Raw genomic sequence first — 72,089 nt, 5'->3', positions numbered from 1 at the left:
CTTTTTCTCTGTAGTAATAAATCAGACACTTGCACTTGGGTTTGTTTAATGTTTGTATAACAATAAAGAATATCAAATTGGAAAATATGAAAATATAAACAAATATGCAAAAGCAAACAGGTTTTTTTTAATAAGGTTAGATAAAGCAAGAGATATTAAAGTCATAATTTAGACCCAATGGTTGTCTAGTTCCTAGTTGAAAAATCCATTTTGCTTCTTGAAGGTCTAATTGGGTCTAAATTATGACTTTGATGCTGTTTGGGCCCCTGTGTGGGCTGAGTGGGCCTCTGTGTACCTGCGGCTAAATACCCATCCTTCCTGCAATGTCCTATGCCTTCTGAATGGCGTATCGAGTGCTTTTACCGTCACTCATCATCCAAATCTGCACTCACACCTCCGTCCTGTACCCTCCCTTCTCAGCTGTCAGCCATGCTAACTCCGCCCTCAGCCTTCCACCTTCAGGCTTCAGCCCAGTGACGGAACTAGGTGGGGACGGGCCCTGGTGTGGGCCTTGCAGCCGGGCCCCGCCCACACCATCGTCCGTGCGGCTGCAGCCGAATCCAGTGACTGCCGGGGGGCCCTGGCCCAATTGCACCCCCTGCTCCCCCGGTAGTTACGCCACTGCTTCAGCCCACAGGCTTCAGATCTCTCTTTTCAACTGACAGTCGGCGGAAGCCTGAGGGCTGAAGACTGTCACCTTACTCTGCCTTCAAGTCTAACCTTTCCTGCTTGAATGGTTTGCTCTCAACCCCCCTCCCTCATAACTATCTTCTCCCTCAGCCATGTCTCCTCATTCCTCAGCGTTATATTCTCAGGATCATATTCTCTAGGAGCCTGGCTGATTATAAGGCTGACAAATGAGGGCTCAAGGCTGAGGGAGGGGAAGATTGTTAAAGTAGGAAAGTTAAGTCCTTAAGGTTGAGGAAGGTGACAGGAGGGGTGAGAGAAATACGCTGCCAGCGCGGAGGAGATAATAGAGCTTTATTAACAAGTCACATTTCTTTAGGAGATCGCATATCTAAGCACTAACTTTGGCTGAGGATGTAGGCAGATGAATGCAGCATCGCGTGTCTTTGCTCTCACCCATGATCCTGAAAGGCTGTAGTCACTGTAACTCCCCCTGGTTCCTCCCTCCTCAGCTCTCTACGCCCTTCCTTACTCCATTCATTTCAATGAGCTTGTGACATCACGGACAAAGTCTCTTCTCGGGAGATTTCGATAAAAAAACACCAGGAAGAGCGAAAGATCCCCACAGTGTAGCGGGACATTAGACTACATTCCGGGACAGCGGGACAGGCAGATAAAAGCGGGACTGTCCCATGAAAAATGGGACAGTTGGGGGCAGGCCTGGACTGACAATTTGCCTTTTCGGGCAAATGCCAGAGGGGCCGCTCTATATTTTGTTTAAGTGGGCCGCTCCGATATCCTAATTACAATCTTCCCTTCAATTAGGGTTGCCACCTTTTCCTAATTGTTTTACCAGTCAGTGGGGGGCGGGAACAAAAAGGGGTGGGCGTGATGTCAAAAGGGGCGGGACCGTGATGTAAAAGGGGCGTGGCCACGACACTGAGATTTTGACTGAGACGGGGACAAAGTCAGAAAAGCTAAGTTTACAGGGGATTGGGGGCAGGCCGAGGGGTCTTTTTGAAGGGTATTACAAATTTACAGGCAGCTACATTGCCAGTAAATTTGTAATACCGGCCCCGGCCTTGGCAGGTGTTTTACCGGCTAGGCCGGTAAAATACTGGCCAGGTGGCAACCCTACCTTCAATTCATACAGCGGTCTCTAGGACTGCTCCTCCACCGTATCTCTACTATGGCTCCGCCCCTCCCACTCCTCTCGTGCTACTGCTGTGTGTGTGTCCCAGCACGGCTCCGGTCTCCTAGCTTTCTCTTAACTTTTCACAACGGGCCAGGCAGAGCTCAGCGGTGGGCGGGGTCATGGCACTGCACTGGGAGAAGAGAGGAGATTGGCTGCCGTTTGTCTGCCCTCCTTATAGCAAGTGAGATGGTAGACAGAGTCAGAGAACAGTTGCACTGGGGATGTGCAGCCCGTGAGACCCCCTTACAGGAACTAGTCCTGATCAGTACTGATTTAACCCTTGCATAAACAATGCAAGCCATTAGTCAGGGCTGCAGATCAGCAGTGGCATTTGTACTTAAAAATTGTCATCTGAGTAAATATGAAAATGCTTCTTTTACACAAAGTGTCGCTGCAGTTGTTAGGAACCCCAAGTACTTTTTAATCACTTACATCTGCCCAAAAGGCACTGAAAAGAAAAGTATCCCCATTGAATTTGGGAAAGAAGAGGAGAGCCCGTCTGGCTCAGGCAGATTTGCTCCAACTAATTGACCCCAGAGGTGGGTGACAGGTCAAATTTGCCCCCAGCTCATCTACTCCCTGTCCAAAAATCTGAGAAGGGGCTGGTCAGGTGCGGCCATATAAATCTGTGATACGTGGTGGGCTGTGCTTGGTTTAAACTTTTTGACCTCCACATGACTACAGGCTTGGGGTACTTCTCTTTTCAATGCCGCACTACAGATAAGTAGTGCGGCATTGATAAGTACAGGTAAGTACTACTATAGTTTATATAAACAAGTTGCTGTGTAGCCATGGGGGCAGCCATTCAAGCACAGGATACACAGTAGATAACAGATAAGTACTACTATAGTTTATATAAACAAGCTGCTGTGTAGCCATGGGGGCAGCTATTCAAGCACAGGATACACAGTAGATAACAGATAAGTACTACTATAGTTTATATAAACAAGCTGCTGTGTAGCCATGGGGGCAGCCATTCAAGCACAGGATACACAGTAGATAACAGATAGGTACTACTATAGTTTATATAAACAAGCTGCTGTGTAGCCATGGGGGCAGCCATTCAAGCACAGGATACACAGTAGATAACAGATAGGTACTACTATAGTTTATATAAACAAGCTGCTGTGTAGCCATGGGGGCAGCCATTCAAGCACAGGATACACAGTAGATAGCAGATAAGTACTACTATAGTTTATGTAAACAAGCTGCTGTGTAGTCATGGGGGCAACCATTCAAGCACAGGATACACAGTAGATAACAGATAAGTACTACTATAGTTTATATAAACAAGCTGCTGTGTAGCCATGGGGCAGCCATTCAAGCACAGGATACACAGTAGATAACAGATAAGTACTACTATAGTTTATATAAACAAGCTCCTGTGTAGCCATGACTGCCTCTATGGCTACACAGCAGCTTGTTTATATAAACTATAGTAGTACTTATCTGTTATCTACTGTGTATCCTGTGCTTGAATGGCTGCCCCCATGGCTACACAGCAGCTTGTTTATATAAAGTATAGTAGAGTTTCTGAAGCAAACAAACCAGTTTTGACAGTGCAGGGAAACACTACATTATACTGTTATTCCTTTAAAACGCTTTTATTTTTTGCTGTTACTGTTCCTTTATGAAAAGACGCTAATGTGGTTGGAGTGGTGGCAGGAGGGCCTCTGCAGGGGGCAATCAGGAAGATAGTAAGTGTGAGAGCAAAACAGTGCTCTGTTACTAATTTATAACAAATTAAAAAACAAAGCTAGAAATAAAAGATTCCCTTGTTTTGATTAGCTGTACAACGTAGTATTACAGGTATGGGATCCATTATCCAGAAACCTGTTATCCAGAAAGCTTCTAATTACTGAAATGCTATGTCCCATAGACTCCATTATAATCAAATAATCCAATATTTAAAAGATGATTTCCTTTTTCTGTGTAATAATAAAACAGTAACTTGTACTTGATCCCAACTGAGATATAATTAATCCTTATTAGAAGCAAAACCAGCCTGTTGGGTTTATTTAATGTTTATATGATTTTCTAGTAGACTTGAGGTATGAAAATCCAAATTACAAAAAGATACATTATCTGGAAATCACCAGGTTCTGAGCATTCTGGATAATAGGTCCCATACCTGTACAAATATTTGTTTTAAAAAAACAACGTTTCTTTTTCACCCCTGGGTTAATGAGTATTTTGCTACATCGAATTATCACCTGCTCCTGGAATAAAATCAGATTTCATTAGCATAACCTTACCAGCGATTTCTCTCTGCTGTGACTCTCAATAATCGAATCTAGAAACTCTGTGGTTAAATGATAACAGAATGCCAGCTTATTGAAGGGCACTGTGCTGTAGGATTGTTGGTTAATAATAAACTATGATTGTCATACATTAATGTTGGAATTACTTTGGTGCCAGAACATAAAAGTTTGTTCACAGAACAACCCCTCAGTGACTTCTAATATCCTTATCATTTACAGTAGGGGGTTTATTATCCCTTATAATACATGAGTGATACTCAGAGTTCCCTGTATAACTCAGCCTGCAGCCTTGTGCCTTTATATGGTCACAGAACAACCCCTCAGTGACTTCTAATATCCTTATCATTTACAGTAGGGGGTAAATTATCCCTTATGATACATGAGTGATACTCAGAGTTCCCTGTATAACTCAGCCTGCAGCCTTGTGCCTTTATATGGTCACAGAACCCCTCCGTGACTTCTAATATCCTTATCATTTACAGTAGGGGGTACATTATCCCTTATAATACATGAGTGATACTCAGAGTTCCCTGTATAACTCAGCCTGCAGCCTTGTGCCTTTATATGGTCACAGAACAACCCCTCAGTGACTTCTAATATCCTTATCATTTACAGTAGGGGGTGCATTATCCCTTATAATACATGAGTGATACTCAGAGTTCCCTGTATAACTCAGCCTGCAGCCTTGTGCCTTTATATGGTCACAGAACAACCCCTCAGTGACTTCTAATATCCTTATCATTTACAGTAGGGGGTACATTATCCCTTATAATACATGAGTGATACTCAGAGTTCCCTGTATAACTCAGCCTGCAGCCTTGTGTCTTTATATGGTCACAGAACAACCCCTCAGTGACTTCTAATATCCTTATCATTTACAGTAGGGGGTACATTATCCCTTATAATACATGAGTGATACTCAGAGTTCCCTGTATAACTCAGCCTGCAGCCTTGTGCCTTTATATGGTCACAGAACAACCCCTCAGTGACTTCTAATAGCCTTATCATTTACAGTAGGGGGTACATTATCCCTTATAATACATGAGTGATACTCAGAGTTCCCTGTATAACTCAGCCTGCAGCCTTGTGCCTTTATATGGTCACAGAACAACCCCTCAGTGACTTCTAATATCCTTATCATTTACAGTAGGGGGTACATTATCCCTTATAATACATGAGTGATACTCAGAGTTCCCTGTATAACTCAGCCTGCAGCCTTGTGCCTTTATATGGTCACAGAACAACCCCTCAGTGACTTCTAATATCCTTATCATTTACAGTAGGGGGTACATTATCCCTTATAATACATGAGTGATACTCAGAGTTCCCTGTATAACTCAGCCTGCAGCCTTGTGCCTTTATATGGTCACAGAACAACCCCTCAGTGACTTCTAATATCCTTATCATTTACAGTAGGGGGTACATTATCCCTTATAATACATGAGTGATACTCAGAGTTCCCTGTATAACTCAGCCTGCAGCCTTGTGCCTTTATATGGTCACAGAACAACCCCTCAGTGACTTCTAATAGCCTTATCATTTACAGTAGGGGGTATATTATCCCTTATACATGAGTGATATTTATTTTAAAATACAGTAGAACCCTGCTTTTACATACCCTTATTTGACAATAAAATAATGATATTGACAATAGAATAATGAGAACACCCTATTCCATGACGGGTAATGGCTAGTATTTAGGACTATTAATATAAATTAAAGATCAAGATCAAGACCCCTAGTCCTGGTACTTACAAAGGCCATACCTAAGGCAGATAGGGGGAAGGGAATACTGATAATAGGGGTCTCAGGTAATCATACAATGACATACTGACCAAAGGTCAAGACTCTGCAGACAGAAGTCAAACAACAGTGAGATACACAAGTGTTGCTTCACAACTGCAAACACCCATCATGTCTCAAACTAGCAGACATAGATTTTATGGTTCATGTATATTGGAATCAGATGTAACAGGTATTGCAATATTTACTATAGTAAGCTTACATGCCTTCTAATATAGGAGGAGGAATTTTGACCACGTATGGTATTTCCGTGTACCCTTTGCACTTATGTTTTCCCAGGTTTTACTTCGGTTTATCACCCTTGTCTCTTGCCAATTGCGCTATTTTACCAGTAAAACCCTTTTTACATTTAGTGTTTAGTTGTTTGAAACTTGTAACACCCTGCACAAATCTGCTGAAGAGGTAACCTCATCCATATTAAGGTTTGTAAATATGCTTAATGGCAACTTTCTATTCCAGCTCATTCATAGACCTACTATGAATGACTCTCTTTTGGATCTTGTAATAATTAATAATTTGGAACTCGCTGTAGCATTTGTGTGGGTGAGAATTCAGGGAATAGTTTCTTTACCGACACAAAACCTGCAGGCGCATGTGCAGTTGTGCCAAGTCAGGAATTGGCTTCAACTGTGCATGACCAAATCAGCAATGAGACCTGAAGACTACATGAAGATCCGGAAGATGGTGACTGGGAGCTTCTCTGTGCCTAACATTTGGCACCCCCAAGTGCAAACAGACTTTCTCCTTTGACTTCATTGCAAGTCATTATACTATAAGTTTGTGCCAGCATCCTGTGTATGTGCCTGATCATATCAGACCAATTTAATTGCCTTTTATGAGGAGGTACATCAGCAAATTCAGCAGCGCACTCTGGAACCACTTCAAAGAGCCGCATGCTCCCAGATCACTGGTAAAAGCAGACAAATCTATGAGGAGGTGACCAGGAACATCCACTGTGAGATGGCAGTGGATGTGATCTACTTGGACTTTGCTAAAGCATTTGATACAGTGTCACACAGAAGGTTACTGGTTAAATTAAAGGAGAAGGAAACCCCCAGGGCGCTAAACCCCTCCCCCCCTCCCCTGTGCTGCCCCCCCTCCCTCCTCCCCCCTGGCCTACCTGTCCCCCTGGGCAAATGCCCCTAACTTTTTACTCACCCCTCTGCGCAGGTCCTGTCCACGGAGTACGCAGTCGCCATCTTCTCCCACGCGCGTCTTCTTCCTGCTCTGATCGGCGTTTTCTGGCGCATGCGCAGTAGGAACAGGTACCGGTACAGCTCTACTGCGCATGCGCCGAATGTCACGAAGTTTTCCGATTTCACTTCGTGACATTCGGCGCATGCGCAGTAGAGCCGTACCGGTACCTGTTCCTACTGCGCATGCGCCAGAAAACGCCGATCAGAGCAGGAAGAAGACGCGCGTGGGAGAAGATGGCGACTGCGTACTCCGTGGACAGGACCTGCGCAGAGGGGTGAGTAAAAAGTTAGGGGCATTTGCCCAGGGGGACAGGTAGGCCAGGGGGGAGGAGGGAGGGGGGGCAGCACAGGGGAGGGGGGGAGGGGTTTAGCGCCCTGGGGGTTTCCTTCTCCTTTAAGGAATGTTGGCCTGGAACATAGTATTTGTACCTGGATAGAGAACTGGCTAAAAGATAGACTACAAAGAGTGGTGGTAAATGGAACATTTTCTAATTGGACCAGTGTTGTTAGTGGAGTACCGCAGGGCTCTGTACTAGGTCCCTTGCTTTTCAACTTGTTTATTAATGACCTGGAGGTGGCCATTGAAAGTACTGTTTCTATTTGTGCAGATGAGACTAAATTGTGCAGAACTATAGGTTCCATGCAGGATGCTGCCACTTTGCACAGTGATTTGTCTAAACTGGAAAACTGGGCAGCAAACTGGAAAATGAGGTTCAATGTTGATAAATGCAGGTTATGCACTTTGGCAGAAATAATATAAATGCAAGTTATACACTAAATGGCAGTGTGTTGGGAGTTTCCTTAAATGAGAAGGATCTAGGGGTCTTTGTAGATAACAAGTTGTCTAATTCTGGGCAGTGTCATTCTGTGGCTACTAAAGCAAATAAAGTTCTGTCTTGTATAAAAAAGGGCATTAACTCAAGGGATGAAAACATAATTCTGCCTCTTTATAGGTCCCTGGTGAGGCCTCATCTGGAGTATGGGGGCAGTTTTGGACTCCAGTCCTTAAGAGGGATATAAATGAGCTGGAGAGAGTGCAGAGACTAAGTGTAACTAAACTGGTTAGAGGGAGGGAAGAGTTAAATTATGAGGGTAGACTGACAAGGTTGGGGTTGTTTTCTCTGGAAAAAAGAAGGTTGCGGGGGAACAGGATCACTCTTTATATCTACATTAGAGGACATTATAGACAGCTAGCGGGATATCTATTCTTCCATAATGTGGATCATTGGATCAGAGCTCCCCCTTCAGACTAGTGGAAAATAAGTTTTATTTGAAGCAGAGTAGGTGGTTCTTCATAGTGAGGACAGTGAGGTTGGGGAATGCCCTGCTGGATGATGTTGTGATGCTGATTCTGTTAATGACCTTAACATGGGCTTGGATGATTTCTTGGACAAACACATTATCCAAGGCTGTAGTAATACTTAAACCTACAATTAATATAGATATTGGTACAGTATTTATAGTTCAGTGAGTATGTGTGCTGGGTTTCATTTGTAGAAGTTGAATTTGATGGACTTTGGTCTTTTTTCAACCCAACTTAACTATGTAACTAGCTCAATTGCAAATAAACATCCTTCTCAAAACTTGCCTTTAGACTAGACCTTCTGCCATCACTGGCCAGGGACTGATATTCTGCTAGCTAGAGCAGCCAAAATATCAAAAATAAAGAGAAACTGAACAATTCTTTTTTTATTATTATTATTTATTGTTATTATTGGTTTTCATTATAACAAATGATCAATTCAATAAAATACAACATGTAATCAACTGAACAATTCTTCTTTACACAATCGCCTTTGAAAATAATAATATTAAAAACTTTATTTTTGAAGATGGAGAACTGAGCAGACGTGCTGAGAATGGCTCCTCATCAGCAAATCTATCCTGTCTGCTGACAAGATGTGTGGAGCAGCAGGGAACGGGGCTAAGCTGGTGCTTCTCCCCGATTATTCATCTGCTGTACAGAAAATACGCTACACATTCCTGGGGGTTAAGAGACACAATCAGTACTCTATGATGTACTCAGCCAATCTTCGGGTAGTGCGCAATGACCGCACTCACTTCTTCATGACTCCCAAACAGGCAGATAGTTGTCTTACTGCACTGCATATTGAGAGATCTCTCAGGCAAAGTCTGGCTTGCAACTCACCTAGACACGTTCTAGTAGCAACAGAGGTATGTATCCCTTAATCAGGAGCTGGGCTGTCTATTAAAGACATAGCACACTACTATCTACATAGTTTGCCTCCCAGAGAAGTCCATTCACTATGGGGTGCCATCTTGCTAACCTACTGCACCTTTCAGGTGCATCTTAATACTCCAAACAGCTACAAGGGTACTGCCCCTTTTGTGTGATGCACTGATGATTGGCGGTGCAGGAGGCTGACTTGAACTTGAGACACTTATCTCGCCTATATCTGTGCCACCTTGACTCCCCACATGAGATACCTCTCTTAACTTCAGCAATGGACCTCTGCAACTCCCTGTTAAGCTACAGTATCAGCAGCTATGAGCTATTATGGAGAGGTCTCAGTCATACTCAAACCTCACGGTGAGGCACTACTCACATGGGATGTTGCCCTATTTAAAGGCCCAGATGGTACCACCCATTTCAATTTACCACTGTGGGTACCAAAAGTCTATACATGTGGTACCCAGCTCTCTATTGCCCTTATATGTTTCTGCTTTTTCAAAAAGCCCAAAATAAACCAAATACCAAATAAACAACTGCAATTAATGTTAGACAGATATATATACATCTGTAGTTAGTGGCCCATATATGGCCACAAAGGATTGATAGCCTCTCTCGACAAAACAAAGGGTTTTGATTCTGTAGGTTGGACATACTTATGTTGTGTTCTTGAACGGTTTGGGTTCGGCCCCAGGTTTACTACCTAGATCAGACTGTGTCATTGATGTAACACACCCAACTCTGGCTTCTTCCACATGATCTGGGATTGATCTGGGATTGCAGAATTATTTCAAATTACTGTGAGTGACATCATAGAGTATATAAATCATTATCTAGATGTCCCAGGTTTAAAGACTCCGGAGGTCTGCCTGCTAGGGCTCGTGCATGAAATTGTACCTCTAAACCTGAGATCCCTAATCTTTTGAACCCGTTAGCAACTTTAGAAGTAAAAGGAGTTGGGGAGAAACACATGCATGAAAAATGTTCTTGGGGTGCCAAATAAGTGCTGTGATTGGCCATTTGGTAGCCCCTATGTGGATTGTCAGCCTACATTGAAGCTCTGTTTGGCAGTACACCTGGTTTTTATAGAACCAAAAACTTGACTCCAAGGGGTTGGTGAGTAACATGTTGCTCACGAGCTACTGTAAATGAAGCCTAAGATTTAATGAGAGCAGTACTAGTCTACTGGGAAAAAATGGTAATAGTGAGATGGATGAGCTCCAACCCACCAACAGTAGCCTCTGTGGAAAGAATAAATAAACAAAAGAATCTCACTGATTAAGCTTAATTATATCGCCAGAGATTCCCCAGGGAAGTTTGAAAATATCTGGCTGCCATTGCTGGAAGCCAATCCAGATGTGGCACTACCTGAATCCCCGCAACTGTGAGACTCCCCCTAATGAAGGAGTGGACTGTACTAGTTATCTTTGGGACCCAATGTAAATTGCCTATGACTATGTACATTTAATGTGCTTTTCAATGATGTTTAAGAAAAGAGTTGACAATGCTATTTTATTATGTGACACTGGAAGCTGCATGTGGCACAGTCATGCTGAATACAGCCAGGGCCACCTTCGGAGTTACAGGGCCCCATACAAATAATTTTCTGGGCCCCCTGGTCCCCGCCCCCAGTAAGACCCAATCCTGTCCACCCCAGATCCTGCCCACCCCACACCACAGTAAAAAAGCCACATATTCATCTGAGCTAAAACAGTAAAAACAAAACCCCAACAAGTTATAAAAAGCCATTGGTGGTTAGGGGGTCCCTACAAGTTAAAAAAAATTCATTGGTGGCTAGTCCTCCCCACACAAGTTAAATACCATTGGTAGGCAGACCCCACCCCCACAATTTATGTTTAAAGGGTGCATAACACTTTTGGTGCAAAGGTGCCCCCAAAATATTTTTTACTGGAGCCCAATGTGGGCTGTTTATGCCATAGCCCCTTAACTGCTAGGTTAAAGGCTACTGAGCTGGGGCAACCATTGCCAGTGCCAAAGGCAAAGAAGGCTGTCGAATAAAGTCATGAGAGTTGTAGTTTAACAACAGAAGTACCACAGATTATAATGAGACCCTACACCCACTGCTTATTAGAGTCCATTTTCCTGTTGCACAAAACTGTGTGCATCCCTCCCACGTCTTCCAACAGACTATGAGAGGTCTGAGGCCATAAATAAGCACACAACATCTTTGCTAGAAAGGCTCTTTATTTCTGTTTAGTCAGGATAAACCAATCAAAGACTTCTCCCCTGCTGACTGTGTAGGTACAGCTCAGAGGGGACCAGGTGCAGGTTCGGCAGTGCCCGACCAATGTGTGTGCATCGTTGTCCTTCTCCATGGCTTCGGGTCCTTCCAGTGGCTTCAGGTCTTTTCACCAGCTTTGGGTCTTTTCGGCTGCTTCTGCTCCTTCTGGTGGCTTTGGGTCTTTTTGCCAGTTTCTGTCTTTTCGGCTGCTTCGGGCCATTCTGGCGGCTTTGGGTCTTTTCTGCGGCTTTGGGTCTTTTCGGTGGCTTTGGGTCCTTCCGGCAGTTTCTGGTCTTTTCAGTGCCTTTCGGGTCTTATTGGCAGCAGCAGTTTCTTCTTGACTTAAGCGGGGCCCGGCAAATCCAAAAAGTGTCGCACCACCAGGCCACCCTCAAGCTTCAAAAATCATGTTAAAATCATATACAGACCGTATATGGTATCTAGCGGAATACCACTTGCCTATCTTTTTAACATGATATTTGAATAAACATATTTTTTTAATATACTACAGAGTTATGGTATAATTGTTGTTGTTTTGGACAGTGGGGACTTTTAGCTAAAGTGGGGGTTTAGTTCTCCTTTCAGCAATTGCTGGCAGCCAGAGCTTTTTTCCCTATGCTGGAAGCCTTACTATTAAGAGCCTGCTTCATAGGGTGCCCTCCTCCCACCCTCCCTGCTGCCAGCAATATCACTGCATTGGGCTCTGGAGCTTTTCTCCCACTGGCCGCCCAACTCAGTTCTGTATCACCTTCAACAGGCAAATGTTCCAAATACGGCATTAAGCTAATTATTGGTTGGGAGATGCCAAAGTTGATCTTACTGGGTTGATATATTATATATATATATTTTTTAAATATATATAAATATACATTAGACAGGATTTGGTGTTGAAGCTCCTTGCACTGTTAGTATCAGAATACTGAGGTATTCATTTTAAGGCTGCAAACAAAAGAACAAGAAGTATTAACTTAAATGAAACGCTCCAGCCAAGTAAAAAAATGTCAACCCCTGTCCATAGTGATATAATGCAAAAGGCTACAATGTACAGAGTCAATATTCACCAGTATATTTACCCTTTTTATCTTATTCAGGTATCAGGAACTCTTGATGATTATATATTCCCATAATGAATACCTTTTATCATTCACCCCTTGATAATAATGTACCTGTTTCTTTATCAGCTCATATGCTCCGATGTCGCAGTTAGGGTCCTTCTTACGATCAATGATGACTTTTATGGTGTCCTCTAAAATACTTTCAAAGATCACACCAGTCACTGCTGTGGGTGAACTCATATCTGGCCTGGAATTGATCTCAATGAGCCACGGATTGAAGTTCTCGCTGAACATGAAATCAGCACCATAAATATCAAAACTGTTCTTTCTGTGCGTTACTTTGTTCTGAGAAACTTGCATAGTTTGATATATGATTTTCTTAATCCCTGGCACCATCACGTCCTTCCAGACGTTTTCTGCTCCAATCATGCATAGGTATTCCTGCAGTTTTCTATTAGACCATACATTGTCTTCAGGCAGCTCAGGGTGACGGGTTGGGCAGTTTTTAAACTGCATCTGGACGGGTCTGTTGCACAGGTGTATGGAGCTGCAACAACAAAGACAACACAACTGTCATATTTTGTGCTTGTAAAATAATTTAACTTGGTATAATTTAACTTTGCTGTCCAATGAGTTCTCTAAATAGCGAAAGACATTCCAACAGCTACTTACTTGTCCAGATTCTCCAAGTTGAAAGGTTGTGATGACATACAAATGTAATTTTCCTTATAGTACCAGATTGTCAGGGGGTTCCAGGCCGTTACTAAGAAAAACTGGCGCATATCAAACTTAGTGTTGTAAATGAGAAATGGCCTCTCTATGTACTTCTGTATCACCCACTTCTTTTCCACATGACGGCTGTCATGGCTTTGAACAAACTTAATTATTTTTTTCACGCGATCCATGCAAATTATATCTGTGCAAAAAAACAACACATGTATAGTCAGAGTCAGTCTTTCTGTAAGTCAGTTCCAATGTCATTTTTAGCAAATATTTCTATTAAACAGGAAAAACATCTACAAAAAGTAGCAGCCATTAGAAAGACAACTGCGGAAATATAGAGATTCCAAGTCTACCACAGCAAATATCAACTACATTTCTTACCATTTAGTATGGCTGCACGAAAGAAAGTACAGTCTACTTAGGCATCAGAAATACTAGATACTTTGATATGGAGAATGTATTTTTCATATCTGTACAAATTACAGTAGTGAAGTGCCAACCCTTCCTGTAACTAAGACCTCCCCTGCTAAACTGGGCCAATCATTAGTGATGGGCCAATAAATTCACCAGGAGCAAATTTGAGGCACATTTACAAGGTTTTGCCACCAGCGAATAAACTGCGGTAAAAATTTGCAAGCAAAAAATCCGGCGTGTCAGAATATTCAAAATTGACGCCTATCAAAATAATTTTGACTCCCATTGACTTCAATGTGTTTCGCTAGTTTTTTGTTGATTAGAAAATTTTGCAGTGAACCGGACAAATTCGCCCATCACTATCAATCATATTATTTCATAGACAGAAATCTTGTTTGTTACAGTAAACTGGTTACAATGCACAGCTAGCCAATCTTCTGTAAGCACAAGCCATAATATATCACTATCCCCCATATGTAATAAAAAACACAACGTTTGCCCCAGGAGCAGTAACCAATAGCAACCAATAAGATGATTCCTTTTAAACAGGTGACCAGGCTGAATCCCTAGTAGGAACCCTTAAGAATAACTTATTTTCTGTCCCGTAAGATTACACGGTCACTATGTTTTCTTACCTCTTCCTCCGGAGAGAGCGGCTCTTTTCAGGATCCAGATATTTCTTCCTGTGTCGATATCCAGCTGTGGGAGTTTTGCCTGAATTTTATCTAAAACCTGGCGGCAAGGTTCAGCATACGTGGCGGAATTCTTAATCTCTGCGCCGGCGCTGTAACAATACATGGTTGCCATTTAGTGTGAGTTTGAGTTTAATCACTGCCACCTTATTACATGACAGTTTTGATCTACAGTATGAATAAATTAACATATTATCAGGGGTGCTCCACCAATGAGACAAGCTGAGACGCTCACCTCAGGCGGCAGCACCAGAGAGGTTTCCAGGGGCGGCAAAAAGCAGCAGGTAGTGATCTCCCATGTACCTGACTACACTCTGCACTTTGCACCAGACAAAGAAGCGGCACAATGTTGAGATTGAGCAGGTTTGTTCAGTGTTGGCCCCAAAAGGTGCAATAATGGGATTACAGCACTTGTCCTTATGGACAACAGGATTTATAAGAAATAAAAATAGAAAAATAAACAGGAAAATGTGTTCCAGGCTGAGGTGCCCACACTGTCATTGTTTTCTGTATATTATATAGATAAAAAACCCGTCTTCCAATCATATCTAGTGTACATTTCCATGGGTTGATTCTGGCACAACTTACTGTATGAGTTGATAGTATCCCTCTAAATATTCTGTCCAATCGGGATCCATCGCTTTAATTTTCTTGTCTATGTCCTTATTTATTGAGGGAATCATGAGCATTTTGCAGACCATAAAAGCCATTAAAATGACATTGACTGAAATAGGTGCAACACAGCCGTTCCTTGTAGTTTCTAGAAAAAAATAGATAACAAAAAGCAGAGGTGGTTAGAGAACAAGTGGAAGCAAATTATATTGTAATTAGTGATGGGCTAATTTCTCCTGTTTCGCTTCGCTGAAAAAAATTTCGAATTTCTAGCAAAATGGCAAAAAATTTGCAGAAAAATAGTGAAATTGTAAAGTATCAGGAAAAACAGTGACATTCACAAAAGAATTGTGAAAATCGGACATGTTCATGAAAAAATCTTGAAAATTACATTTTCACGAGAAATCTTGAAAACTGGAAATTGATGACGAAATGAGAAAATTCACAGCGAATTCGTGCCAGTCGAATTTATTCGCCCATCACTAATTGTAATTTCAGAATTATGAACCAGGTGTATGGGCAGCTCAGCACAGGAATTAGGCAGAGCTTCTTACCTTCTGCTTGAACAGGCGAACTGTTTCTTCTTACAACCCATTTTATGATACTATACGCTGCAGTTTTCATGAAGTCATCTAAATAAAGAGAAAGAAACAAAGAATGTCATCTCTTATTTCTAATAGGGCTAATAACTCACCAATTCAGCTACTGTATGTTTTGCTTTATAATCAGATATAAAACTTTATGGAATAATTGCTTTAGAGAGCATGGTCAGACAAATGAAACTGCCAATTGCAATAGGAATCTAGTTCCTTTGGGAAAATGCCCCAAAAATTATCAGTGACTCTCAAAGATGTTTGTGGTTGTGATTGGGGATCAAAGAAAGCCAGGTTCCATAGATAATGTGAATATACATTCTGAATATTGAGTGCATGTTAATGTGCTCTTACCAGTGAATAACATTCTCCCTTTTTTATCTGCCAGGTCATAGCAACGTGGGAAGAATTTGTCCGCGTTCTTTAAATTCACGCACAGTCCAAACTAGAAAAGAGAAAGCACATTTAGAGGCACATTTATTAAAGGAAGAATTTCTTTTTAAAACTCTTAAATTCGAATATACTCAAAATTCAAATGGGGGGTTATTTATAAAAATAAATCGAATATCTAAAATTCTGACAAGTTTTACAGACATCGCATCAAATCAGACTAAACTCGATTCAAGTTTTTTTCTCTGAAAAAAAAAACTTGAATGTCAAGAAGGCTACTAACATGTCCAAATTGGTCCCTGGATGTCTCCCATTGACTTATACATGAACTCGGCTGGTTTTAGGTGGCGAATAATTGAGTTTGAGTTCTTAAAGGGTCAGAGTATGATAAATCTCGAAATTTGGATTTGAAGTAAAACTCAAATCAAGTTTGGATAATTCATAATTCAAATTTGAGAGATTTGACCATAAAAAAAACATCGAATTTTCAATTCAAACCCTAAATTAAATTCAAATATACTTGAAATTCAACTGAAATTGAAATTTTTAATATTATTAAAAAGAAAAAAGAATAACTAAAATTCGGACATCGTATCAAATGATTATGAGTATGATAAATCTGGAAATTCAAATTCGAAGTAAAACTCAAATCCAGTTTGGATAATTCACAATTCGAATTTGAGAGTTTTGACCATAAAAAAGTAGAATTTTCAATTCGAACCCTTAATTAAATTTGAATATACTCGAAATTCATTTGGGGGGTTATTTATAAAAAAAAAATTGAATATCTAAAACTTTGACAAATTTTACAGACATGACATTGAATTAGACTAAACTCGATTCAAGTTTTTTCTCTGAAAAAAAGTCGAATGTCCGGAAGGCTACTAACATGTCCAAATTGGTCCCTGGATGTCTCCCATTGACTTATACATGAACTCGGCTGGTTTTAGGTGGCGAATAATCGACTTCAAGTTCTTAAAGGGTTAGAGTATGATAAATCTCAAAATTCAAATTAAAAGTAAAACTCAAATCCAGTTGGGATAATTCACAATTCGAATTTGAGAGTTTTGTCAATAAAAGAAAATTTGAATTTTCAATTCAAACCCTTAATAAATCAGCCCCTTAGTGGCATATTTTCCATGACAGAAATAATAAACTTCTTAGAGTTTTATCATAATCAACTTGCATGTGACTGTAGGTAGGTAGGAGGGCAAACTCCAAGGAATATATGGGACCTTATAGCCTAGAAATAGGCTTCATCCCCTGCCCTGAATTTCATACTGTAATTTATACCCTGCATTGAGATTTTATGGATGTTTCTCCATTGTCGAGTATAGTATTAAAATCGTCAGTAATAACAAGCAATTACAATCCCCAGTATCACCATAAAATCCATGCATTGCTAATAATGATATGAGCGTTGCAGTGATCCTGAGCAGCCCGTACTCACCTTGGTTGTAAAGCAGTCCGTGTTTGTATAGCTGTTCATCATCTGATCTTGTTCCACAATAGAGTAGGGATAATGGCGGTATGACCAGATCAGTGAGGGCTTTACAGAATAAGAAAGCTTCAGCTGAAAAACAGAAACATAAATGCACAAAATTATTTATAGAAGGTAAACACAGCAGATTTGTTAAAAAATATTAAACTTTTTATTAGTCATAGGACTTGTTTCTTTTCCCCAGGGGGGGATAAAAGTCGTTCTAGTTGTTGCTGCTATATTCTATACATTGGAAACATATTGTTAGCATGTTTGTCTGGACCCTCAACACTACCAATATTTATTGAAATTGTATACAAATTAGGGCCTAATGGAGCCCCTATACCTCCTGGGGCCCCCAGCAGCCGCAGAGTCTGCTTCCTCTCTAGTTACACCCCTGCAAACAGGGGCAGTGCTCTGTACAGGCTTAATGGAGAACTCAACCCTAAAGTTAAAAAAACCCTACGCCCCTACCCTACATAGACCCCCCTTCCTCCTCCCCTGAGCCTAAATGTTACCCTGTGCAAAAGCCCCTAACTCTTTACTTACCCTCGGTGTAGATTCAGGCATCGCAGTTCACGGGTGCCAATTTCAGCCGCTTCGGTAATCTTCGTAATGAGACCGGCGCTTCTGCAATTTTCGTGAGTTTTGGCGCATGCGCAGTTGTTGTGAAGCAGAAAATTGCTTTAACTGCGCATGGGCCGCCACGCCGGTCTCATTCCAAAGATTTCCAAAGAGAAGAAGATGGCGCCGTGAACTTTGATGCCAGAATCTGCACCGAGGGGTAAGTAAAGACTTAGGGGCATTTGCCCGGGGTAACACTTAGGCTCAGGGGAGGAGGAAGGGGGGCTATGTAGGGTAGGGGGTAGGGATTTTTTAACTTTAGGGTTGAATTCTCCTTTAATGGTTTTGCACATAAATTTAGCCTGATTGTTGACAAAATTATTTTCAGATCCCCCCACACAAAGTTACAGTCCTACAGTTTAGAAATGAGGGGCACATTTATCAAGGGTAGAATTGAAAATTAACATTTACAATTGAAATTTTAAGTTAAATTTTACTAGACAATAGTCAAAATTTGATTTGATTTTAAAAAAAAATAGAATTTTGAAATTCATCATGTACTGGCCCTTTAAGAATTAAAATTTGACCATTCACCACCTTAAACCTGACTAATTGCTGTTTTAGCCTATGGGGGATGTCCTGGAATCAATTTGGAGTCATTTGCAGCCTTCCTGAAAATGGGAGTTTTTTTCGCTAAATTAACTCGAATCGATTTCGATTTGAATTTGAGTTTGTGGGTCGATCTCATTCACCCAAATTGCAGAAACTCAAATTCATGGGAGTTTATAAAAACTCCCATGAACTCTAAATTTGACCCTTGATAAATCTGCCCCTGAGTGTTGTATCACTATCCACCAATGGGCTGACAATATAAAATAAAACATTTATAGCTTGCTGTGCTCTTTGTCTTGTAGTGATTGAGCTTTGGATTTACCTCCAATCCGCTGTCTGGATCAAGATATCGACTATCCCTCGCTTTTGCATCTGTTAGGGGGAAAAAATGAGATCAGTATTGATGGAGCGGCTAAATAGAATATACAGAATTTTCTAATGACGCCCGCTTCTGACAATGTATCTTCTATGTGTTAGGGAATATCATACAGTCTCTTCAATAAACAAAAGGTTTCACTTTTAAGATGACTCGGCAAGCTCAGTTGCTTAAACGTATGTCTTACTGGGCATTGTACACTGCAACCAGGAAGAAGAAACCCCTTCATAGAGACACAGAATACTTGTTTCTTCAATAGAGACTGATATTTATCACATTAGGCGAGATGACTTGAAAGGTGTGTTTGTGAGAGTCTATCGTATGTAACAGCGGCTGATGATACAGTTGGAGGCACCTTTCATGCCACTGGTACTGGGCCGTAAGTATCAGTGGGAACTGCTGCAATTAACTATATCACTAAAGAAATAATATTGTTTGAAACCTGAAATGCCCAGTTTTCAATCACCGCTGCTTCTTACACAGACTTACCAAATGTGAAAGATATTTTCTGTATCCATCCTCTCCTACGCATGCTTTCATCGATGTGCTCAGCACGTAGCAGCCAGAAGATTTTCTTTTTCTGGTAGGTTTAAAAGAGAAACACATGAATTAATTTTTATAAACAGACATGAAAAACCCTCACTGTTGGGAGTCAAGTAATCACCCAGAATGTAATGCAGTGATCCTCAACCAGTGATCTAGCGACATGTTGCTTTTCAAGCCCCTTGATGTTGCTCCCAGTGGCCTAAAATCAGCTGCTCATTTTTGGATTTCTGACTTGGAAACAACTTTTGGAGGCATAAAGACCAAACAGACCCATCTGTAGTCTGCCAGTCCACATAGGGGCAAATAAACCAATGACAGCCCTTATTGGGCACCCCTAGGAACTTTTATCATGCTTGTATTGCTCCCCAACTTGTTTATTTCATTTAAATGTTGCTCACTGGTAAAAGAAAGTTTGAGACCCCTGATATAACGTAATGGAGAGCAGGATTGAAGGCCAGCTCAATATCAGCATTTATTTAGCCTTTGTTAAACTGCTACTCCCAATAGGCTGGGATCTGAAACAACCAATTGAGAGTAATAATATATCACTTACCCGAATTGCCTTTTCCAACTTGGCTTTAAAATATATGTGTCGGTCTGCGAGTATCAGTGACATATGTCGAAACTGTGGATGCACAAAACAGATTTTGGGTTAGTTTGATTTATTTAATAATGGCACAAAACAGGAAAAACAGTGTCAATTCTAGGATAGACTTTGGAAACAGATAAAAGTAAAAAGTATTTTTTTGGATACTTCAACCACCAAAGAGGATAATACGACTTTGATTCGAAGTAAAATCATTCGAATAACCGACTATTCCATAATCGAAGTACTATCTCTTTACAAAAACTTTGATTTCAATACTTCGCGAATTGAAATTATTCGATTGATCGCTGAAATCCTTCGAATCGTTCGATTTTAATTTGACCACAGGATACCCTAATTCGCTAAAAAAAATGTCAACTTCGATAATTGAAGTTGAAGTGTTTCAATTTGATGGTCGAATTTCCAAGTATTTTTACGTTTGAAATTCGACCATTGATAAATCTGCCCCATAGTGATTCCACAGAGAGATAATCCACAAACATTTGCTTTTACCTTAGGTTTGTTGTCACTCTCTGATTCACTGTCTGATTCACTCTCTGATCCACTGTCTGTATCAGCGACTGCATCTTTTATGGGAACAGCTGCAACAAAATGAATCCAGAGGTTAGATACATTGCATGGAAAAGTTCTAGTGACAATTTCTGACAGTTTGAAGGCTATTGGGTTGTAGGGAGTTGTTATATAACAACTTCCAGATTGGGCATCTTGTATGTAAACTACAGAATACTTGGGTTTTAGTAGAAACTGAATTTTTATGAAGATGAACAAAGTGTACTAATTCACTTTTGAAGACTTATTTAATACAGACTTACCTAACTCAGTGGATTCTTTCTTCACAGGTTCCCTGTTCTGAAGACTTTCCTCAATGGCAGGGACAGGATATTCAGTTTTCTGGTTGGTTTTAGAAAAGAGACAAGCGAGTTCATTAATTTTTATAATGAATGTTTATTTCGATTAAAATTGATTTAAATTTACTACTTTGCATAGGTTTTTCTAGTAAAAAAAAATGACTCCTAACTGTGATTAGCAGGGGGCTCATGGATTGAAAATTGTCTAGCATAAATGACTCAACTGTGATTATTCATTTGTTTGGATAAAAAAAAAGAGGCCTATTTGATGTACCTTAATTAATCATTGCTGTATCAAAAATGACAAAGTGTTTATATAATCCTAATGTCTCAATTGTACCCTAACCTTTTACTTTGTAAACCCTATTGTACTCTGTAATCCTTGTCTGTTATCCACCATTTATTCCCTGTTTGCTATAACTGCAGTAAAGCACTGCGTATCTTGACAGCGCTATATAAATAAATGATGATGATGATGATATTATTATCTTATTAATATCCTGGCCACATTGGTTGGTATTTAATGATCTCTATTCTCTTTTAAATGGGACTTTTATTAAAATAGAAATTGATTCTTTTGGAGGAGTGGCTCTGGTAGGTCAAGATATACAAGACTACCTAGTAATAGAAATAGACTCTTTTTGGAAGAGTAAATCTGGCAGGTTAAGATGTAGAAGACCTATCTAACAATAGAAATGGACTCTTTTTGGAAGAGTGGATGTGACTGGTCAAGATACAGAAGACCCATCTAACAATAGAAATGGTCTCTTTGTGGAGATGTGGATTTGGCAGGTCAAGATGTAGAAGACCTATCTAACAATACAAATGGACTCTTTTTGGAGGAGTGGCTCTGGTAGGTCAAGATGTAGAAGACCTATTTTTCTAAATAGCCTCCCACATAGGGTTCCTTCTGTCCTACCACTATCAGGTCACAATATGGCCAATAGGAACAATGGCAATATACAATATAGAAAAACTCAATAAAAGTACTAGGATAGAGTAGTGAATTGATTAGAGAAAAAGAAGAAATAAAACCTAGACTTGTTACAGACATTTAAAATTGCATGATAAATATACTGTAGATCAACTGTATAACCTCAGAGAGCAAATCCACAGTCATTCGCTGTTACCTGAGTATCGGTATCACGGTCTGCGTCAATGATTCTTTCAGTGTCCGTAGTTTGCTTGAAGAAGTAATCTTCTATTGGGAAAAAATGGCACAAAATGAATCCAGAGGTTAAATACATTGCATGGAAACATTATAATGGCAATTTCTGACAGTGTATGCTTAGGGGCAGATTTATCAAAGGGTGAAGTGAAAATTCTTATTTAAAATATTTTAATTTTCAGCTAATTTTTGTGTTATTCAAATAGGGAATAGTCCAAATTCGAATTTGAAAAAAAATCGAAAATGATATTTTCGAAATTTATCATGTACTGTCTCTTTAAAAATTTGACTCTCGACAGGTCTGAAATGTCGGATTTCCAGATTCTGATTTTCTGTCCTCAAGCTTTAATAAATTCTGAAAAATTGTGCTTTTTTAAATTTTTTGTGATTATTGCATTCAAAGTTTAGTAAATAACCTACTTAATCATAGAATACACTGTGTTTATGCCATTAGGAGTTATGTACAGCTGGAGGCAACCTCCATGCCATTGGTACCTTTTCTTGAAGTGTTTTTTATACAAGCTTACCTAAATAATAGGATATTATCTCCTGAATATCCATTGTCGCCAATCTTTCCATGATATCAGGGTCAGGGTATTCAGCGCTTGGTATATTTGTTTCCTGGTTTTAGAGAAGAGACACATGAGTTAATTAATCTGTATAATATTAGTTTTTGAAATGTATCTTCAATAGTTAGCATGGAGGTCATGGTGTTATAGGGTTATAAGAAAAAGCCTGAATTAGTCTTGAATGTAATTAGGAAGTTAAAAAACAGTAGATTTGTGCCCGACTTGACCAATAAGGTGTTGAGCAAAATGTGGCTGATTCCAGGGCCTGGGCATAGACATGATCAAAGGGCCCTATGTAGGTAAGATGGGAGAGGAGAGCATCAGTGGTCAGATGTCATGTTTATCCCTTAAAAAACATTTTTAATTGTTCTATAGACCCTCCAAACAGATATACTATATATAGGTCAGGAAGGTCATGTTCAAAGCATTAGAATCACATGAAGATGTTGGAGCATTTTCGTGTCAATCAAACTCTTTGACGCAGTGATTCCCATCACCTACAATGCAAAGGTATTTTTGGACATTTGGTGCCAGTAGAGCTCAATTTCCCAATGTCAATAGAACCGGCCTCTATACACCAGTGACCTCATGCTTTACACTTCTCTCCTGCTTACCTGGATTATCTCAACAGGTTTCTCTGGTGTCTCCACAGCTTCTATTCTTCTTTCCTGGTCGTTGCTTTCACAGGTCTTCTGTGCTTCTTGTTGCTTTTCAAGAGAGAGAGAGAGAAATACTCTAATCATTTTTTTTCATTTTAAAAGTAGAGCAGTGCTTAAAAATAGTTTTAAATCTTTGTTTTTTACATTGCAGTTTATTTCAGTTTACCTGGGAGATGTAATCACTATTATCTTCCATAGTAATGTGGTTAAATAAAAAGAAATCTAGTGTAAGTATGTTATAGCATTATAATTAACGTGTTAAAGGGGTTGTTCACCTTCCAAACACTTTTTTCAATTCAGTTGTTTTTAGATTGTTCCCCAGAAATAAAGACTTTTTTCAATTACTTTCCATTATTTATTTTTTACTGTTTTTCCAAAATCTAAGATTAAAGTTGAATGTTCCTGTCCCTGGTGTTTGAGTCTGTCAGCTCAGTAATACAGGCGCAGAGTCTAAACTGTTACAATTTTGGAACATATAGGGGGTTCATGATCAAAGTCTGAATTTATCTCAATATTTTCTGCAACAAACTCCAATCAAATCCGTTCAGGTTTTTTATGTTTATTTATTATTACATTTTCCCGAAAATTTGCTTTGCAGGAAAAAAATCTGATTTTCACAAATTTTTCAGACTTTTTCATCTGATTTTCACAATCTTTTTGCAATTTTCACCTGAAAACTCCAAAAATGTCAGGGTATTTCCCGAAACCCAGCGCACATCAAAAAACCATTGGGACTTCTCCCATTGACTTATATGCAACCAGATGCCAGATTTTCAGATTCTGACTTTTCCATCCTCTGGGTTTAATAAATTCTGAGAAATTCGTGATTTTCTCAAAGTCAGATTTTACAAAAAAAGTCACAAATTTTCCGTGATTTTTGCATTCGGATGTTTCGTAAATAACCCCCTTAGTTGATACATTTCTCAGCAGCATCTCTGGAGTATTAGCAACTATTGTCTCAATTCTAACAGCTGCCTGTAATGAAACCCAGAGATTCTGCTCAGCAGGGACAAAGATAAGAAATGTATCAACTAAATGTATCCACTTAAAACAGTTTACAGGGTCGGCGACCCCCCTTGCAGAGCTGCTTCAAAAGGTAAAAAATTATACTTTTCACAATATTAGAAAAACGATCACACATAGAAATTGGAAAGTCATTGCAAAAATCATTATTTCTGGTGATCTGTCTAAAAACAAATAGTTGTTTGAAAGTGAACCACCCCTTTAAGAGAGTTTAGAAAATGATTAAATCTCAAAACCAAATAGGGGTAGTAAAATTAGGCTTATTCAATCATTTCACCATCTGGCCAAGATCAGATCACAATAGGGGGTGATGTAGATGGGAAATGATTGCAACAGTGGCCCAATGTGATCCTCACCCCTAACAGGGATATATTTGATATCTGGCCAATCCCTAAATCTACTGATATGGCCTGAAACTTCATACAACTTTAGGACAAATACTAATATAAAGCAGGTAATAGAATCAGCACTATTATAAAACGCCAAAATAGAGTTTTTGAATACTTGTTATGAATGAAAACTCAAATTGAATGTGTAGCAGCCATCAGCATTACAGCCTCAGGCACCTTACAGATATGTAATAGAGAATAATACTTTTCCGAAGCCTTACTTCTTTGCAGCCTGGCAAGTCACCTACATAGTCCAAAACACTGTTTGGTTTCTCGTCCGCTTCTGTGATATTTTGACCTATGGAGGTGTAAAAAAAAACAAGTCACTTTTGAGTCTGTTGGGATTTCATATAACATTGCTAATTTAATTGCATTTAATGACATGATACAAGTTATACAGTTCTATAACCTCAGGCAAGTTAGTGATCATCATGATCTGTGGTTCAAATTAGAAATGATTACAAATAAATCAGTAAAAGGGCCGGTGTTGGAGTGTTAGTTCCATGGGCAGAAGTTTGGCCTAGACCAGTGATTCCCAACCAGTAGCTCGTGAGCCATAAGTTGTTCTCCAACCCCTTGGATGTTGCTCTCCGTGTCCTCAAACCAGGTGCTTATCTTTAAATTCCAGGCTTGGAAGCAAGTTTTAATTGCATAAAAACTAAGTATAGTGCCAAGCAGAGCCTCCTGTAGGCTGCCAGTCCACATAGGGGCTACCAAATAGCCAATCACAGCCCTTATTTGGCACCCAAGGGACCTTTTCATGCTTGTGCTGCTCCCCAACTCTTTTTACATTTGAATGTGGCTCACAGGTAAAAAGGTTGGGGAGCCCTGGCCTAGACTATACCCTTCAGCAACCAATATTTAATAGAGAATTGAGTGTAGAGATTAAAACTACACATCAATGGATATTGTTAGCTTGGCAATTAACTTCTCTATGTTAGGGAAACCCCTTTTGAGTCACTAGGATGGTATAAAATATTGCTAAATATTTGCATTTAATCACATAATCCTTTGCAGTCGGAACATGTTCAGAATTCGAAATATCTTATAAGTAAACTACCGAATACTTGGTTCTTACAGAGCTGAGTGTCAATTAGAAATCCTGAAAAACTTCTCATTATCACCATCAGTCTTGAAGAATTGTTTTAAAACAGACTTACCTAAATCTTCGGATACTTTCTCCACTACTTCCGTCCTCTCCGCGCTTTCCTCGACAACGGGTTTGGGCTTTTCTTCCTTCGGAATTTCTATTTCCTGGTTGGTTTTAGAGAAGAGACACATGAGTTAATTCATTTTTATAAAGATAGTTTTAAAACACCTAAAACTGATATAAATCTACTTTCTATAGATGTTTCTGGTGAGAATGATTAGCAGGGGACTTTAGCATTTGTTTGTCAACAGTCATCGAGGAGTTCCATGAGTATTTAAAAGCACAAAACTGAAGGCCGAGAGTTTTTATACAGGCCACAGAACTCCAAGGTGACTTCTTGTATCCTTATATTTATCAACAGGGGGTTCAATATTTATTGTAATACACAAGTTTCAGTGAGTCAGAAAACACATCACTACTAAGTACCAATTATAACTGATGACATCACTAAGCAGGGTCGGATTGGACCGACCGAACGAAAAATGAAGTGCGTGTGAGCTGGCAAACAAGCGCACATGCTCAGTGGTGCGACACCAGCGGGGGGGGGGCAGTGCACATTTATAAGGATATAAGTTACAAGTTTCAAAAAAGCCATGAATATCTTTTAAATTATATCCTTATAAACGGTGAGTTCTGATGTAATTTCCGTCAAATGACTCACTGAAATTTGTGAATTATAAAAAATAAAGTACCCCCCAAAATATGAGGATATTAGAAGTTACCTCGGAGTTCCGTGACCTGTATAAATATTTATATGGTCATGAAACTCCTTGGTAACTAATAATATCCTTATAATTTACAAGAGGGGGTACTTTATTCACTATATATATATATATATATATATATATGTACAGGTTTTCTCTGCTTACCAGGCTGATGGGCTCCGTAACATCCTCCAGTGGAATCTGGTTAAAAAAAATATAGTGTTAGTAGGTTATAGCTGCATTATAACTAGGGATGGGTGAATTTTTTCGCTTTGTTTCGCCAAAAAAATGACGCCCATAGACTTGTATGGCGGCGTGTGTCAGAAAATAAAAGACACGCATCAAAACAATTTCACCGTGCGACAAAAAAATTTTTGACGACCACAGACTTTAATTGGCAAAACAAAACAGGTCAAATTCGCCCATCCCTAATTATAACCAATAAATTAAGCTGGACATGCACAAAAAAAGGAGACTTTAGAATGATCGTATCTTCAAACAGAGGGGAAGAGCCGAATTTGGCTGATTCAATTATTTCTGGCCAAGATCAGATCATAATAGGGGGCTATGTAGCTCTGATGGGAAAGGAGGGAATCAGTGGCCTCACCCCTGACTGGGATATAATTAATAATTGGCCAATCCCCAAATCTACTGACATGGCCTGGTGTATCATTTAATGATCAACTTTGGGATCAAGACCATAATGGATCAGTATTTTGTCTCCATAATAACATAGATCTTTATATTGCTTACCCGGACTTCTGGCTCTTTCTGTGTCTGATTAAAAGAAAGAAAAAACACGTTAGATATTTATAGCAAAATGTCAGATATGTAATCAGTATTGAGAACCTACTATAAATCCCTACTGTTAAAGCCCTCAGCCCTCACATCTCTGCACTATAGTTAAGCTTAGGGCAGAGACACACAATCAGATTCTGCGAGATTTAGTCGCCTGGTGATAAATCGCCTCTGTTCAGGCAACTAATCTCCCCGTCGGATAGAATCTAAATCGCCGGTGGGATGGCACACAGAGCGCTTTATTTTCCGAAGTCGCTTGAAGTTTCCTCGTGGGGCAACTTCGGGCGACTTTGGAAAAGAAGCGCACTAATTGCCAGAGATTTAAAGTCAGCAGGAGGCAGTTCGGGGAGCTTAGTCACCCCGAAGAAGAGGAGATTTGTCGCTGGGCGACTAATCGCCCCAAATCTGAACGTGTATTTCCGGCCCCTTAAATAGGAAGTCTTGTAATAAAAGGTTGATATAGGTCTAGTAACCCATAGCAAGGCAACATTTACTGGTCTGGTTGCCATGGGTTACTAGACCTGGTCAAATATTGTACATTGTATTCAATAAATTATTAGTTGGTTTGCCTTCAAAAAGAAACGAAGAACTTCTACTTTACAATGTAGTTAACATATTTGCAGCAATTGATGGATTTAGCAGCATGGGTTTCAATACTACTATAAAGCAGGTAATGGAATCAGAGCGCTGCTTCTGGCGCATTACAGATATCTAATAGTGAATATTCATTTTCGGAAGACTTACTGTTTTCTTTGATGATGAGCAACAAGAACATATGTATTTCCATAATATTTTGGATCGATTTTTCACTGTTGTAAACATTTTCTTTCCTGCAAAGAAAAAAAAAGAAATCACTTTTGAGTCTATCGGGATTTCATAAAATAAGTGAAATATTTGCATTTAATGACATGATACAAGTTATACAGAGCTAAGACCACAGCTGTGTTACAGACATTCATGATCTGTGGTTCAGATTAGAAATAATGAAATAATATATCAGTAGTTGGTAAAAATGTTGTTGGAGTGTTGGTTCCACAGGCAGAATTATGGCCTAGACTAAACCTTTAGCGACCCATATTTACAATAGAATTGAGTGTACATTAGAGGTGCAAACTACACAACAACTGGTAAGGATAGATTGCCAGCTAACATCAATATTAACATTAACATATGACACTGCAGGATGCAAAGCGAATTCCCTAACCATAACTCCAAATATATATTTTTAGATAAAACATCTTTTTGTTAATCCCAGTTTAGCAGATTTACATTATTAAATACTAACAGCACCTCAACAATTACAAAGGCGAGTACTTACAATTTAGTTGTTATTCTTGAATGAGAATTTAGGATTTGGAAAATCCCTAAAAATGTTGGAATTCAGCTGCTGACAGTAGCGATGCTTTCTGTTCAGCAGCTAAACACCAACTGATCAGGAATCAGCTTGACATTAAACACCTGTGTGATTGTGCATTATGACATCACAATGACATCCCATAATATCCATTATGACATCTCAATGACATCCCATAATATCCATTATCACCGCCATTATGACATCACAATGACATCCCATAATATCCATTATGACATCACAATGACATCCCATAATATCCAATATCACCGCCATTATGACATTACAATAACATCCCATAATATACATATGCAATAAAATAGGCATTAAGACATCACAATGACATCCCATAATATACATATGCAATATAACCACCATTATGGCATCACAATGACATACCATAATATAGATATGCAATACAACCAGCATTATAACATCTCAATGAAATACTATTAAATACTAACAGCACCTCAACAATTACAAAGGCGAGTACTTACAATTTAGTTGAGTTCTTCTTGAATGAGAATTTAGGATTTGGAAAATCCCTAAAAATGTTGGAATTAAGCTGCTGACAGTAGCGATGCTTTCTGTTCAGCAGCTTAACACCAACTGATCAGGAATCAGCTTGACATTAAACACCTGTGTGATTGTGCATTATGACATCACAATGACATCCAATAATATCCATTATGACATCTCAATGACATCCCATAATATCCATTATCACCGCCATTATGACATCACAATGACATCCCATAATATACATATGCAATAAAATAGGCATTATGACATCCCATAATATACATATGCAATATAACCACCATTATGACATCACAATGACATACCATAATATAGATATGCAATACAACCAGCATTATGACATCTCAATGAAATACTATTAAATACTAACAGCACCTCAACAATTACAAAGGCGAGTACTTACAATTTAGTTGAGTTGTTCTTGAATGAGAATTTAGGATCTGGAAAATCCCTAAAAATGTTGGAATTGAGCTGCTGACAGTAGCGATGCTTTCTGTTCAGCAGCTAAACACCAACTGATCAGGAATCAGCTTGACATTAAACACCTGTGTGATTGTGCATTATGACATCACAATGACATCCCATAATATCCATTATGACATCACAATGACATCCATAATATCCATTATGACATCACAATGACATCAATAATATCCATTATGACATCACAATGACATCCATAATATCCATTATGACATCACAATGACATCACAATGACATCCCATAATATACATATGCAATAAAATAGGCATTATTACATCACAACATCCCATAATATACATATGCAATATAACCACCATAAATATATATGGGTAACTGGATCTATTTTTTTATCAGAAAGACGAGGTGTTTATAAATTCACAGGTTGTGTAACGTGCAACAGTTTATTACTCGGCACACATTTTGTCTATCCTTATACGGGTAGAAAATAGTGATGTGCGGGTCGGCCCGATACCCATGGGGTTTACTCGGGTCGGACAGGTTCGGGCCAACCTCACACTTCTCTTCACCACCTTCAAATGCGGCTTCAGCACAGCACGTACAGCACATACATCAGCACAGATGATCCCAGTACATAAAGAACATAAAAGATCTGCCAACTTCCTAGACAATTCTCATGAGTTCAGTAGGATCCTGTTGGATGAGACTGATGAGGAATACAGCTCTCTAACACTCACCTAACGTTTATAATTACAGCAGTATGAACATCGCCCAGCAGTATTATATGCCAATTGTAATCCTCTGCACTCCCTTCTTTGGAAAACTAATCTAACCATACCTGTACTCATAAATGTATAGGAAACTAATGCTTTTCTGTATATATATATATTGTGTCCAGATGATCCCAGCCAATATGTCGGTGCCATGGATTTTGATCAGTTCAATGACTGGACAGGCTTGAGAAATGAACTGGCTGATGCTCCATCTAGGCCAGTGGTTGACAAACAAGCAAATAAAGAGGAGCCGTAGTTACCCTTCCCTTTCTGCTTTTCCAATCATTTGGGCTTTTGGACTAAATGAATAGATCAATACAATGTACGACCCCTCATATGATAACAGGCTGGTCCAACAGACTAACACGTTTAATACCTTATGGCAGTGGCTCACAAATTGTTGGACTGTTCCTCTTGGAGCAATGGCAGGAAAAACTCACTGTGAGAATTGGGGAGAATAGATCATTTTAATGTCCTTCATGTGAAAGTCAGGTCTGAAGGTCAGTTAGGGTGAGATTTGGGGTAAATATATGGGCTTAGTTTCTGTGCCAAAAGCCACGTCAGCAGCACAATAGCTGGTTATTGCTTTATATAGTGAATAAAGTACCCCCTCTTGTAAAATATAAGGATATTATAAGTTACCGAGGAGTTTCATGACCATATAAAAACACGAGGCCGAAGGCTGAGTGTTTTTATACAGGTCATGGAACTCCGAGGTAACTTATAATATCCTCATATTTTTCAACTGGGGGTACTTTATTAATTATAATACACAAATTTTAGTGAATCATGTGACAGAAATTACATCACTACTCACCGTTTATAACTGATGACATCACTACTCACCGTTTATAAGGATATAATTTACAAGATATTCATGGCTTTTGTGTATTATAAATGGTTAAAAACAGGTTAACCAGATTTGCTCACTTAATACAATGACAAAAGAGAAATGCACACAGGTCCTGTAATGTGGTGGAAATAATTCCTTCCGACTGTAATTTATTTAGAGCAAAATAAAAATGATTTTTGGGGCATCGCACTTAAAGTGACAGAGCTAATGCCTCCACCCACCCCATGATAGGATTGTCAGAAGCAAGTGATACCTCTGGACTAAACATTATGTATTAGGCACATGATATTCTGCTTGATTCTATCTCACAGTAGACTCTTTAGACCAGATATTTGGCCTAAATAGAGGGTTCTTGTTGTCCAAGGAAAGAAACTGTTATTACTAATGTCCATGAATGTTTCTTGTGGGTGCCGGAGGCAGGAGTTGGAGTGGTTGGGGTGTGCAAGGGGGCAGCACTGTGTATGGCCTCTTATCTGCCCCAGGTTCAAACTACTGTCTGTATCAATGGGACCAATGCATTAAATGGCAACTGTCTTGCTTATGGGAATATTTCTATGGAGGCAATCCCCTTCCAGGTACAGAGAACTTGGATAACACACTCAGATACCATGCATTTTAGCTCCAATATAAAGGACCCGAGGAAGCCAGAATATCAGGACTGAATACTTCCCATACACAGAGCCCAGGGCCCCATACTTTTCTGTGTTGGGGAGAAAGACCAGAATTATGACAGTTTGCTCATTGCAAATTAAGCTTTATCTCGGGCAAAGAAAAATGGCAAGCAGAATGTGTATGTGTGGTGTTACCCTGGGGCTGGGCATCTCCTGGAAATACCTGGCTCTCCTTTCTGTCCTGTTTCACTATTCCATTTCTATCCCCTTCCCTTAATGTGGGGTGAGGAGCTTCTATAGCCCAGGAAACATGCTGGAGAGAGATGCAGGAATTTCTCCATATCAATCTTAACGTCTGTACCAAGATTAAGTTATAAAGAACAGGATCTTTATTGCTTCTCTGGGATTTTATTGTTTGACAACGTTCTGCCACAGTTTATCCTCAACCAGGTCCTGAATGGCAATCTGGGATCTGACAAATACGATAGCAGCACCGCTATATAGACGATATTATAATAATATGGCGAGGAACAGCTGAAAGTGTGGAAGCATATGTCAACAATTTGAACCAAAATGACTTAAAGCTAGAATTTTCATTAACATACAGTAAACAGAAAATACACTTTTTAGACCTGGAGATATACATAAAAAACAACCACATTCACTTTAAAACATACTTCAAGAAAATACCACACAAGCCCTTTCCCTATATCTACCTTGGACTGGTAATAAACAATTCCCAAATGGTCTATTATCTAATACGTTCACTACCTGGCGAAACAATGACATCTATTGCATAAGAGACATACTCACTAGCACACTAAATGTCATGACACACGCGGAAGCATCCGCTAAACACCCGATTCTTTGCAGACAACATTTCAACTACTTACAAGCTACCCACTATGCGAGGGAGGTATTACGTAAGATGACAGAGCAAGACATATCTAGTCCATTAAACTATATATGGAAGGGACCCAACACATCACGCTCCACATCCTACATTTACAAACTTACAAGAACAAACCTAGACCCATTGGAAAATGACACCTCTTTTGGAAAATGGACTGACATAATTTCAGGAACCTCAACATCAGACATTGTGAAAATGCCCTCTCATTCAATGCACCTAATACCATCCAGTCAATATCAGATCATGACCCATGCAAATTCTACATCAATCCTACCTGACCCCACTAAGATGGTTCAAAATGGGATTGCTAGCCAGCCCATCGTGTTTGCGATGCTCAACAGCTGATGCCTCCCTAATTCATTGCATGTGCTCATGTCCAATTATCAAAACCTTCTGGTTGGAGGTATATCAATATTGGCATTCATTGACCAAAAAACAATTCGAACCTGACATCGAATGGGCTCTATTTAGTAAACTTAAAAGACCCAACAAATCACCAGGGCCGATAAAGCTCTTGCAGAACGGTTAGCCGCAGCTACTAGGAAAGCTATATTACAGGAATGGTTATCACCCAACCCACCCTCCATGAATTTAGTAAAAAATAAACTGCATTTCCTATTCCACATGGACTGGCTGGAAACATCCATAAATAAAATATCCCATACCAGCAAATTTTTTGACATATGGACCACTTATATCCTGAGTCTCCCCCCTGACATAAGAAAACTGATGGTTTCCACATTCTACAGAACCACGTGGTACGACCTAGAAAGCCTCCGAGGAACTAACCCTCTTATTCTAGCAATACGGTCTGAATAAAATGGATATACTTGCTGCCTCCCAGGATTCACGGACACATAGATAAAGGAAAACGTATAAATGCCCCTTTTAACAAGGGCCAGTAATGGGCATAACTGATCTAAATGTTTTATTTTATGTTGTTTTGTTAGTACTTATTAGGATTTAAATATAGAAGAGGTCTCTCATAGTCACCCAGACAGAAATAGTGGCGAATTTATAAGTGTGACCGCCACTGCCAAGTTTGCTATAATATGTTCATATTCTCTGAAAACACGCAAAAAAAAAAGGCTTTGCTCAAAATGCTTTTATTCTTGTTTAATAAATGTTCAACTTGTAACACTGAGGACATCAATGTATGAATGTACATTTAAATCTGTGACGAGACTTCAATAAAAAAAAACAAATTTAAAAAAAAAAAAAAAAAACCATACTTCAAGGAAGTGGATGGAAACAACTATGTGGCTCCAGATAACAACCACCACCCACCGTGAATTCAGAGCATCCCCCTTAGTCAAATGTGTAAAGAAAAAATTGCACAGACTCAGAAGAAAGTTCCAAACAAATTGAATTTATTAGCGAAAGGTTCAGAGATAGAGGCTATAAAGAAGAATGGATTAAGAAATCACAAGAAAAAGTAATGAAAATTGATAGACAAGATCTTATAAGAAAGAAAGAGAAAGAAGGAGAAAAGAATCAAAAGAAACCACTTATAACCCCCTGGCTACAGATATAGGAAAAATAATTTAAAAACATTGGGGAATATTACAGTGTGATGAAACTTTGAGAAAACGAATCCCGAATGAACCAAAGATCGTGTTCAAACGTGCAAACAACTTTAAACAAATCCTAACAAAGAGTTCTCTCTCCACAGATAAAACGAAAATGACACAAAAAGAAACCATGTGGGAAGGTTTTTATCCATTTATGTAAAGCCTGCAAATATGGTTCAGAGAAAAAATCATTCAAATCCACTACTAATGGGACTGAGTTTAGAATGAAACAGAGCATTAAGATGTGGTGTATTGTTTACAGTGTCCGTGTGGACTACAATACATTGGGAAAATGAATAGAAGGCTTAGGGATCGGATAAGAGAGCATATTGGGAATATCACAAAGGGGAAAGAAAACCACAGTGTTTCACAGCATTTTAAAGACTGTCATGAAAAAAACCTGAAAGGTTTAACCTATTGGGGGATAGAACAAATCAATAGAAAGTGGCGAGGGGGTGACCAAATAAGGGAAACCCTACAATGTGAAAGTAGGTGGATGCATGCCATGGAAACTATAAATCCAAAAGGTTTAAATATTGATGTGAATCTACGAGCCTTTCTATAGAGAAATACAGAAGACAAAAAATATAGATTGGCAAAAAAGACAGGCCAAATTACCTTAAATGGGGTGATAATCTATATATATGACAGACCATAGAGTTACCATGGCAACCGGTGTGCAGTTCCCTGTTTATTATATAATAGGACATAATCCCTGTCCATCAGAACAAGGGGTATGCCCATAAGGTTGCCATAACAACTAGCACGCACCATCCCTTGTACTATGAAATAATATATACCGTATATACTCGCGTATAAGCCGAGTTTTTCAGCACCCAAAATGTGCTGAAAAACTCAAACTCGGCTTATTCGCGGGTCATACCTCCTTCCGCGGCCCCAGCAGGACTGTCTGTGACTGACTGTGTCGCCGCCCGGAGCAGGTCCAGGAGCTCCGGGCGGCGCGTCCTTCCCTGCCGGCGTTCGCTCCCAAAATGGCGGCGCCCATGGCCGCCACGTGGGTAGCGGCGCCGGCAAACATGAAATAGGGGTAGACAGAGGACCCTTTAACAGGTACCTGCCCAGTGTCCCCCAATTGTTGCGGCCGGGTCACATTCACATTTTGAAATCTGACATGGGGCCCCTAGGCTTATACACGAGTCAATACATTTTTCCAGTTTTCTTAGGTAAATTAGGTACCTCGGCTTATACACGGGTCGGCTTATACACGGGTATATACGGTATTTACATATAGAGTTGTGCATATCCCCTATGTAAAAGAGAAAGACTGGATCAGATTTCAGTAAGGCAATGTAAAAGACTATTATAACTAATATTGTGCTATTTGAAACCATTGCCCGAATGTATTATGCTAATAGGGAGCAAATCCAAAATAGAAAGTGTTTCCCTTGAAATTTATGTTTGAATGTAAAAAAAAAAGAAAAAAAGTAAGCACAAAGAGCCTGGACGCAGTGATCACGAAAGAAAGTAATGCGATGAGAAACGCGTAACCATGACAACACTTATGCGTAAATAGGAAGAGCGCTGTGAGTATGACAGCAGCCTTTGAGGAAGTCCATAGTGACGAAACGCATCAGGCGGGGCTTAGTGACGTCAACTATAGTGCGCCCGAGACAAGGACAACGCTGCGAAGAGAGTTTTCTGCCGGCTTGTAAACAAACTGAACTCCAAGTGCAGTGTCTTCCCCTGAGTTTCCTTGTGAAGTCTTGTTTCACAGATTGTTTTACCATAGTGGCTGTTGTAAGATGCCATTTCAAAAATGACAATACTCTTGTATGAATGGGATTAGCAACCATGTTTGGTCTCCTTGCTGCTCCCCTGGTATGTGGCTCCTCAGCTTTGAAATAAAGCACATTCCCTGTATATATCTCCCTGGTTCTCCTGAACTCTTGTTGTTTTTTCTAACTTCCTCATATTTGGGTTCAATCCATTTTTAACACAATTAAACTGCTGCAAACACATTGGGACTCATTTATAAATGTCGCACAGTACAGATTGGTTCTCACAGTGACTATATTTGCCCTGCGCCTGGTTATATTTATAAAGCTGAATAAGAGTGGGCAAACAGATTAGCAAATTTGTTTTTCACATTGCGAATGTCTATAAGTGCTTTTTAAATACGTCAGAAATCGCATATTGTAAATATTTATTTGCACACTCTGCATTTGAATTACACCACAGCTTTACTGGCGGAGAAAATATTCGCAAAGCAGGTTCTGTCAAAGCTATTTTCGCGCACAGCAACCTCGCACAGTGGCGCACTCACCCGTCTCATTTGCGAGCCATTTGCGAAGATTTATTCTCAATGTGAATTGCAAAAATCAGAAAGATGGGCACAACAGTGAAATATTTTAGCTTTCAAGAAAAAGCACGGGCAAAACAATCATTTGCAAATAAATATGAGCAGCGCAAACTTTATATGAATGTTTCTACAAGCAAAATGGCTGTGTGATAGACATCATGCTTGAACTCACAATGCCACTACACCTGGTAGGTACCTAAGCCAATATCACCGAAAGAGAGACAACATTTAAAATCCCAAAAAATCCATAACCCTAGAGTGAAACTGTGCAAAACAGCGTACGACCCTAACATGTCCAAAGGAGAAACCATTTAAACCTGTCTCCTTTGAGATAGGCCAGGCCTGGGGTTGGCATCTCAAAAGCCTGTCTCTCAGGGCAGAAGGGAAAACCTAGGGGTCAGTTAACTTCAAGGTTATACACAAAGCAGCTCCCTCAAACAAGAGACCCCCCCAAACAGAACAGGTGTCTCAGAGTGAGAGAGCACACACAAATTGTTGGGCAGATGGTACAGAATAGGTTTGTCAGAGTAGCAGGTAGGTCCCAGGAAAGGTTACACTGACATGGCTACATAAATAGGAATCACACCATTGCCCATCAGAGAGAGACAGAGAGATCCCCTAAGAGTTAGAGACCCCACTGTAGGAATATCCTAGTGATGGGGGGAGATTTAAGGTAAGAAACATTGGAGCAGATTTAATTCTATGAGAAAACATTATTTCATGGCTTATCCCCCGAAAACAAATGGGCAAGATTCAGTTTGAGGAGTAAAAGCTTCTAATTCAGATCTACTTTTTTACAACATAGACTTATTAATATAAAATAGTGTATTGAATTGCATCTGGTACTGTAGGGAAATCTGCAATTGAAATAAGAGATATTCTTCTTTTATCAAATTGAATCTGGTCCATATTGTGATCCATTCTGTAAAGACTGTACCAGCTACTAGTAATTATAAAATTAAGCTCTGAATGATTTGCTTTTCTTCTTTCTAGGCTCAGTATGGAAAGAAAGAAGAGTAAGTACCCACCAGACAGGGGTGGGCGAATTACCTTTTATCTAAATGGTCTCTTCTACTGTATAGCATTAGCTTTTGGGGGGTCGTTTTGGCGTAGTATAAGTGTAGTATATGTTCTTATTGTAACAGTAACTTACCCTGGTGATCTAGTGGGCCGGCGGGGACGCCCGACACGCTGGTCTTCCCCTGATGCGCCGTTCTGTTAAGGGCGCGCCTCTGTTCCTTTTAAAGGCGCAGGCACTTGACGCGTGATGTCAGCGCGCAATGACGCAAGGCCTTATGGGTATTTAAAGGGCCATTACACTGTAATCGTTGCCCGTGATAGGATTAGTTTCCTAGTGGTTCCTGAGCCTTGTGTTAGTACCTGTTTACCTGAATTCTGTTTTGAACTTCTGTGTTTTGACCCGGCCTGGCTTTTGACTTCTCTGACTTCCATAACCTGACCCTTGCCTGAAACCGACTCCGATTCCGTCTGTCCCTCCTGATTGACTTCTTGGTTTGACTCCTGCCTGTTGTTTGATTCCGATTCTGCCTCATCCCATCTGATTGATTACCCGGTTTTGACCCTTGCCTGCCTGACGATCCTGCTATCTACCTGCCTCGATTCTGCCTGTCTGACTACGAATTCGCTATCCTGCTTGTACCGTGACCTTTGGCCTTAAAGACTCTATCTACAGTCATGCCCCTCTGCCTATCCAGAACCCTCATCTTGCACCTCTCGTTTAAGTCCAGGTGGTATCCAAGTAAGCCGAGGGCTCCTCCCGAGGCCCAAAGGCGGTCACACTACTGGTGAAGCACGAGCCAAGACCAGGGTGCAGGGTGTTTGTTCTGGTGTTGGGTGCCGACCGTGACACTTATCAGCGTAAAAGCCTCTCTTGGTGGAATGAATATGAATCTTGATCCTCTAAAAGCCCAAGATGTTGTGCCTCCTACACGGGGTGCCGGACTCACTATGGTGATCTAGAACTTTTGCTTTCATCTTGCATTTTTATTATTTGCTCCGGCCTCTTGACCAGCAAGAATTTGTATTAATTTGGCTGGAGCCGTAGCACGGTACCCTAAGCACTTGTTTTATGCACTTTTAATGCACGTGTTTTACTCTGATCTCTTTTTCACGCAGATAGTCTTTTTGGCCTCTGCCCCAGGCTTTTGGTGGAACCCAGAGTTAAAGGGACTCTCCCTAGCCGTGAGGTCAAGCAGAGACTAAAGACCCTTGCCCCAGTCTGTGCCTTTTATGCCGGGGGTTGGGGATAATGCGGCTCACCCTAGACTCAATGCTTTCAGCATCTTTTGAACTGGGGCTGGGAGTATTTGGAGACCATGCCTTCAAGTAGGACTCGGGGCACCCTGCACTTTGCACTGTGTACTGTGTAGAAAGCACGACCTCAGACTTTTAAGAATTAAAATAAATAAATAAATAAAACAAACTTTTGGGAGCCAGGCACAAAAAAAACCTTGTGAGGCTTCTCGTGAATAAAGGCACATGAATAAAGAGCCATTAATTCCCCCCACATTAATGTCTCTAGAATATGAGATATATATATAATACAGTATATAGTGCATGGTCTTTGCCACCAATCACACACAAGAACGATCAGCCTCTGGCACAACATACAGTAAGTACAGTACCAAGCAGATACAAACACACCAAGGAACCTATTTTTAAAAGGATTGTCATGATTTTTATGATGTATTTTTTATTTCTAAATGACACTGCTCGGCCCTGGGGAAATCACATAATTTTGATTATGGGCTGCAGAATACTTTTTGGCTAAGAAGAAAGGGAAAAGTCCTGGGGCAGACTTACTAGTGCAGGTATTAATTGTCAGGCACAAACAAACAATGAGTGATGTCAGAGCCCCATAGGTATAATGAGCAGAGATGGCTTTTATAATGTAATAATGGAAACACGTATTGCTTGGCAATTTGAAGAAAAACATCTTTGTTGCACCTTCATAGGTCTACTTCCAGCTCAGCTCTTCCCTTTCTAATAGTTTCTCCTTTGTTGCAGTGATTCCTATTCCCAATACCATAGCAGGAAAGGAATCCACTAAGTGCCCAGGGTGCTGCACTTTTTGCCTTTGGACAGTTATCAGTGTAGTAGCCATGTGTATGGAATTCCTCTGCTAAACTATGTAAGATTGTAGAAACCTGTGCTGCACTCTCTCTCTCTCTCTGCTCTATATTCTCTAAGCAATATGGCAGCACCCACTCCTGTGTATAAATACATTGATATCCTGCTGGCAAGGCCTCATGGGAGAGAAAATTACATAATTTATTTTATATATTTTTCTTCCATATATTACAGCGGGTGCGCACATCTTTTGAGTGTCAGTGGCACTGCACATGCTCAGTGTACTCTGGGCTGCTATTGAGGAGCCAGTTTAGGGGCCATTGGAAATCAGCAGAAAATGAATATCATAAAATCTGATGCTACAGGGCTGATTATTAATCATTTCTATGTTGCTCAGTAATGTGACTCTGAATTAATTTCTAATCAGTCTTGTATAGTTAATGTTACATTGTATAAATACTGTATATTGTGAGTGGGTCCCTAAGCTCAGTAAGTGACAGCAGCACAGAACATGTGCCGTTCACTTAATTTCTTTTTATGAGCAGGTAAGCAGAGACCTCCATTCTGGGATGGCAGCGGATGTGATTTACTTAGACTTTGCTAAAGCATTTGATACAGAGTCACACAGAAGGTCACTGGTTAAATTAAGGAATGTACCTTATAAATTGTACCTGGATAGAGAACTGGCTACAAAAGACTACAAAGAGTGGTGATAAATGGAACATGTTCTAATTGGACCAGTGTTGTTAGTGGAGTACTGCAGGGCTCTGTACTAGGTCCCTTGCTTTTCAACTTGTTTATTAATGACCTGGAGGTGGCCATCGAAAGTACTGTTTCTATTTTTGCAGATGATACTAAATTGTGCAGAACTATAGGTTCCATGCAGGATGCTGACACTTTGCACAGTGATTTGTCTAAACTGGAAAACTGGGCAGCAAACTGGAAAATGAGGTTCAATGTTGATAAATGCAGGTTATGCACTTTGGCAAAAATAATATAAATGCAAGTTATACACTAAATGGCAGTGTGTTGGGAGTACACAATAAATCTTTTCTACTTGATTTCTACAATTTGTTAGAAGATTGCCTTTATTTGAGTGCCTGCCACCAGATTAATTTGCAGTGTGTTGGGAGTTTCCATAAATGAGAAGGATCTTGGGGTTTTTGTAGATAACAAATTGTCTAATTCTGGGCAGTGTCATTCTGTGGCTACTAAAGCAAATAAAGTTCTGTCTTGCATAAAAAGGGCATTAACTCAAGGGATGAAAACATAATTTTGTCTCTTTCTAGGTCCCTGGCAGTAGCGTAACTAGAGGTGGGCAGGCCGTGTGCAGCCGGGCCCCGCCCCCCCTCCGTATGGCATTTTCTGTGGAGCACGGGCTGCCGGGGGGGCCCTGAGGGGGTGCGGGCCTTGGCCCACTTGCACACCCTGATCCCCTGGTAGTTCCACCACTGGTCCCTGGTGAGGCCTCATCTGGAGTATGCAGTGCAGTTTTGGACTCCAGTCCTTAAGAGGGATATAAATGAGCTTTAGAGAGTGCAGAGACAGCAACTAAACTAGTTAAGGGGATGGAAGATTTAAATTATTAGGGTAGATTGTCAAGGTTGGGGTTGTTCTCTCTGGAGAAAAGAAGGATGGGGGGGACATGATCACTCTTTATATCTACATTAGAGGACATTATAGACAGCTAGTGGCAGACAGAGTAGGTGGTTCTTCATGGTGAGGGCAGTGAGGTTGGGGAATGCCCTGCTGAATGATGTTGTGATGCTGATTCTGTTAATGACTTTATCAGGGGCTTGGATGATTTCTTGGACGAGCTTGTTATCCAAGGCTATAGTGATACTTAAACCTACAATTAATATAGATATTGGTACAGTAAATATAGGTCAGTGGGTGTGTGTAAGTGCTGGGTTTCATTTGGAAAGGCTGAATTTGATGGACTTTGATCTTTTTTCAACCCAACTATGTAACTTGCTCAATTGCAAATAAACATCTTTCTCAAAACTAGCCTTTAGGCTATAACAAACAAGGGAAAGTTGTGCTCACCACTAATTTTTAAAACCATTAGGCGGGGGTGCAATGAGGCTGTGACCACAAAACACATATAGTCAAATACAAGAGTCCTCTGCACTCAACCCATTATCAATATATTTAAGACAAAGACATTTTGTGCATACTGCTACTGAATAATGCCTTACCCTTTAAACAAAACAGGGATTGTTTGTCCATATATTGCAATATATTTAAGTTGAACAACTACGTCAAAGTCATCCCATATCTGGCCAGTCCTACGCTTAATTTTCATCTGATTCATTAAGAATTCTATTGCTTTATTATACATTTTACAAAGGGACTTAGTTTTACCTGCAACTTACTTGCTGCTTTCAAAGTAAAACTCACAAACGTGGCTGCCCTTTTATTAGACACCAGTGGGATCACCTGACTATAGATGGGAAGGGTGGGAGCTATAACATGGAGCCTTTAGGCTAGACCTTCTGCCATCACTGACCAGGGACTGCTATTCTGCTAGCTAGAGCAGCCAAAATATCAAAAAGGCTGAGAAACTGAATAAATCATCTTTACACAATCCCCTTTGATAAGAATAAGTTTTAAAACTTTATTTTTGAAGGAGATATCCAAGATGGCGAACTGAGCAGACGTGCTGAGAATGGCTCCTCTTCAGTAAACCTATCCTGTCAGCTATAGCCAACCTAAATCTTTATAGTCTTGCTCCCAAACCCATCATCTCAGCATGGGGAAGCTCAACAACTGCTCCAGGACTGATGGCACGCAAAAACTGGACAAAATCCAGCACTCAATGCAGCCCAAGCAGGACCACACAGTAGCCCAAGACTCCGTGCCTGCTTCTCATTGAACTGCCTCTACAGATGATGTATCCTCTGAGGTGAAACAGTCTCATGCAGAGCTACTCGCTGTCATCAACAGCGCCCATACCTTCACCACTGCCCAACTTGAGTCCATTGAGATAAATATTTCTCTGCTACGGCAAGATCTACAAAATCTCAGAACATGTATCTCCACATTGGAGTACATGGTGGCCACCGGGAGACCCACCGCAACACTTTATAAAGTGGTTCTTTAATTACCAGGACAGAGACATGGCACTGGCGGGCAAAATGTGTGGGGCAGCTGACATGGAACAGGGCTAAGCAGGTTTAGCAGATTATTCACCTGCTGTACTGAAAATATGCTACACATTCCTGGAAGTTAAGAGACATTCAGTACTCTATGATCTTCGGGTAGTGAGCAATGACCGTACTCACTTCTTGATGATTCCCAAACAGGCAGATAGTTGTCTTACTTCACAGAATATTGAGAGATCTCTCAGGCAAAGTCTGGCTCACAACTGACCTAGACACATTCTGGTAGCAACAGAGGTAGGTATCCCTTAATCTACGACGCCTACTACTATCTACATAGTTTGCCTCCCAGAGAAGCCACCTATTCCCCGTTCACTATGGGATGCCATCTTGCAAACCTACTGCACCTTTCAGGTGCGTCTTAATACTCCATACAGCTACAAGGGGACTGTCCCTATTGTGGATTGAGTATAAGGGATCCAGATCTAATACTAGTGGAAAGTGCTAAAAGCGTGTAACTCTCAAGATCAAAGGGCCTCAAATGAGGACATAGACCAATATCTTGTGGGTCTTCCATTTCCCACGTTAGACAGAGGGCCTTCCTGGATAACAGAACTAGAAATTAAGCAATGATGAGTTTGCCTCCCAAAATACCCTGGGTCTGGATGGACTCCTGGCAGCATGGTATAGGCATGGTATAGGCTACATTTAGATATGTAGACAAACGGTCCACTGGAGAGCAATTGGTGAAAAATTAGTTTTTATTTTATTTGAGATGCATAGCACTACATGTTTCGGACCATAAAGGTGGCCATAGACGTGACAATTACGATCTTTCTTGGAAAAGATCTTTCCAAGAAAGATCGTACGTTTCAATACACACATGTAGAGTTGAATCGTCAGATATACAGGTAGATATACGGGAAGAAACAATAGAATTCTACCTGTATCTGACAATTCAGCACTAGCAATGGCTGATGTTTGGGTCCCTTCAAAGGCACCCGATCAAAATTTTCCGCCCAGCCCGATCGACGAGCTGACCGATATCCAAGTCTTCTGCCGATATCGGTCGGCTCTTTTTCCACCATACACACAACGAACATCGGACGAAAATTCGTTTCGTACGATATTCTCTGTGCGTCTATGGCCACCTTTAAGGTCCTTCCTCTAGATGTGATCTTCCCTAAGCTGCTGGGCACCCTTCAGGCATCCTGGTATGCGGGCACCCTCCCCCTTTCCTTTTATTTAGCAATTATTACTTGAATACTGAAAGAGGGTAAGGATCCAGACTGCTGGGACTACTACCATCCTCTTATCCTGATTAATATGGATGAGAAAATACTAGCCAAACTCCTAGCTAATCGGCTAAATAAAATAGTTACATCAATAGTCCACAGTGTCCAAACTGGCTTAATACCAAATAAAACAACTGCAATTAATGTTAGACACATATATATATACATCTGCAGTTAGTGGCCCCTAATGGCCACAAAAGGTTGATAGCCTCTCTCGACAAAACAAAGGCTTTTGATTCTGTAGGTTGGACATACTTATGTTGTGTTCTTGAACGGTTTGGGTTCGGCCCCAGGTTTACTACCTAGATCAGACTGTGTCATAGATGTAACACACCCAACTCTGGCTTCTTCCACATGATCTGGGATTGCAGAATTATTTCCACTTACTAGAGTGACATCATAGATTATATAAATCATTATCTATATGTTCCAGGGGTAAAGACTCAGGAGGCTGCCTGCTAGGGCTCGTGCATGAAATTGTACCTCTAAACCAGGGATCCCCAACCACTTGAACCTGTGAGCAACATTCAGAAGTGAAAGAAGTCGCGGAGCAACACTAGCATGAAAAATGTTCTTGGGGTGCCAAATAAGTGCTGTGATTGACCATTTGGTAGCCCTTATGTGAATTGTCAAATTAAATTGAAGCTCTGTTTGGCAGTGCACCTGGTTTTTATACAACCAAAACTTGCCGGGAATTCAAAAAAGAATCACCTGCTTTGAGGCCACTGGGAGCAATATCCAAGGGGTTGGTGAGTAACATGTTGCTCACGAGCTACTGGTTAGGGATCACTGTAAACAAAGCCTGAGATTTAATGAGAGCAGTACTAGTCTATGGGGAAAAAAGAGTTGACAATGTTTTATTATTATGTCACACTGGAAGCTGCATGTGGCCCAGTCCTGCTAAATACAGCCAAGGCCACATTCAGAGTTATGGGGCCCCATACAACAACATTTTCTGGGCCCCCTGGTCCCCGCCCCCAGTACAACCCAAACCCCACCCACCCCAGATCCCACCCACCCCACACCACACTAAAAAAGCCACATATTCATCTGAGCTAAAACAGTAAAAACAATCCCCCATCAAGTTATAAAAAGTCATTGGTGGTCAGGGGGTCCCTACAAGTTAAAAAAAATAATTGGTGGATAGTCCTCCCCACACAAGTTAAATACCATTGGTAGGCAGACCCCACCCCACACACGCACAAACACAATTTATGTTTAAAGGGTGCATGACACTTTTGGTGCAAAGAAGCTCCCAAAATATTTTTTGCTGGAGCCCAGTGTGGGCTGTTTATGCCATAGCCCCTTAACTGCTAGGTTAAAGGCTACTGAGCTGGGGCAACCATTGCCAGTGCCAAAAAAGGCTGTCGAATAGTCATGAGAGTTGTAGTTTAACAACAGAAGGACCACAGATTGGCTCACCCTTTACATAAATAATGAGACCCTACACCCACTGCTTATTAGAGTCCATTTTCCTGTTGCACAAAACTGTGTGCATTCCTCCCACGTCTTCCAACAGACTATGAGAGGTCTGATGCCATAAATAAGCACACAACATCTTTGCTAGAAAGGCTCTTTATTTCTGTTTAGTCAGGATAAACCAATCAAAGACTTCTCCTCTGCTGACTGTGTAGGTACAGCTCAGAGGGGACCAGGTGCAGGTTTGTAAGTGCCCAGCCAATGTGTGTGCATCGTTGTCCTTCTCCATGGCTTCTGGTCCTTCCGGCGGCTTCAGGTCTTTTCGCCAGCTTTGGGTCTTTTCGGCTGCTTCGGGTCCTTCTATTCGGTTTCGGGTCTTTTTGCCAGTTTCGGTCTTTTCAGCTGCTTCGGGCCATTCTGGTGGCTTCGGGTCTCTTCTGCTTTTCTGCGGCTTTGGGTCTTTTCGGCGGCGTTGGGTCCTTCCGGCAGTTTCTGGTCTTTTCAGTGCCTTTCGGGTCTTATTGGCAGCAGCAGTTTTTTTGTGACTTAAGCGGGGCCCGGCAAATCCAAAAAGTGTTGCACCACCATGCCACCCTCAAGCTTCAAAAATCATGTTAAAATCATATACAGACCGTACATGGTATCCAGCGGAATACCACCTGCCTATCTTTTTAACATGATATTTGAATAAACATATTTTTTTAATATACTACAGAGTTATGGTATAATTTTTGTGGTTTTGGACAGTGGAGACTTTTGGCTAAAGTGGGGGTTTAGTTCTCCTTTCAGCAATTGCTGGCAGCCAGAGCTTTTTTCCCTATGCTGGAGGCCTTACTATTAAGAGCCTGCTTCATAGGGTGCCCTCCTCCCACCCTCCCTGCTGCCAGCAATATCACTGCATTGGGCTCTGGAGCTTTTCTCCCACTGGCCCATACGGCATTAAGCTAATTATTGGTTGGAAGATGCCAAAGTTGATCTTACTGGGTTGATATATTGTGAAAATATATATTTTTTTATATATATAGAAAAAAATATGTGTATTGATACATTAGACAGGATTTGGTGTTGAAGCTCCTTGCACTGTTAGTATCAGAATACTGAGGTATTCATTTTAAGGCTGCAAACAAAAGAACAAGAAGTTTTAACTTAAATGAAATGTTCCAGCCGAGTACAAAAAATGTCAACCCCTGTCCATAGTGATATAATGCAAAAGGCTACAATGTACAGAGTCAATATTCACCAGTATATTTACCCTTTTTATCTTATTCAGGTATCAGGAACCCTTGCTTCCATATAAAGCAATGCAATCAATAAATCCAGTAGATGGGTAATGATACCAATAGGCGCAAAGATTCTGCTGCAAGTTGCCTTTATTAACAACACAACATGTTTGAGCTGAACAGCTCTTTATCGAGTGATTGATAAACTTGAGAAAGATCTGTTCAGCTCAAACATGTTGTGTTGTTAATAAATGCACCTTGCAGCAGAATCCCTGCACCTATTGGTATCATTACCCATCTACTGGATTTATTGGCTACAATGTACAGTACTTATTATGATTATTATAATATAGCACTACTGAATGCATACTGTGTTCTACAGTCTTAATTTGATGCACTTGAGGCACTGTTTGTTCTATCTTGGCTTTAATTCAGTGCAGAGCTCAACAGCATAGCTGGTTAAAAGTATTGGAGATACGGCAGAGGCAGAGGAATAATTGTGATTGGGTGAGATAACTAGTGGCTTAATGTGCAGGATCTTCCCAGGAGAAGGGTAGCATGCAGTAACAAGTACTAAATTACACCGTAACCTTGAGCTGGCCTTCCCCTGGCAAGTTTTTGTATTTGTTATTGTATTTATAAAATATACTGCCCACTTCACAGACCGCATTATCCCTTTATATATATCCCTATGATTATATATTGCCATAATGAATACCTTTTATCATTCACCCCTTGATAATAATGTACCTGTTTCTTTATCAGCTCATATGCTCCGATGTCGCAGTTAGGGTCCTTCTTACGATCAATGATGACTTTTATGGTGTCCTCTAAAATACTTTTAAAGATCACACCAGTCACTGCTGTGGGTGAACTCATATCTGGCCTGGAATTGATCTCAATGAGCCACGGATTGAAGTTCTCGCTGAACATGAAATCAGCACCATAAATATCAAAACTGTTCTTTCTGTGCGTTACTTTGTTCTGAGAAACTTGCATAGTTTGATATATGATTTTCTTAATCCCTGGCACCATCACGTCCTCCCAGACGTTTTCTGCTCCAATCATGCATAGGTATTCCTGCAGTTTTCTATTAGACCATACATTGTCTTCAGGCAGCTCAGGGTGTCGGGTTGGGCAGTTTTTAAACTGCATCTGGACGGGTCTGTTGCACAGGTGTATGGAGCTGCAACAACAAAGACAACACAACTGTCATATTTTGTGCTTGTAAAATAATTTAACTTGGTATAATTTAAAGGGATACTGTCATGGGAAAAAAAATTTTTTTCAAAATGAATCCGTTAATAGTGCTGCTCCAGCAGAATTCTGCATTGAAATCCATTTGTCAAAAGAGCAAACACATTTTTTTTATATTCAATTTTGAAATCTGACATGGGGCTAGACATATTGTCAATTTCCCAGCTGCCCCAAGTCATGTGACTTGTGCTCTGATAAACTTCAATCACTCTTTACTGCTGTACTGCAAGTTAGAGTGATAACATCCCCCTCCCTTTTCCCCCCCAGCAGCCAAACAAAAGAACAATGGGAAGGTAACCAGATAACAGCTCCCTAACACAAGATAACAGCTGCCTGGTAGATCTAAGATCAGCACTCAATAGTAAAAACCCATGTCCCACTGAGACACTTTCAGTTACATTGAGAAGGAAAAACAGCAGCCTGCCAGAAAGCATTTATCTCCTGAAGTGCAGGCACATGTCACATGACTTGGGGCAGCTGGGAAATTGACAAAATGTCTAGCCCCATGTCAGATTTTAAAATTAAATATAAAAAAATCTGTTTGCTCTTTTGAGAAATGGATTTCAGCTCAGAATTCTGCTGGAACAGTACTATTAACTGATTCATTTTGAAAAAAAAATTTTTTCCCATGACAGTATCCCTTTAACTTTGCTGTCCAATGAGTTCTCTAAATAGCGAAAGACATTCGAACAGCTACTTACTTGTCCAGATTCTCCAAGTTGAAAGGTTGTGATGACATACAAATGTAATTTTCCTTATAGTACCAGATTGTCAGGGGGTTCCAGGCCGTTACTAAGAAAAACTGGCGCATATCAAACTTAGTGTTGTAAATGAGAAATGGCCTCTCTATGTACTTCTGTATCACCCACTTCTTTTCCACATGACGGCTGTCATGGCTTTGAACAAACTTAATTATTTTTTTCACGCGATCCATGCAAATTATATCTGTGCAAAAAAACAACACATGTATAGTCAGAGTCAGTCTTTCTGTAAGTCAGTTCCAATGTCATTTTAGCAAATATTTCTATTAAACAGGAAAAAACATCTACAAAAAGTAGCAGCCATTAGAAAGACAACTGCGGAAATATAGAGATTCCAAGTCTACCACAGCAAATATCAACTACATTTCTTACCATTTAGTATGGCTGCACGAAAGAAAGTACAGTCTACTTAGGCATCAGAAATACTAGATACTTTGATATGGAGAATGTATTTTTCATATCTGTACAAATTACAGTAGTGAAGTGCCAACCCTTCCTGTAACTAAGACCTCCCCTGCTAAACTGGGCCAATCATTAGTGATGGGCCAATAAATTCACCAGGAGCAAATTTGAGGCACATTTACAAGGTTTTGCCACCAGCGAATAAATTGCGGCAAAAATTTGCAAGCAAAAAATTAGGTGTGTCAAAAAATTTGTCAGAATATTCAATCATATTATTTCATAGACAGAAATCTTGTTTGTTACAGTAAACTGGTTACAATGCGCAGCTAGCCAATCTTCTGTAAGCACAAGCCATAATATATCACTACCCCCATATGTAATAAAAAACACAATGTTTGCCCCAGGAGCAGTAACCAATAGCAACCAATAAGATGATTCCTTTTAAACAGGTGACCAGGCTGAATCCTGGCCGAATCACAAACTGAACCCTGGATTTGGTGCATCCCTAGTAGGAACCCTTAAGAATAACTTATTTTCCGTCCCGTAAGATTACACGGTCACTATGTTTTCTTACCTCTTCCTCCGGAGAGAGCGGCTCTTTTCAGGATCCAGATATTTCTTCCTGTGTCGATATCCAGCTGTGGGAGTTTTGCCTGAATTTTATCTAAAACCTGGCGGCAAGGTTCAGCATACGTGGCAGAATTCTTAATCTCTGCGCCGGCGCTGTAACAATACATGGTTGCCATTTAGTGTGAGTTTGAGTTAATCACTGCCACCTTATTACATGACAGTTTTGATCTACAGTATGAATAAATTAACATATTATCAGGGGTGCTCCGCCAATGAGACAAGCTGAGACGCTCACCTCAGGCGGCAGCACCAGAGAGGTTTCCAGGGGCGGCAAAAAGCAGCAGGTAGTGATCTCCCATGTACCTGACTATACTCTGCACTTTGCACCAGACAAAGAAGCGGCACAATGTTGAGATTGAGCAAGTTTGTTCAGTGCTGGGCCCAAAAGGTGCAATAATGGGATTACAGCACTTGTCCTTATGGACAACAGGATTTATAAGAAATAAAAAAATAAACAGGAAAATGCTTTCCAGGCTGAGGTGCCCACTGTCATTGTTTTCTGTATATTATATAGATAAAAAACCCGTCTTCCAATCATATCTAGTGTACATTTCCATGGGTTGATTCTGGCACAACTTACTGTATGAGCTGATAGTATCCCTCTAAATATTCTGTCCAATCGGGATCCATCGCTTTAATTTTCTTGTCTATGTCCTTATTTATTGAGGGAATCATGAGCATTTTGCAGACCATAAAAGCCATTAAAATGACATTGACTGAAATAGGTGCAACACAGCCGTTCCTTGTAGTTTCTAGAAAAAAATAGATAACAAAAAGCAGAGGTGGTTAGAGAACAAGTGGAAGCAAATTATATTGTAATTAGTGATGGGCTAATTTCTCCTGTTTCGCTTCGCTGAAAAAAATCTCGAATTTCTAGCAAAATGGCAAAAAATTTGCAGAAAAATAGTGAAATTGTAAAGTATCAGGAAGAACAGTGAAATTCACAAAAGAATTGTGAAAATCGGACATGTTCATGAAAAAATCTTGAAAATGACATTTTCACGAGAAATCTTGAAAATTGGAAATTGATGATGAAATGAGAAAATTCACAGCGAATTCGTGTCAGTCGAATTTATTCGCCCATCACTAATTGTAATTTCAGAATTATGAACCAGGTGTATGGGCAGCTCAGCACAGGAATTAGGCAGAGCTTCTTACCTTCGGCTTGAACAGGCGAACTGTTTCTTCTTACAACCCATTTTATGATACTATACGCTGCAGTTTTCATGAAGTCATCTAAATAAAGAGAAAGAAACAAAGAATGTCATCTCTTATTTCTAATAGGGCTAATAACTCACCAATTCAGCTATATTGAATTTATGGAATAATTGCTTTAGAGAGCATGGTCAAACAAATGAAACTGCCAATTGCAATAGGAATCTAGTTTGGGAAAATGCCCCGAAAATCAGTGACTCTCAAAGATGTTTGTGGTTGTGATTGGGGATCAAAGAAAGCCAGGTTCCATAGATAATGTGAATATACATTCTGAATATTGAGTGCATGTTAATGTGCTCTTACCAGTGAATAACATTCTCCCTTTTTTATCCGCCAGGTCATAGCAACGTGGGAAGAATTTGTCCGCGTTCTTTAAATTCACGCACAGTCCAAACTAGAAAAGAGAAAGCACATTTAGAGGCACATTTATTAAAGGAAGAATTTCTTTTTAAAACTCTTAAATTCGAATATACTCAAAATTCAAATGGGGGGTTATTTATAAAAATAAATCGAATATCTAAAATTCTGACAAGTTTTACAGACATCGCATCAAATCAGACTAAACTCGATTCAAGTTTTTTTCTCTGAAAAAAAAAACTTGAATGTCAAGAAGGCTACTAACATGTCCAAATTGGTCCCTGGATGTCTCCCATTGACTTATACATGAACTCGGCTGGTTTTAGGTGGCGAATAATCGAGTTTGAGTTCTTAAAGGGTCAGAGTATGATAAATCTCGAAATTCGAATTAAAAGTAAAACTCAAATCCAGTTGGGATAATTCACAATTCAAATTTGAGAGTTTTGCCAATAAAAGAAAATTTTAATTTTCAATTCAAACCCTTAATAAATCAGCCCCTTAGTGGCATATTTTCCATGACAGAAATAATAAACTTCTCAGAGTTTTATCATAATCAACTTGCATGTGACTGTAGGTAGGTAGGAGGGCAAACTCCAAGGAATATATGGGACCTTATAGCCTAGAAATAGGCTTCACCCCCTGACCTGAATTTCATACTGTAATTTATACCCTGCATTGAGATTTTATGGATGTTTCTCCATTGTCGAGTATAGTATTAAAATCGTCAGTAATAACAAGCAATTACAATACCCAGTATCACCATAAAATCCATGCATTGCTAATAATGATATGAGCGTTGCAGTGATCCTGAGCAGCCCGTACTCACCTTGGTTGTAAAGCAGTCTGTGTTTGTATAGCTGTTCATCATCTGATCTTGTTCCACAATAGAGTAGGGATAATGGCGGTATGACCAGATCAGTGAGGGCTTTACAGAATAAGAAAGCTTCAGCTGAAAAACAGAAACATAAATGCACAAAATTATTTATAGAAGGTAAACGCAGCAGATTTGTTAAAAAATATTAAACTTTTTATTAGTCATAGGACTTGTTTCTTTTCCCCAGGGGGGGATAAAAGTCGGTCTAGTTGTTGCTGCTATATTCTATACATTGGAAACATATTGTTAGCATGTTTGTCTGGACCCTCAACACTACCAATATTTATTGAAATTGTATACAAATTAGGGCCTAATGGGGCCCCTATACCTCCTGGGGCCCCCAGCAGCCGCAGAGTCTGCTTCCTCTCTAGTTACACCCCTGCAAACAGGGGCAGTGCTCTGTACAGGCTTAATGGAGAACTCAACCCTAAAGTTAAAAAACTCCGAACCCCCTACCCTACATAGACCCCCCTTCCTCCTCCCCTGAGCCTAAATGTTACCCTGTGCAAAAGCCCCTAACTCTTTACTTACCCTCGGTGTAGATTCAGGCATCGCAGTTCACGGGCGACAACTTCAGCCGCTTCGGTAATCTTCGTAATGAGACCGGCGCTTCTGCAATTTTCGTGAGTTTTGGCGCATGCGCAGTTGTTGTGAAGCAGAAAATTGCTTTAACTGCGCATGGGCCGCCACGCCGGTCTTATTCCAAAGATTTCCAAAGAGAAGAAGATGGCGCCGTGAACTCCGATGCCTGAATCTGCACCGAGGGGTAAGTAAAGACTTAGGGGCATTTGTCCATTGTAACACTTAGGCTGGGGGGGAGAAAGGGGGGCTATGTAGGGTAGGGGGTAGGGATTTTTTAACTTTAGGGTTGAATTCTCCTTTAATGGTTTTGCACATAAATTTAGCCTGATTGTTGACAAAATTATTTTCAGATCCCCCCCACACAAAGTTACAGTCCTACAGTTTAGAAATGAGGGGCACATTTATCAAGGGTAGAATTGAAAATTAACATTTCCAATTGAAATTTTAAGTTAAATTTTACTAGACAATAGTCAAAATTTGATTTGATTTTAAAAAAAATTAGAATTTTGAAATTCATCATGTACTGGCCCTTTAAGAATTAAAATTTGACCATTCACCACCTTAAACCTGACTAATTGCTGTTTTAGCCTATGGGGGATGTCCTGGAATCAATTTGGAGTCATTTGCAGCCTTCCTGAAAATGGGAGTTTTTTTCGCTAAATTAACTCGAATCGATTTCGATTTGAATTTGAGTTTGTGGGTCAATCCCATTCACCCAAATTGCAGAAACTCAAATTCATGGGAGTTTATAAAAACTCCCATGAAGTCTAAATTTGACCCTTGATAAATCTGCCCCTGAGTGTTGTATCACTATCCACCAATGGGCTGACAATATAAAATAAAACATTTATAGCTTGCTCTGCTCTTTGTCTTGTAGTGATTGAGCTTTGGATTTACCTCCAATCCGCTGTCTGGATCAAGATATCTACTATCCCTCGCTTTTGCATCTGTTAGGGGGAAAAAAATTCGATCAGTATTGATGGAGCGGCTAAATAGAATATACAGAATTTTCTAATGACGCCCGCTTCTGACAATGTATCTTCTATGTGTTAGGGAATATCATACAGTCTCTTCAATAAACAAAAGGTTTCACTTTTAAGATGACTCGGCAAGCTCAGTTGCTTAAACGTATGTCTTACTGGGCATTGTACACTGCAACCAGGAAGAAGAAACCCCTTCATAGAGACACAGAATACTTGTTTCTTCAATAGAGACTGATATTTATCACATTAGGCGAGATGACTTGAAAGGTGTGTTTGTGAGAGTCTATCGTATGTAACAGCGGCTGATGATACAGTTGGAGGCACCTTTCATGCCACTGGTACTGGGCCGTAAGTATCAGTGGGAACTGCTGCAATTAACTATATCACTAAAGAAATAATATTGTTTGAAACCTGAAATGCCCAGTTTTCAATCACCGCTGCTTCTTACACAGACTTACCAAATGTGAAAGATATTTTCTGTATCCATCCTCTCCTATGCAGGCTTTCATCGATGTGCTCAGCACGTAGCAGCCAGAAGATTTTCTTTTTCTGGTAGGTTTAAAAGAGAAACACATGAATTCATTTTTATAAACAGACATGAAAAACCCTCAACCCCTGGAAGCAACTTTTGGAGGCATAAAGACCAAACAGACCCATCTGTAGTCTGCCAGTCCACATAGGGGCAAATAAACCAATGACAGCCCTTATTGGGCACCCCTAGGAACTTTTATCATGCTTGTATTGCTCCCCAACTTGTTTATTTCATTTAAATGTTGCTCACTGGTAAAAGAAAATTTGAGACCCCTGATATAACGTAATGGAGAGCAGGATTGAAGGCCAGCTCAATATCAGCATTTATTTAGCCTTTGTTAAACTGCTACTCCCAATAGGCTGGGATCTGAAACAACCAATTGAGAGTAATAATATATCACTTACCCGAATTGCCTTTTCCAACTTGGCTTTAAAATATATGTGTCGGTCTGCTAGTATCAGTGACATATGTCGAAACTGTGGATGCACAAAACAGATTTTGGGTTAGTTTGATTTATTTAATAATGGCACAAAACAGGAAAAACAGTGTCAATTCTACGATAGACTTTGGAAACAGATAAAAGTAAAAAGTATTTTTTTGGATACTTCAACCACCAAAGAGGATAATACGACTTTGATTCGAAGTAAAATCATTCGAATAACCGACTATTCGATAATCGAAGTACTATCTCTTTACAAAAACTTTGATTTCAATACTTCGCGAATTGAAATTATTCGATTGATCGCTGAAATCCTTCGAATCGTTCGATTTTAATTTGACCACAGGATACCCTAATTCGCTAAAAAAAATGTCAACTTCGATAATTGAAGTTGAAGTGTTTCAATTTGATGGTCGAATTTCCAAGTATTTTTACGTTTGAAATTCGACCATTGATAAATCTGCCCCATAGTGATTCCACAGAGAGATAATCCACAAACATTTGCTTTTACCTTAGGTTTGTTGTCACTCTCTGATTCACTGTCTGATTCACTCTCTGATCCACTGTCTGTATCACCGACTGCATCTTTTATGGGAACAGCTGCAACAAAATGAATCCAGAGGTTAGATACATTGCATGGAAAAGTTCTAGTGACAATTTCTGACAGTTTGAAGGCTATTGGGTTGTAGGGAGTTGTTATATAACAACTTCCAGATTGGGCATCTTGTATGTAAACTACAGAATACTTGGGTTTTAGTAGAAACTGAATTTTTATGAAGATGAACAAAGTGTACTAATTCACTTTTGAAGACTTATTTAATACAGACTTACCTAACTCAGTGGATTCTTTCTTCACAGGTTCCCTGTTCTGAAGACTTTCCTCAATGGCAGGGACAGGATATTCAGTTTTCTGGTTGGTTTTAGAAAAGAGACAAGCGAGTTCATTAATTTTTATAATGAATGTTTATTTCGATTAAAATTGATTTAAATTTACTACTTTGCATAGGTTCTTCTAGTAAAAAAAAATGACTCCTAACTGTGATTAGCAGGGGGCTCATGGATTGAAAATTGTCTAGCATAAATGACTCAACTGTGATTATTCATTTGTTTGGATAAAAAAAAAGAGGCCTATTTGATGTACCTTAATTAATCATTGCTGTATCAAAAATGACAAAGTGTTTATATAATCCTAATGTCTCAATTGTACCCTAACCTTTTAGTTTGTAAACCCTATTGTACTCTGTAATCCTTGTCTGTTATTCACCATTTATTCCCTGTTTGCTATAACTGCAGTAAAGCACTGCGTATCTTGACAGCGCTATATAAATAAATGATGATGATATTATTATCTTATTAATATCCTGGCCACATTGGTTGGTATTTAATGATCTCTATTCTCTTTTAATTGGGACTTTTATTAAAATAGAAATTGATTCTTTTGGAGGAGTGGCTCTGGTAGGTCAAGATATACAAGACTACCTAGTAATAGAAATAGACTCTTTTTGGAAGAGTAAATCTGGCAGGTTAAGATGTAGAAGACCTATCTAACAATAGAAATGGACTCTTTTTGGAAGAGTGAATGTGACTGGTTAAGATACAGAAGACCTATCTAACAATAGAAATGGTCTCTTTGTGGAGATGTGGATTTGGCAGGTCAAGATGTAGAAGACCTATCTAACAATACAAATGGACTCTTTTTGGAGGAGTGGCTCTGGTAGGTCAAGATGTAGAAGACCTATCTTATAAATAGCCGCCCACATAGGGTTCCTTCTGTCCTACCACTATCAGGTCACAGTATGGCCAATAGGAACAATGGCAATATACAATATAGAAAAACTCAATAAAAGTACTAGGATAGAGTAGTGAATTGGTTAGAGAAAAAGAAGACATAAAACCTAGACTTGTTACAGACATTTAAAATAGCATGATATATATACTGTAGATTAACTGTATAACCTCAGAGAGCAAATCCACAGCCATTCGCTGTTACCTGAGTATCGGTATCACGGTCTGCGTCAATGATTCTTTCAGTGTCCGTAGTTTGCTTGAAGAAGTAATCTTCTATTGGGAAAAAATGGCACAAAATGAATCCAGAGGTTAAATACATTGCATGGAAACATTATAATGGCAATTTCTGACAGTGTATGCTTAGGGGCAGATTTATCAAAGGTTGAAGTGAAAATTCTTATTTAAAATATTTTAATTTTCAGCTAATTTTTGTGTTATTCAAATAGGGAATAGTCCAAATTCGAATTTGAAAAAAAATCGAAAATTATATTTTCGAAATTTATCATGTACTGTCTCTTTAAAAATTTGATTCTCGACAGGTCTGAAATGTCGGATTTCCAGATTCTGATTTTCTGTCCTCAGGCTTTAATAAATTCTGAAAAATTGTGCTTTTTTAAAAGTCCAATTTTATAAAAAAAAAATATAAATTTTTTGTGATTATTGCATTCAAAGTTTAGTAAATAACCTACTTAATCATAGAATACACTGTGTTTATGCCATTGGGAGTTATGTACAGCTGGAGGCAACCTCCATGCCATTGGTACCTTTTCTTGAAGTGTTTTTTATACAAGCTTACCTAAATAATAGGATATTATCTCCTGAATATCCATTGTCGCCAATCTTTCCATGATATCAGGGTCAGGGTATTCAGCGCTTGGTATATTTGTTTCCTGGTTTTAGAGAAGAGACACATGAGTTAATTAATCTGTATAATATTAGTTTTTGAAATGAATCTTCAATAGTTAGCATGGAGGTCATGGTGTTATACGGTTATAAGAAAAAGCCTGAATTAGTCTTGAATATAATTAGGAAGTTAAAAAACAGTAGATTTGTGCCCGACTTGACCAATAAGGTGTTGAGCAAAATGTGGCTGATTCCAGGGCCTGGGCATAGACATGATCAAAGGGCCCTATGTAGGTAAGATGGGAGAGGAGAGCATCAGTGGTCAGATGTGATGTTTATCCCTTAAAAAACATTTTTAATTGTTCTACAGACCCTCCAAACAGATATACTATATATAGGTCAGGAAGGTCATGTTCAAAGCATTTGAATCACATGAAGATGTTGGAGCATTTTCGTGTCAATCAAACTCTTTGACGCAGTGATTCCCATCACCTTCAATGCAAAGGTATTTTTGGACATTTGGTGCCAGTAGAGCTCAATTTCCCAATGTCAATAGAACCGGCCTCTATACACCAGTGACCTCATGCTTTACACTTCTCTCCTGCTTACCTGGATTATCTCAACAGGTTTCTCTGGTGTCTCCACAGCTTCTATTCTTCTTTCCTGGTCGTTGCTTTCACAGGTCTTCTGTGCTTCTTGTTGCTTTTCAAGAGAGAGAGAGAGAAATACTCTAATCATTTTTTTTTCATTTTAAATGTAGAGCAGTGCTTAAAAATAGTTTTAAATCTTTGTTTTTTACATTGCAGTTTATTTCAGTTTACCTGGGAGATGTAATCACTATTATCTTCCATAGTAATGTGGTTAAATAAAAAGAAATCTAGTGTAAGTATGTTATAGCATTATAATTAACGTGTTAAAGGGGTTGTTCACCTTCCAAACACTTTTTTCAATTCAGTTGTTTTTAGATTGTTCCCCAGAAATAAAGACTTTTTTCAATTACTTTCCATTATTTATTTTTTACTGTTTTTCCAAAATCTAAGATTAAAGTTGAATGTTCCTGTCCCTGGTGTTTGAGTCTGTCAGCTCAGTAATACAGGCGCAGAGTCTAAACTGTTACAATGTTGGAACATATAGGGGGTTCATGATCAAAGTCCGAATTTATCTCAATATTTTCTGCTACAAACTCCAATCAAATCCGCTCAGGTTTTTTATGTTTATTATTACATTTTCCCGAAAATTTGCTTTGCAGGAAAAAAAATCTGATTTTCAAGAATTTTTCAGACTTTTTCATCTGATTCTCACAATCTTTTCGTAATTGTCACCTGAAAACTCCAAAAACGTCAGGGTATTTCCCGAAACCCAGCGCACATCAAAAAATCATTGGAACTTCTCCCATTGACTTATACGCAACCTCGACAGGTCTGAGATGCCAGATTTTCAGATTCTGACTTTTCCATCCTCTGGGTTTAATAAATTCTGAAGAATTTGTGATTTTTTCAAAGTCAGATTTTATTACAAAAATGTCACAAATTTTCCGTGATTTTTGCATTCGGATGTTTAGTAAATAACCCCTTAGTTGATACATTTCTCAGAAGCATCTCTGGAGTATTAGCAACTATTGTATCAGCGACCCCCCTTGCAGAGCTGCTTCAAAAGGTAAAAAATTATACTTTTCACAATATTAGAAAAATGATTACACATAGAAATTGGAAAGTCATTGGAAAAAGTCATTATTTCTGGTGATCTGTCTAAAAACAAATAGTTGTTTGAAAGTGAACCACCCCTTTAAGCTGGTCATGCACAAAAAAGAGAGTTTAGAAAATGATTAAATCTCAAAACCAAATAGGGGTAGTAAAATTAGGCTTATTCAATCATTTCACCATCTGGCCAAGATCAGATCACAATAGGGGGTGATGTAGATGGGAAATGATTGCAACAGTGGCCCAATGTGATCCTCACCCCTAACAGGGATATATTTGATATCTGGTCAATCCCTAAATCTACTGATATGGCCTGAAACTTCATACAACTTTAGCACAAATACTAATATAAAGCAGGTAATAGAATCAGCACTATTATAAAACGCCAAAATAGAGTTTTTGAATACTTGTTATGAATGAAAACTCAAATTGAATGTGTAGCAGCCATCAGCATTACAGCCGCAGGCACCTTACAGATATGTAATAGAGAATAATACTTTTCCGAAGCCTTACTTCTTTGCAGCCTGGCAAGTCACCTACATAGTCCAAAACACTGTTTGGTTTCTCATCCGCTTCTGTGATATTTTGACCTATGGAGGTATATAAAAAAACAAGTCACTTTTGAGTCTGTTGGGATTTCATATAACATTGCTAATTTAATTGCATTTAATGACATGATACAAGTTATACAGTTCTATAACCTCAGGCAAGTTAGTGATCATCATGATCTGTGGTTCAAATTAGAAATGATTACAAATAAATCAGTAAAAGGGCCGGTGTTGGAGTGTTAGTTCCATGGGCAGAAGTTTGGCCTAGACCAGTGATTCCCAACCAGTAGCTCGTAAGCCATAAGTTGTTCTCCAACCCCTTGGATGTTGCTTTCCGTGTCCTCAAACCAGGTGCTTATTTTTAAATTCCAGGCTTGGAAGCAAGTTTTAATTGCATAAAAACTAAGTATAGTGCCAAGCAGAGCCTCCTGTAGGCTGCCAGTCCACATAGAGGCTACCAAATAGCCAATCACAGCCCTTGTTTAGCACCCCAAGGGACCTTTTCATGCTTGTGTTGCTCCCCAACTCTTTATACATTTGAATGTGGCTCACGGGTAAAAAAGGTTGGGGAGCCCTGGCCTAGACTATACCCTTCAGCAACCAATATTTAATAGAGAATTGAGTGCAGAGATTAAAACTACACATCAATGGATATTGTTAGCTTGGCAATTAACCTCTCTATGTTAGGGAAACCCCTTTTGAGTCACTAAGATGGTATAAAATATTGCTAAATATTTGCATTTAATCACATAATCCTTTGCAGTCGCAACATGTTCAGAATTCGAAATATCTTATAAGTAAACTACCGAATACTTGGTTCTTACAGAGCTGAGTGTCAATTAGAAATCCTGAAAAACTTCTCATTATCACTATCAGTCTTGAAGAATTGTTTTAAAACAGACTTACCTAAATCTTCGGATACTTTCTCCACTACTTCCGTCCTCTCCGCGATTTCCTCGACAACGGGTTTGGGCTTTTCTTCCTTCGGAATTTCTATTTCCTGGTTGGTTTTAGAGAAGAGACACATGAGTTAATTCATTTGTATAAAGATAGTTTTAAAACACCTAAAACTGATATAAATCTACTTTCTATAGATGTTTCTGGTGAGAATGATTAGCAGGGGACTTTAGCATTTGTTTGTCAACAGTCATCGAGGAGTTCCGTGAGTATTTAAAAGCACAACACTGAAGGCCGAGAGTTTTTATACAGGCCACAGAACTCCAAGGTGACTTCTTGTATCCTTATATTTATCAGCAGGGGGTACAATATTTATTGTAATACACAAGGTTCAGTGAGTCAGAAAAGGCATCACTACTAAGTACCAATTATAACTGATGACATCACTAAGCAGGGTCGGATTGGGCCGGCGGGACACTGGGAAAAACCCGGTGGGCCCTGGCACTTGCCTTAGTGGGCCCCACCGACCGCACAAAAAATGTGTGTGAGCTGGCAAACAAGGGCACATGCTCAGTGGTGCGGCACCAGCGGGGGGCAGTGCACACACATTTGGTGGCGGGGGCGGGGCAGTGCGCACGCAGTCGGTGGCTCGGCGGTGCACCAGGAGAATTCAGAGGGGGGGCCAGGACAGAAGTCCCGGATGGCCCCCGGGCCCCCAGTCCGACCCTGTTACTAAGCACTGTTTATGTAGAGAATAAAATACCCCCTATTGTAAAATATAAGGATATTATAAGTCACCAAGGAGTTCCATGACCATATAAAAGTACGAGGCTGAAGGCCGAGTGCTTTTATACAGGTCATGGAACTCCAAGATTACTTCTAATTTCCTTATATTTTCCAGCAAGGAGTACTTTATTTATTATAATACACAAGTTTTAGTGAGTCATGTGACAAAAATGACATCACTACTCACCGTTTATAACTGATGACATCACTAGTCACATTTATAAGGATATAATTTACAAGATATTCATGGCTCTTGTGTATTTTAAGAATATAATTAACAGAATATTAAGGGCTCGTGTGATATTAGAAGTTACCTCGGAGTTCCATGACCTGTATAAATATTTATATGGTCATGAAACTCCTCGGTAACTTATAATATCCTTATAATTTACAAGAGGGGGTACTTTATTCACTATATATATATATATATATATATATATATATATATATATATATATATATATATATATATATATGTACTGCTTACCAGGCTGATGGGCTCCGTAACATCCTCCAGTGGAATCTGGTTAAAAAAGAATATAGTGTTAGTAGGTTATATCTACATTATAACCAATAAATTAAGCTGGACATGCACAAAAAAGGAGACTTTAGAATGATCGTATCTTAAAACAGAGGGGAAGAGCCGAATTTGGCTGATTCAATTATTTCTGGCCAAGATCAGATCATAATAGGGGGCTATGTAGCTCTGATGGGAAAGGAGGGAATCAGTGGCCTCACCCCTGACTGGGATATAATTAATAATTGGCCAATCCCCAAATCTACTGACATGGCCTGGTGTATCATTTAATGATCAACTTTGGGATCAAGACCATAATGGATCAGTATTTTGTCTCCATAATAACATAGATCTTTATATTGCTTACCCGGACTTCTGGCTCTTTCTGTGTCTGATTAAAAGAAAAAAAAAACACATGTTAGATGTTTATGGCAAAATGTCAGATATGTAATCAGTATTGAGAACCTACTATAAATCCCTACTGTTAAATTTAGTCGCCTGGTGATAAAGCGTCTCTCTTAGGGGCGACTAATCTCCCCAAACTGCCCCCCGTCGGATAGAAATTAAATCAGCGGTGGGATGGCACACAGAGCGCTTCATTTTTGAAGTCGCCTAAAGTTTCCTTGTGAGGCAACTTCGGGCGAATTTGGAAAAGAAGCGCACTAATTGCCAGAGATTTAAAGTCAGCAGGAGGCAGTTCGGGGAGATTAGTCGCCCCGAAGAAGAGGAGATTTGTCGCTGGGTGGCTAATCGCCCCCAATCTGAGCGTGTATTTCCGGCCCCTTAAATAGGAAGTCTTGTAATAAAAGGTTGATATAGGTCTAGTAACCCATAGCAAGGCAGCATTTACTGGTCTGGTTACCATGGGTTACTAGACCAAATATTGTACATTGTATTCGATATATTATTAGTTGGTTTGCCTTCAAAAAGAAACGAAGAACTTCTACTTTACAATGTAGTTAACATATTTGCAGCAATTGATGGATTTAGCAGCATGGGTTTCAATACTACTATAAAGCAGGTAATGGAATCAGAGCGCTGCTTCTGGCGCATTACAGATATCTAATAGTGAATATTCATTTTCGGAAGACTTACTGTTTTCTTTGATGATGAGCAACAACAACATATGTATTTCCATAATATTTTAGATCGATTTTTCACTGTTGTAAACATTTTCTTTTCTGCAAAGACAAAAAAAGAAATCACTTTTGAGTCTATCGGGATTTCATAGAATAATTGAAATATTTGCATTTAATGACATGATACAAGTTATACAGAGCTAAGACCACAGCTGTGTTACAGACATTCATGATCTGTGGTTCAAATTAGAAATAATGAAATAATATATCAGTAGTTGGTAAAAATGTTGTTGGAGTGTTGGTTCCACAGGCAGAATTATGGCCTAGACTAAACCTTTAGCGACCCATATTTACAATAGAATTGAGTGTACATTAGAGGTGCAAACTACACAACAACTGGTAAGGATAGATTGCCAGCTAACATCAATATTAACATTAACATATGACACTGCAGGATGCAAAGCGAATTCCCTAACCATAACTCCAAATATATATTTTTAAATAAACCATCTTTTTGTTAATCCCAGTTTAGCAGATTTACATTATTAAATACTAACAGTACCTCAACATTTATAAAGGCGAGTACTTACAATTTAGTTGAGTTGTTCTTGAATAAGAATTTAGGATTTGGAAAATCCCTAAAAATGTTGGAATTAAGCTGCTGACAGTAGCGATGCTTTCTGTTCAGCAGCTAAACACCAACTGATCAGGAATCAGATTGACATTAAACACCTGTGTGATTGTGCATTATGACATCACAATGACATGCCATAATATCCATTATGACATCACAATGACATCCCATAATATCCAATATCACCTCTATTATGACATCACAATGACATCCCATAATATACATATGCAATAAAATAGGCATTATGACATCCCATAATATACATATGCAATATAACCACCATTATGACATCACAATGACATACCATAATATAGATATGCAATACAACCAGCATTATGACATCTCAATAAAATACTATTAAATACTAACAGCACCTCAACAGTTACAAAGGCAAGTACTTACAATTTAGTTGAGTTGTTCCTGAATGAGAATTTAGGATTTGGGAAATCCCTAAAAATGTTGGAATTAAGCTGCTGACAGTAGCGATGCTTTCTGTTCAGCAGCTAAACACCAACTGATCAGGAATCAGCTTGACATTAAACACCTGTGTGATTGTGCATTATGACATCACAATGACATCCCATAATATCCATTATGACATCACAATGACATCCCATAATATCCAATATCACCGCCATTATGACATCACAATGACATCCCATAATATACATATGCAATAAAATAGGCATTATGACATCACAATGACATCCCATAATATACATATGCAATATAACCACCATTAGGGCATCACAAGGACATACCATAATATAGATATGCAATACAACCAGCATTATGACATCTCAATGAAATACTATTAAATACTAACAGCACCTCAACAATTACAAAGGTGAGTACTTACAATTTAGTTGAGTTGTTCCTGAATGAGAATTTAGGATTTGGAAAATCCCTAAAAATGTTGGAATTAAGCTGCTGACAGTAGCGATGCTTTCTGTTCAGCAGCTAAACACCAACTGATCAGGAATCAGCTTGACATTAAACACCTGTGTGATTGTGCATTATGACATCACAATGACATCCCATAATATCCATTATGACATCACAATGACATCCCATAATATCCAATATCACCGCCATTATGACATCACAATGACATCCCATAATATACATATGCAATAAAATAGGCATTATGACATCCCATAATATACATATGCAATATAACCACCATTATGACATCACAATGACATACCATAATATAGATATGCAATACAACCAGCATTATGACATCTCAATGAAATACTATTAAATACTAACAGCACCTCAACAATTACAAAGGTGAGTACTTACAATTTAGTTGAGTTGTTCTTGAATGAGAATTTAGGATTTGGAAAATCCCTAAAAATGTTGGAATTAAGCTGCTGACAGTAGCGATGCTTTCTGTTCAGCAGCTAAACACCAACTGATCAGGAATCAGCTTGACATTAAACACCTGTGTGATTGTGCATTATGACATCACAATGACATCCCATAATATCCATTATGACATCACAATGACATCCCATAATATCCATTATGACATCACAATGACATCCATAATATCCATTATGACATCACAATGACATCCCATAATATCGATTATGACATCACAATGACATCCCATAATATACAAATGCAATAAAATAGGCATTATTACATCACAACATCCCATAATATACATATGCAATATAACCACCATAAATATATATGGGTAACTGGATCTATTTTTTTATCAGAAAGACCAGGTGTTTATAAATTCACAGGTTGTGTAACGTGCAACAGTTTATTACTCGGCACACATTTTGTCTATCCTTATACGGGTAGAAAATAGTGATGTGCGGGTCGGCCCGATACCCATGGGGTTTACTCGGGTCGGACAGGTTCGGGCCAACCTCACACTTCTCTTCACCACCTTCAAATGCGGCTTCAGCACAGCACGTACAGCACATACATCAGCACAGATGATCCCAGTACATAAAGAACATAAAAGATCTGCCAACTTCCTAGACAATTCTCATGAGTTCAGTAGGATCCTGTTGGATGAGACTGATGAGGAATACAGCTCTCTAACACTCACCTAACGTTTATAATTACAGCAGTATGAACATCGCCCAGCAGTATTATATGCCAATTGTAATCCTCTGCACTCCCTTCTTTGGAAAACTAAGCTAACCATACCTGTACTCATAAATGTATAGGAAACAAATGCTTTTCTGTATATATATATATATATTGTGTCCAGATGATCCCAGCCAATATGTCGGTGCCATGGATTTTGATCAGTTCAATGACTGGACAGGCTTGAGAAATGAACTGGCTGATGCTCCATCTAGGCCAGTGGTTGACAAACAAGCAAATAAAGAGGAGCCGTAGTTACCCTTCCCTTTCTGCTTTTCCAATCATTTGGGCTTTTGGACTAAATGAATAGATCAATACAATGTACGACCCCTCATATGATAACAGGCTGGTCCAACAGACTAACACGTTTAATACCTTATGGCAGTGGCTCACAAATTGTTGGACTGTTCCTCTTGGAGCAATGGCAGGAAAAACTCACTGTGAGAATTGGGGAGAATAGATCATTTTAATGTCCTTCATGTGAAAGTCAGGTCTGAAGGTCAGTTAGGGTGAGATTTGGGGTAAATATGTATACGGAATTCATTTTAGGACATCCTGTGGCGAAATACCCTTCCTTCCTCAGCCCTCAACCTTAGGCCCTCAGCCTTCAGCCCAAGGGCTGAAGGCTGGGTGCTGAGGGACGAAGGCTGAGGGCGGAGTTAGCATGACTGACGGCTGAGAATGGAGGGAGGAGGACGGAGGCGTGACTGCAGATTTGGACGATGAGTGACAGTAAAAGCACCCGATGAGCCATTCAGAAGGCATAGGACATTGCAGGAAGGAAGGGTATTTTGCCGCAGGATGTCCTAAAATGCATACAATACATGTGGAGCAGAGCTGGCAACTTCTCATCTTGTTTGTTATATGGCAATAAGCTTTGTTCTTATTGGTTCAGGAATGTGACTGACAGTGTTCTTTCACAGAATGGATATTTTTTCTGTTTTGTGAAACTGAGCTTTCATTTTGTGGAAAGAAAGAATTCTGTACTATAAAATCTTGCTTTCTGTCACAAATTGTATAAAAAGAACAGAGGCGCCAAAAGAATAAAAGGATATAAACGAGTTAAAAAACAAAAACTTGGTAATCAGAGGAGGCAGTAGTGGACTTACCTCCTCCAAGCAGACACAAAACGACTGTAATTAAGCAGTCAAAATTTATTAACGAACTCCAATCAGTACAACGCGTTTCACGGGGCTCAGACCCGCTTCTTCAGGCAATAAAGAAGAAGCGGGTCTGAGCCCGTGAAACGCGTTGTACTGATTGGAGTTCGTTAATAAATTTTGACTGCTTAATTACAGTCGTGTGTCTGCTTGGAGGAGGTAAGTCCACTACTGCCTCCTCTGATTACCAAGTTTTTGTTTTTTAACTCGTTTATATCCTTTTATTCTTTTGGCGCCTCTGTTCTTTTTATACAATACTAAGTCCACCCTGGGTGAAGGGTTGATACCCTTTTTCTATCTACAGAGAGCGACTTCTTAATCCTGAGTGGGGTCAGGAAAATCTCCCCACCTGCCTTTACAGTGGTTGCCTATTGGTAACCCTGGTTTGTGAGTATATGTTATCTACTCTTATTTCATTATCCCTTACCAATACATATTACACTATTGGGGCTCTTGGTGTTCCTTTTGTTTATTTCTGTCACAAATATCTCTTTTGTCATTCAAATCTAGCTTGACATGCACTAGTTAGTTACACTATTATATATTATGTCCACGTTTTTTTTCATAATACATTCTGTAAGTAACTTTGCACATAAGTGAGTCCGTTACATGGAGGTTATACATTTGTGAGACAGATTGCTTGTTTTAATGTACAGAATGGAGTCTGTGATATAATGACATCCTTTTGTGCACTAACCAGATTTTGTTCTCATTCTTTAATAGAAATAAGTCGTTTGTATATTTTTTTTCTGTGTATGGTCACAAATACTCACATACAATGAGAGACATAAAGGGGCCGATTCACTAAATTCGAGTGAAGGATTCGAAGTAAAAAAACTTCGAATTTCGAAGTATTTTTTGGGCTACTTCGACCATCGAATGGGCTACTTCGACCTTCGACTACGAATCGAAGGATTCGAACTAAAAATCGTTCCACTATTCGACCATTCGATAGTCGAAGTACTGTCTCTTTAAAAAAAACTTCGACCCCCTAGTTCGGCAGCTAAAAGCTACCGAAGTCAATGTTAGTAATGGGGAAGGTCCCCATAGGCTTTCCTACGTTTTTTTGATCGAAGGATATTCCTTCGATTGTTGGATTAAAATCCTTTGAATCATTCGATTCGAAGGATTTTATAGTTCGATCGAAGGAATAATCCTTCGATCGTACGATCGCAGAATTTGCGCTAAATCCTTCGACTTCGATATTCGAAGGATTTCAATTCCTAGTCGAATATCGAGGGTTAATTAACCCTCGATATTCGACCCTTAATGAATCAGCCCCTAATTCTGTTTATTAGGGATTGTTTTGTATACAGAATGGATTTGGGACAAAGGGCAAATAGTTAATTACAGACATACAGACTAAACATGTAGTGTGAGGCTGCCGACAACATCAGGGTAATTATTCTCTCTGAAATGCATTTGTTCTTATCTATGGAATTCAGAATTAATTTAATGTACTTGTCCTTGAAGTCACACCGGGAGTTTGTTCTGTTGCTGTTATTAAGATCGCAACTAGAACCCAAGTAAATTAAATTTTTATTGCACCTGTGAATCTAAAATGTATGTGGAGTTGTTGTGCCAAAGAAAATACACATTTTAAACTCAATTCATTTTATCTTTGTTGATGTTACTGTTGTGGTCAACACCTTTTAGTGCGTTTTCAGAGAAAATACAAAGAAAAGAGATGCCGATGATATTATTGTTCCTGTACTTTTCTAAGAGGAACAATCTGGAAAGACTCGCGTGAAACAAGTATTATCTCAGCCTGCGGGGAATGAGACGTTGCATAAGGAAATCACTTGTGACAAATATAAAAGCTTATTTAATGAAAATGACAGATTACATAAAGATAACAAACGGAACAGGCGGCACCGGGGCTGGTTTAGACAGGTATAGAAACAGCAGTAACTGCAGGGGATGTTGCTGCAGATTTTTATTAAGTGTTGTCGTTGTGGAAAACATCTCATTCCATTAAAACAACTCTCTGGTGAGCACAGAATTTGGCTTGGGTTTCTGTTAAAAAAAGCAGCTGATCCTTTTATTTTTTTAAATGGCTGATGCCAGATCTTGGAGCGGACCCCTCCGAGTGCCGGTTTTTAGAGCATGTTGGATAATAATACACCAGATAAGGGCTCCAATACCTGTATTTTTACAAATGATTCTCTTTTTCTGTGTAATAATAAAACAGTAGTTTGTACATGATCCCAACTAAGATATAATTAATCCTTATTGGAGGCAAAACCAGCCTATTGGGTTTATTTCATGTTTAAATGTGTTTTAGTCAAAGTTTAGAAAGCCAAATTATGGAAATACCCCTCATTCAGAAAACCCTATGTCCCAATCATTCTGGATACCTGTATTCATATTCAAGAATACTCTAGCCGAATCTGAAATAATGTGCTGTGCAGTGCAGAGTCTGAATGCAAAATGTGGATGCAAATCGGTATGTTCTTTGCTCACACCCCAGGATTATTCGGGTGTATTTGTAGGAATCTGTGAAAATGCATACAAGGCACCACTATGAATGAAAATGAGTGCACATTTTGGTAAATTGCTCACAATGTGTTCTCCCTGTATTTGTGCTCGACTAGAGTCAATTCCAATACGCTTGATATACAGACATATTCCCTGTAGCCAATATGTGCACTGGTGCATAATTCAGCAGATCATTGTTGCTCTGCTACAACTTGCAGTGGAGAATGTTGGGAGATGTACAGCCCTGAGGGGTGCGAGTACAAGGGGTACAAGTACAAGGGGTGCAAGTAATCCATCCATCCTTAGTGCTCATTTTTTACAGCATTGTGTTGCTGGAGTTACTGCTCTTTCCATGGAGCATCAGTTCAAAAATCCAACCAGCCCTGTCACTACCTTCATCCTTAGAGCAAGTGGCACGGACAGGGCTGATGTGGGCTGCACCACCTGCCCCTCCGCACCTTGTACCTCTGAATGAACACAATGGGGCAGATTTACTAAAGGACAAAGTGGCCGTCACTAGAGAAAATTCACCAGAAATCCCATCCGCAGGGAAGTTTACTAACAGGCGTAGAGGACAATTTACTAGTGAAAGAGACCGTCGCTAGCACAATTTTGCTCCCTTTCGCATGATCGTTACTCTGCAAATTCACTGAAGTGCGAATTTTACAAAACGTTACCTCTTTTGCCAGAGTTTCCTTTGCCAGCTCTGACCTGGCAAATTGATAAGATGAAGCTACATCCTCGTCAATCTTATGTCAGTGACATCATATCCTGCTTGCCGAAAAGTCATAAAAGTTCTAAAAAACACTGGTGTTTTTACATATTTCAAAGCGGGATTGCCTTCAAAAGTTCTAATTATAAAATAATTTTGTGTTAACATTTTTTTTACAACCATTTGAGGGACATGCTACATTTGTTTTAGGGTGGGCTCATGTTGTGAGCCTGGGGTCAGGGATGGCAGTAAGTAGCCAGTTTTTGGGGTCCGGACCAGTCTGACCTAAATCCAGTTGCTGCTAAAGTGAAGCGTCTGGCTGGTCCAACTACCCAACACTTCCTGACAGCAGCGCTCACTCAAGCCTGGAAATTAGTTTCGCCCACTCAGCCTCCCCCAAGAGCATGGGCCCTCCCCAGATAGCATCCTCCCTAGTCACTGGCAGCAATAGACAGCCCACCACCGGATAGGTTTCTACCCCATTGGCACGCCACTAGCGCCAAACAAAACTCCCCACCCTGGGAATGGTTTCATCCCCTAGGTTCTGGCACATTACTTGCGGCCAGAAACTGCCCCCGAGCCCCAACCGGATAGTCCCCTACCCGGACGGACTGCAAGTATTTTAGTATGCCCTCCAAAATAAACTAAGAGCCTAGTGGCCCACCGAGCACAGAGGCCTGCAACTATATGCACAATGCCCCACGCAATGGGCAAAGTACAGAAAAATGACTTTCACTTACCGAGTTTGGCATTTTGCATGGAGAAAATATGGCTCATTTGGGTTTGTTTATTGTAAGCACTATGGCAGGGAATGATAGGAGCAAATAAGTTGCAAAGCTTTGTAGAATAGGACTATAACTATATATAATAAGGGATATTATATATATAAATATAAATATATATATATATATATATGTGTGTGTTTTTCTTCACAGGCCAAATTTTGCAGTTGTTCTCAAATGAAGTGAGGCATTTAGGCATGGCTACTCTTATAGGGGCAAATTCACTAAGATTCGTAGTTGCGCCAGGCGTAACTTCGCCGCACTTCGCCAGGCGTAGTTTCGCCAGCGCTTCGCAAATTCACTAAAATCCGAAGTTGCGCTCAGGGGTAGCGTAAGGTTGCGAAGTTGCGCTAGCGTTGATTCGCTAAGTAAAGCGAAGTTACGCTAGCGAAGGCTAATTCAAATTTCAATGGAGGAATACGTATCAGCACTACAAATGGCTAGAAAAGCTTCGAAACATCAAATAAAAATTTTATTTTGCCCTACACATGTGCCCACTGTCTAGGTAAGTTGCCATGAGTCAGGAAATGAAGGGGGGAAGGAGGGGAGCCCCAAAAAAATTTTCGATCTTTTTCAGCCTATCACCCATAATGTAGAAAACACGCCAGCGTTTTTTGGGACTTAGAAAAATTTTTGACTTTTTTTGAAGCAATCCCTATCTACTCTATTGCGCTTCGCCTGGTCTGAGGTGGCGAAGGAAGTCTAGCGTAAAAGGTAGCGTTCAGTACACTGCGCGCGTTAGTGAATTTGCGTAGTTACGTCGCTAGCGAAACTTCACCAGGCGTAAGGGTGCGAAGTAACACTAGCAAAACTACGCCAGCGTTCGTTAGTGAATTTGCGCAGTGACGAAAATGCCAAACGCTAGCGAAGTAACGCTAGCGTTCGGCGCTTCGTGAATTTGCCCCATAATGTCAGGGACTCACTGATACAGGTACCAGATATTCTGAATGATCTTTCTGTAATTTGGATCTTCATACCTTAAGTCTACTAGAAAATCATGTAAACATTAAATAAACCCAATAGGCTGGTTTTG

At 39.6% G+C, this 72,089-nt stretch overlaps 4 protein-coding genes and 2 long non-coding RNA genes across 10 annotated transcripts in view; all 6 read right to left on the bottom strand.

Annotated features, from left to right (window-relative positions):
- baat.S (bile acid-CoA:amino acid N-acyltransferase S homeolog) overlaps positions 1 to 4,151 on the bottom strand; it is a 14,370-nt gene extending 10,219 nt beyond the window's left edge. For 2 of the 5 annotated variants that reach the window (XM_041580631.1, XM_041580627.1), the window contains exon 1: positions 1,031 to 1,668. Coding sequence is in view for 2 of the 5 variants with exons in the window: in XM_041580627.1 (XP_041436561.1) it covers positions 1,031 to 1,064 (34 nt within the window). In the remaining 3 variants the exon portion in view is untranslated. Of the gene's footprint in view, positions 1 to 1,030; positions 1,669 to 4,077 lie in introns of those variants that run through there. The other 3 variants (XM_041580630.1, XM_041580629.1, XM_041580628.1) reach the window with 3 other exon arrangements.
- An 8,297-nt stretch (positions 4,152 to 12,448) lies between these two features.
- On the bottom strand, positions 12,449 to 28,371 carry LOC108706460 (tubulin monoglycylase TTLL3-like). The gene is made up of 21 exons (XM_041579213.1): positions 28,232 to 28,371; positions 27,443 to 27,466; positions 26,855 to 26,890; positions 25,996 to 26,089; positions 25,057 to 25,133; positions 23,379 to 23,471; positions 22,723 to 22,816; positions 22,158 to 22,228; positions 20,992 to 21,070; positions 20,672 to 20,760; positions 20,126 to 20,197; positions 19,516 to 19,606; positions 18,973 to 19,022; positions 17,445 to 17,567; positions 15,959 to 16,049; positions 15,566 to 15,643; positions 14,988 to 15,159; positions 14,343 to 14,491; positions 13,243 to 13,486; positions 12,682 to 13,117; positions 12,449 to 12,454 (listed from the first exon to the last, which is right to left on the bottom strand). The coding sequence occupies exons 1-21, from the start codon at positions 28,307 to 28,309 to the stop codon at positions 12,449 to 12,451; spliced, it is 2,247 nt and encodes a 748-aa protein (XP_041435147.1). The 5' UTR covers positions 28,310 to 28,371.
- A 19,142-nt stretch (positions 28,372 to 47,513) lies between these two features.
- Positions 47,514 to 50,777, bottom strand: LOC108706459 (tubulin monoglycylase TTLL3). The gene is made up of 4 exons (XM_041577764.1): positions 50,619 to 50,777; positions 49,983 to 50,131; positions 48,947 to 49,190; positions 47,514 to 48,174 (listed from the first exon to the last, which is right to left on the bottom strand). Exons 1-4 carry the CDS (start codon positions 50,738 to 50,740, stop codon positions 47,658 to 47,660), a joined length of 1,032 nt encoding a protein of 343 aa, XP_041433698.1. The 5' UTR covers positions 50,741 to 50,777; the 3' UTR covers positions 47,514 to 47,657.
- A 419-nt stretch (positions 50,778 to 51,196) lies between these two features.
- On the bottom strand, positions 51,197 to 54,011 carry LOC121398734. The gene is made up of 4 exons (XR_005964473.1): positions 53,964 to 54,011; positions 52,437 to 52,559; positions 51,557 to 51,647; positions 51,197 to 51,274 (listed from the first exon to the last, which is right to left on the bottom strand). It is a non-coding gene; the product is annotated as an uncharacterized LOC121398734 (long non-coding RNA).
- An 878-nt stretch (positions 54,012 to 54,889) lies between these two features.
- Positions 54,890 to 60,926, bottom strand: LOC108705460 (titin-like). Its single transcript, XM_041579209.1, has 8 exons — positions 60,806 to 60,926; positions 59,865 to 59,941; positions 58,261 to 58,353; positions 57,605 to 57,698; positions 57,011 to 57,081; positions 55,852 to 55,930; positions 55,532 to 55,620; positions 54,890 to 55,057 (listed from the first exon to the last, which is right to left on the bottom strand). The coding sequence occupies exons 1-8, from the start codon at positions 60,924 to 60,926 to the stop codon at positions 54,905 to 54,907; spliced, it is 777 nt and encodes a 258-aa protein (XP_041435143.1). The 3' UTR covers positions 54,890 to 54,904.
- A 1,142-nt stretch (positions 60,927 to 62,068) lies between these two features.
- LOC121398733 lies at positions 62,069 to 63,283 on the bottom strand. The gene is made up of 3 exons (XR_005964472.1): positions 63,195 to 63,283; positions 62,467 to 62,490; positions 62,069 to 62,105 (listed from the first exon to the last, which is right to left on the bottom strand). It is a non-coding gene; the product is annotated as an uncharacterized LOC121398733 (long non-coding RNA).
- Between the last annotated feature and the right edge of the window lie 8,806 nt (positions 63,284 to 72,089).

Source organism: Xenopus laevis, chromosome 1S (genome assembly GCF_017654675.1).
Source record: "Xenopus laevis strain J_2021 chromosome 1S, Xenopus_laevis_v10.1, whole genome shotgun sequence".
NCBI lineage: Eukaryota > Metazoa > Chordata > Amphibia > Anura > Pipidae > Xenopus > Xenopus laevis.
Note: the sequence above shows the minus strand (reverse complement) of the source record. Positions and strands in the feature narration are given on the sequence as shown.

Excerpts from the sequence above, each read along its gene's own strand:
- LOC108705460 (XM_041579209.1), bottom strand. The coding sequence starts at position 60,926 with ATGTGTCTCTTCTCTAAAACCAACCAGGAAATAGAAATTCCGAAGGAA. Across the intron at positions 57,699-58,260 it reads AACCTGTTGAGATAATCCAG|GAAACAAATATACCAAGCGC; the intron begins GTAAGCAGGAGA and ends CTCTAAAACCAG. Across the intron at positions 55,621-55,851 it reads GAAAGAATCCACTGAGTTAG|CTGTTCCCATAAAAGATGCA; the intron begins GTAAGTCTGTAT and ends ATTTTGTTGCAG.
- LOC108706459 (XM_041577764.1), bottom strand. The coding sequence starts at position 50,740 with ATGGCTTTTATGGTCTGCAAAATGCTCATGATTCCCTCAATAAATAAG. Across the intron at positions 49,191-49,982 it reads CGCTCTCTCCGGAGGAAGAG|ATATAATTTGCATGGATCGC; the intron begins GTAAGAAAACAT and ends TTTTTTGCACAG. Across the intron at positions 48,175-48,946 it reads AACTTGGAGAATCTGGACAA|CTCCATACACCTGTGCAACA; the intron begins GTAAGTAGCTGT and ends TTGTTGTTGCAG.
- LOC108706460 (XM_041579213.1), bottom strand. The coding sequence starts at position 28,309 with ATGTTTACAACAGTGAAAAATCGATCCAAAATATTATGGAAATACATA. Across the intron at positions 27,467-28,231 it reads GCTCATCATCAAAGAAAACA|ACACAGAAAGAGCCAGAAGT; the intron begins GTAAGTCTTCCG and ends TCTTTTAATCAG. Across the intron at positions 20,761-20,991 it reads GAAAGAATCCACTGAGTTAG|CTGTTCCCATAAAAGATGCA; the intron begins GTAAGTCTGTAT and ends ATTTTGTTGCAG.